The sequence below is a fragment of the Urtica dioica genome, chromosome 1, assembly GCF_054948205.1.
Source record: "Urtica dioica subsp. dioica isolate 48M chromosome 1, U.dioica_male_clone48M_v1_H2, whole genome shotgun sequence".
In the NCBI taxonomy this organism is placed as follows: Eukaryota; Viridiplantae; Streptophyta; class Magnoliopsida; order Rosales; family Urticaceae; genus Urtica; species Urtica dioica.
In genome coordinates, this window is record NC_142756.1 from 12190689 (window position 1) to 12253055 (window position 62367).

The 62367-nt window shown below is 39.5% G+C and overlaps 2 protein-coding genes and 3 pseudogenes across 3 annotated transcripts; all 5 read left to right on the forward strand.

Moving 5' to 3' along the window:
- Positions 1–8250: 8250 nt before the first annotated feature.
- LOC149407264 (anthocyanidin 3-O-glucosyltransferase 2 pseudogene) lies at positions 8251–9949 on the forward strand (annotated as a pseudogene).
- Positions 9950–17881: 7932 nt separating this feature from the next.
- On the forward strand, positions 17882–31397 carry LOC149407265 (UDP-glycosyltransferase 71A16-like; annotated as a pseudogene).
- Positions 31398–32868: 1471 nt separating this feature from the next.
- On the forward strand, positions 32869–34621 carry LOC149407266 (anthocyanidin 3-O-glucosyltransferase 2-like). Its single transcript, XM_089612390.1, has one exon. The coding sequence runs from the start codon at positions 32976–32978 to the stop codon at positions 34428–34430; it is 1455 nt and encodes a 484-aa protein (XP_089468516.1). The 5' UTR covers positions 32869–32975; the 3' UTR covers positions 34431–34621.
- Positions 34622–49763: 15142 nt separating this feature from the next.
- On the forward strand, positions 49764–51521 carry LOC149407267 (anthocyanidin 3-O-glucosyltransferase 2 pseudogene; annotated as a pseudogene).
- A 1894-nt stretch (positions 51522–53415) lies between these two features.
- Positions 53416–55214, forward strand: LOC149407268 (anthocyanidin 3-O-glucosyltransferase 2-like). Of its 2 annotated transcripts, XR_016296559.1 has the most exons (2): positions 53416–54994; positions 55027–55214. XR_016296559.1 is itself a non-coding variant. In XM_089612422.1 (1 exon), exon 1 carries the CDS (start codon positions 53505–53507, stop codon positions 54915–54917), a length of 1413 nt encoding a protein of 470 aa, XP_089468548.1. In that variant the 5' UTR covers positions 53416–53504; the 3' UTR covers positions 54918–55015. The 2 variants fall into 2 exon arrangements, 1 of the variants encoding a protein (XP_089468548.1); XM_089612422.1 differs by lacking the exon at positions 55027–55214 and having other exon boundaries at positions 53416–55015.
- The last annotated feature ends 7153 nt before the right edge of the window (positions 55215–62367 follow it).

Sequence of the window (62367 nt, forward strand, 5' to 3'; positions counted from 1 at the left end):
GATTTTGCGTTTGGTAAAATAAATATATTATAGTAAAAAGACTAAAATAGACATAAAATAAATATTTAACAGTGCTATGGATAATCACATGAGGATATTAAAGTAATTTTATATCAGATACAAAAACGTTTTTTTTTCTAAAAGCTAAGATTCCTAGCTTTTGTGACTTATGTACAATTTTAAACTCGTTTTTGAAATTTTTTCTAAAAACTGTTTTACCAAATAGTAAGATTGCAGTTTGATTTTCGCTAACAGCAAAAACAGGCTTAAAAAAGTTGTGTCAAACGCGTCCTCTCTCTCTACGTATAGAGCCGCATATAATAGTTGGACTGAGTCGTATTCCCCTTTTATTTTTGTACACTCGTAAAGAATCTTTCTATATATATATATATATATATATATATATATATATCACTGCTATATATTGATCCACTATATATTGATCCACTTAACCGACTAAAGAAAGTAAAAAACGGAAAAAACAAAAGAATGGTATTTATTGTATGATTATATACACCCTAAGATATCTATACCACTATCATATAATTTGCTTTAATAACTCATTGACAGAGTATACAAATAATATACTAACTACAATCATTACATAGAAACAAGGTATTGTACGATCGTAACAAAGAAATTAAGTATCGTAGATACTCGTACCGGTAGGTACGATATATCGAACGCTCGATTTTAGTGAGATAATGACGAAATAAGATAAGCGAAATACTGGAATGAGATACTCATATGTACGTGGTACCAATCGAAACGAAGTGAGATAATAATAGACATAAAAGAGTATGTGAACTCTTTCGCAGAGAGAGCTAGCCACATTTTCGGATGCCTTTAATTTTATTCTTTATTTTATTTAACTCCAAAAACATAAATAAAGAACGAGATGGAAACGAAGTCCCTTTCGTAGAAGAGAAACACAAATCAAAAGACAAATACACGGTAGAGGGCGAATACTTGAAGAGGGTAAATGACGCTTTTCTCACTGTTACTGGCTCCTGTGTCTGACATAAAAGGACAATAATAACAATCGCTTTAATTTAGTGCATATGGCATATTATGTCCGTCCTAGGATTTTTGTTTTGTAATCATTTAAATATCAGTGGCATACGATTAAATTATCTCAAGCTTGGTCTTTTTGGTACCGGTTCTTGTTCTTCAATGACAACCGAATATAAGAATTACTTTCAATCTCAGTGTTCCATACCGACAGAGACTTGATTAACTTGTGTTTTCGTTTATTTCACTGAGATCATATTCGTGAGAGGCTCGCGTGCAAAAAGAAGGATCTCTAATCTAATATGACGTTAGATTGCAGTTCATCCTGAGATTCCACATGACGAACTGCATTTTAAGCTCTTTAGTGGATATGATATATCCTTGTCTGTCTTTTTAATAGTCACATAGCTTCTTGAGTGTTATATGCCACACTTTCTAATAAGGATAATATAACCTATGAAAAAAAAATGGAAAAATAAATAAACAAAAGAAAGAAGATGTAGGGCACATGACTTAGGCTGATTGGTCTAAGGGCTCAAACACAGTCAATTTTCAATTTCATGGTTCCACATAAGGTTCAAAATATCATTGAATATGTCACGAGATATTGACGATATAATGCTACCGATATCAAAATATCAATTTTATCGATGTGACTAAAATATCACGATATAGTGAATTCAAGTTAAAAACTCATCGCCGATAAATAAATTAAATGATTACACGGGCTTTCAAAAGCGGGCCCAATAGCCAATGCAAGACTTTGGTGGCTGAAGGAATGATCCTTCTTTGTATTTATAATAAATGAAAGCTCATATCATTCATATATCTAAGCAATATGTGGGACTTTTTGCTTCAACGAGATATAAACACACTTCACTTATTATCAAAAATCTCTTTATTAAAATGTTTTCTATATATATATAATCTATTTACATACATACATATTTACAGTTTTTTTTATTACAGGCATTTATATATATATATATATATATATATATATATATATATATATATATATATTTCTTAATCGAAGAATGAGGAGGAGAATAAGAGTTTAATTGGGCGTGACCTTATTTTTTGATGCGCAAAGTCGCATCTAATTGTGACAACAGATGCAACTTTCATCAAAAGAGAATTGGATGCGACTACTCGCATCCAGAAGTAATTAAATTAAAATAAATCCAGGTCATCAACGGAATGGAAATAAAATGGGGAAATATATCCCGCTTTAAATTTGGACTTTGGATGTGACAAGTCGCATCCATTAGTCAATACTCATACTTAAATGAGCGAGAATTAGTAGATTCTCAGTGATCCCATTGGATACGATCAGTCGCATTTAATGCTCTTTTGGATGCGATTATTCGCATCCAAAAGTTAGACGACGCTTTAAAATATAATTGTTAAAGATATGTATATATATATAACTAAAATAATATAGCTATAAAGCTTTTTTTGATTGCCAAAAATAATTTATATATGATCTAAGTACAATTAAATTATGTACATTTGTAACATAAAATAAAAATCAAGCTTTTGAATATATATATATATATATATATATATATATTAATATGTAGAATTGAAGAACTATTTCATCTTTCAAATTTGAAGATATATATTTTAGAATTTGTCATAAGTTCATAACTAGGAGTAAATTAGTGCCACTTTCCACATTACTTTCTTTTTTGAAAAATGGCACATTTAGGACCTTGACTTTACCTTTGACTTAGTTAAAGACCTTAATACCCTCTTTTCCTTTTTTTTTAAATACCATCTTAATCTTTTTTTAATACCACCTTATATACCATCTGTCAGACCCATTGAAAAACAGGTATGATCCCTCTCCTTCTCTCCGATCTTTTCTCTCTTCCTCCAGCGTCTCCTACTTCCACTTCTTTGTTGTTCTCCATTGTCTCCTCCTTCCACCTCCGATGATGATGAGATGAGAAGCGCAATGTCCAGAGTGGCGACGAACACGTTCAGGTCGGTCGGCGCGAGTACGGGTTGATTCCGATGGTGATAGACCAGTCATCGCAAGGAGGAGGTCGTACGGCATATTCAATAAGTAGTATCGCCGGAGTTTGTTGAGGTAGGATTCGTTTCTTCTCGCTCAAGAATTTAGATAGATTTTTGTTGGCTTTTGTTGATCTCATTTTTTCCTTTTTCTTTTCTTATTTTTCCGCTTCTTCTTCTCCATTACATACACTCAAGAGCTCCGCTACGCCTTTCTCATTACCCTGAGCTCTCTCTGTCTATGATTTTTGTTTGAATATATTGTGTGGCCGTAGCTTCGAGAAATTAGGCTCGTCATTTTGTTGGTGTTCTGTTTGATTTCATTTTTCCTACGCCATGTGTTTGAAGAATTGTCTCAAAGAATTTTATTTTATGAAATGTCTTCATTATTGTCACCTTTTTTTTTCTCTCTCTAGCCTCGTCCGATTCATCTTTAACGGTGGCTTCCACAAGAGCTTCAGTCTCTCTCCGATCTTGCCCTTTAAGCTCCAACGGAGCTTGGTGAGCCTCTCGATCCCTGATCTGTGTTCCATTTCCTTTACCGATTTGTGAAGCTCGTTTTATTTCCCTTTTTGTTTCTTGATGCCTATTTTGTTCGCTCTATTGCGATATCTAAGTTTTGTTCATTCTATTGCGAGATCTGAAATTCTAATGTCGTTTGTTTGGTTATATAGCAATTGTATTTGATAATCCTTGAAACCAGCGAACTTCCAATTTTAAAGGCCAGAGCTTGGTTTCTGCAGTAATTTAAAATTTTGGTTGCATTGATGAGTCTATTGGGTTACAATTTTGGTTATAAATTAGTGATGGATTCTTTTGCATTAGAGACATCTTTGTAACTTATTTTTTGGAATTAGTTACAAGTTTGTAACTATTCTCTGGCTATAGTGACAAACTTGTAACTAAATTCCATATAGTTAGTTACAAATAGTGCTTAGTTATAAGTTTGTCGCTAATTCTCTTGTTTTAGTTACAAGTTAGTCACTGATTCTATGAAATTAGTGACGAGTTTGTAACTAATTATATAAAATTAGTTACAAGTTTGTAACTAATTCCAGTGAGTTAGTGACAAAAGAATTGAAAGAACAAAGAGTATTTTGATCAACTCGCGAAAGAATTAAAGAACAAAGAGTGATGAGAAAACAAAGAGTATTTTCATCAACTCTGAATAGGATAAAATTGGCCGAAGAATCTTGGTTTATTTACTAGAATTATTCTTTTACATAGCTTCTTCATGGGTTTGCCTCAAGATTTGTATATAGATTTTTTTCAATGTGAAATAGAAAACATGAAACCACATATAAAGATCATAAGCATGGCGATCAAATACCCGGGAAGAGGCGATTAAGGTTGTTTTAGATCAAACTGTCCAACTTGGAACCCGTGCAATTTATAGTTCAAGTATTAGCTAAATTCACTCATGTGAGCTTGGGTATATTTATTGATGTTCAAAATTTGTCAACTTGTTCGTATTGTGTCATGTCAAGAAAAAAAAAACCTTTCATTATGGATTTATCTATGTCTTTCAATTCGATTTCGGTTCTTGAATACTGTATGTGTGGTGTTATGCATGATTTATAACTTCTAACTGAGATCCAACATCCAAGTGCATTTTCTTTTACAAATTTAAGAGTTACATTTGTAAATTTTGTAATTTAAGGGTTATATTGATTTAGTGACAAAGTTGTCACTAAATTTTGTGAATTAGTTACAAACAAAGTTGTTGCTGTTTTAAATGTATTAATTCAAAATATATATTCCAATCATATTCATCAATAAATTAGTGACAAACTTGTAACTTATTCTCAAGAATTAGTGACGAATTTGTAATTCTCTAAAATTAATGACAAACTTGTCATTACATCACTGAATTTTGAAATTAATGACAAACTTGTAACTAGTTCTCTGAAATTAGTCACAAACTGTGAATTAAGACTTGGTTTTATGTCCTCTGTCACACCCACCGCGCTTAGGCTCTATACCTTATACTCCAACTTGCTCTCTTTACACGTATTCCTCTAGAACTAAATACAAGAAGAAATAAAAAACTAATACCCATAGGCATCATATGTGAGAACTCATCCTACGCCCATTATACATTCATGAAACAATATACATAATGCATTAATAACTCGCATTTCAACAAGAATACCTATGATGTAACTAATATACATATTATTTACATGTTTGTAAGAAATTCACATATTTTAGTTATAAATATGTAACTATTATATATATTAAATATATATTAGTTACATGTTTGTAACTAATTTATAGATTTAGTTACATGTTTGTAACTAATTTATAGATTTAGTTACGAATATGTAACAAATGTTTATATATCAGTTACATGTTTGTAACTAATTCACAAACTTAATGATCTTTTACTTCATGAGAGATTAGCAAACTTGGAAAAAGAGTTCAATAGCATGCATACTGAGATCATTGCTCTTTATCGAGAGGAGATTCAAATTCAAAACATATGTCTAGATTATTGCTCTTCACGTGCATGTCTTATTAATCAAATTTACAGCCCAAGATCATGTCTTAATCGTCAATGACCTCAAACTCGTACACCAATGACGGTCGCACCTATACAACGTCGAAAACAAGGGATGAATAAGTTAAAAGTAACTAAATAAGATGAATTATTATGTTTGTCATTTATGTTCCTATTATTTCAGGAGAGATTAACAGACTTGGAAAAAGAGTTCAGTAGCATGCATACTGAGTTCATTGCTCTTCATCGAGAGGAGATTCAAATTCAAATTTAATACATATGCCTAGATTATTTCTCTTCACGTGCATGTCTTATTCGTCAAAATTACAGACCATGTGCACGTCTTAATCGTCAAATTTACAGCTCAAGACTTACTACCCCTATCAATCACTCTCTCTGGTGCTCGGAGTGGAACCAACATGCGCAGAAGATGGGTCCACAAGGGATGAATTAGTTGAAAGTCACTTAATCAAGATGAATTAGTTACGTACTTGTCGCTAAATCAGGTGAATTATTTACTAAATAATCAATAAATAAGGTAAATTAGTTACACATCAGTTACTAATTCACATAACGTAGTTACTAATTCAGCCTTACGTCATGCTTAGTAACATATACGTAACTAATACACACAATTACATACTTGTAAACATATATTAGTTACGTGTATGTAACTAATATACATATTTTAGTTATATGTTTGTAGCTAATTCACCGGCGGCTTTGCTTATATGTTAGCTACTTATATAGCAAATATAGTGATATTTGTGTTTATTTCACTTTATGACACCCCGGAAAGACCACAAGTAAGGTGGGCTCTAATATTCTATACTCCAACACATGAGCTGAAGATCTTCTAAAAGGTTAGAAGAGGATTTCCCAATCCATCAAAGCATCCTATACGTAATATTTGTTGTTAAAAAGAGAGTCAACATTATGTACAACGAAGTTGAAAAAGAATTACGACCACCTTTCGATTTTCGTGTTGAAGTCATTGCACTGAAGAATTGGTTCTATAAGATCTGGACAACGGTTGATTGGCTCACTAGATAAGGGGAATTAGTTACTTAATAATCACTACATAATGTGAATTAGTTGCGTACTAATCATTATGTAAGGTGAATCAGTTACTTAATAGTCACTAAATAAGATGAATTAGTTATGTACTAATCACAAACAAAACCATGATTTTTTTTTAAAAAAATTTGAATTTCGTTTTTCAGATTTCAAGATTTTATAAATGTATTTTTCAAATAAAACATATGTACAACATTACCATGATTTAAAAAAAAAGAAAAAATGGCATGAACTAGCCAATTCAAACTATGGCTTTTGCAAAATAGCCATAGTTTCATTAGGTTAACCAAAATAGCCATTACTCTCATCCCTGGACTAAATTAATCCTGCCTGGATTAAATTTAATCCCGATATTTTGTGTGGATTAAATTTAATCCTGCCTGGATTAATAATCGCAGCTTGGCTATTTTGCTTATACTTGATAAACTTTGGCTATTTTGCAAATCCTTAAGTTCTATTTGGCCATTTAGCCGCTTGACCCAAAAAAAAATTGAATTTCATTTTTCAGATTTCAAGCTTTAAAACAAGATTTTATAAATGTATTTTTTAGATAAAACATATGTACAACAGTGGAAAAGAAAGAAATAGCAAAAAAAAATGCTAAAAAAAAGAAAAAAAAATAAAGTATAGAAGAAAAAAATAAATAAGTAAAAAAAGAATAGATAAAAAAGATGGAAGAATAGAGAAATAGAAGGGTGAAGAGGAAAATTACCGTGGGAAAGATATATGAAGAGAGAGAAATGTGTTAGGAAGAAGAGAGAGAAAAAGTGGTGGGGTTGAAGAGAGAGAAAAATAAACTTTATGTAAATAGAAAAAGTGGTGGGGTTGAAGAGAGAGAAAGAGATATAGTTGATAATTTTTAAATATTTAATATTAGGTGGAATAAAGTAGTAAATAGACACAAAAAAAAAAAAACAAACAAGGGTACATTAAGTAAGTTTTATTTATCTTTCTTTTGACTATGTTTTTCTTTCTTTTGAACACTCCTAAATGTGTCATTTTTCAAAAAAGATATAAATGTGTCCAAACACCATAATTTACTCCTAGAAATGTCAATACCCCTATATATTTTGGATTTTGTAAATATTTTAGAATACATATCGATATATCCTTCGGTAGTCGATCTATTAGTAAAATCAGAACATCGGTATCGGTACCAGTATCGATATTTAAATTAGAGAAATTGTCTAATTTGCTACCAATTTCATAACAGTTTCTCATTTTCCACTAAAACGCTAATTTTTCCCAAAATGCCACCTCTATGTCAACAATATTGACATATATGTCAACAATGTTGACATCTAATAGTGAAGGGCAAACATAGATGTCAACATTGTTGACATAGATGGTGGCATTTTGGGAAAAATTAACATTTTGGTAGAAAGTGAGAAAATGTTATGAAATTGGTGGTAAATTAGGCAATTTCTCTTTAAATTATTGGTTTCACTCAAACAAACGTACTGTAAAAAAAATAATAATAACCCGAGCATGGGCCATTATTATTATTAACGGAATAAATATATAAATTAATTATTGACTCAAATCCTAAAGCCGTGCCAGCAAAGCAATGACGTTACTCTTGCTTAAATTAAATGCGTCAACTTTAAGATGTAGCTCTTGAAATTTATTGTAGACTGGTTGATAATATGTATTTTAATCTGTGGCCCAGAATGAACGTTTTGTATTATAACTTATAAGGAAGCAAATACAAGCATGGGCTGAGAAACAGAGTTTCACAATAACATGGACTCATCGGTAGAGCTGATCTTCATCCCGGCAACCGGAGCAGGCCACTTGTCCTCGGCGGTGGAGATCGCACAGCTCCTTGTGGCCAGAGACTCTCGCCTCTCAGTCACCGTTCTTCTCCTTAAGTTCCCTTTCGAGCCGACTCGCAACCAATACGCCGAGACTCTCTGCTCCACCGCCGTGTTGGAACGAATCAATTTCGTCGACCTCCCAGGCGCCGATCCTCCGGCCGACACCACGCCGTTGACCTTCATAGCCACATTTCACGACAGCCAGAAGCCCCACGTCCGCGACGCCGTCAGAAAGATATCTTCCGGCGGCTCGGTCCGTGTTGCCGCATTCGTGCTTGACATGTTTTGCACGGCCATGATTGACGTGGCTGACGAGTTCGGGGTCCCATCCTACATCTTCTTCACGTCCGGGGCCGGACTTCTCTCCCTAAACATTCACATGCTCGGAGACGAGGACAATCGCGATTACTCCGAGCTCAAAGACGATCTGGTAGTGCCCGGTTTTGCCAATCCGATTCCAAAGAAGGCATTGCCTTCTGTTTTGATGAATAAGGCCATGGCTCCGCTGCTTCAGAAAGTCGGCAAAGGGATGGCAAAGTCCAAGGGTGTCTTGGTCAACACATTTTCCGAGCTAGAACCCGGCTTGATCCAAGCCTTGTCTACCTTGGAGGATGCGAAGTTCCCTCCGGTCTACCCCGTGGGGCCAATCATCAACTTTGGCCCGGGGTTTGGAGGGACCGATAGGGAGACGGAGATCATGGAGTGGTTGGATGGACACCCGGCTTCTTCGGTGGTGTTCCTGTGCTTCGGGAGCATGGGAAGCTTCAGCGGAGGCCAGGTTAGAGAGATCGCGATCGCGCTCGAGCGCACCGGGGTTCGGTTCCTGTGGTCCCTACGCCGACACGGGCATGACGATACAGCTTTACCCAACCCCAGTGAATACGATGATCCGACGGAGGTGCTTCCAGAAGGATTCATGGAACGGACGGCCGGGATCGGGAAGGTGGTGGGGTGGGCCCCGCAGGTGGCGGTGCTGGGCCACGTGGCGGTGGGAGGGTTCGTGTCGCACTGCGGGTGGAACTCCGTGCTGGAGAGCCTGTGGTTCGGGGTTCCGGTGGCGACGTGGCCGCTGTACGCGGAGCAGCATCTCAACGCCTTCGAGATGGTGACGGAGTTGGGACTGGCGGCGGGGATAAGTCTGGACGACAGGAGAGATTTCATCGCTGGTACATCGGGAGAGTTCGTTGTGAAGGCTGAGCAAATAGAGAGAGGAATAGAGAAAGTGATGGAGAGCGAGAGTGAGATAAGGAAGAGAGTGAAGGCGGTGAGCGAGAAGAGTAGGAAAACTTTGATTCAAGGTGGCTCTTCCTACACTTCAATGTCTTGTTTCATAAATCAGGTTATGGAGTCTGTGGATTAAAAAAAAAAAAAAAGTCCCTATGTGGACGATGTTTTGGAGAATAATTAAGTTCTTTTGTTTGTTAACAAAAGCTGGTATGGATTCTAATCCTCATGACGTTGTGGTTTTCCTATACTTCGATGTCCTGTTTCATAAATCAAGTTATGGAGTCTGTGGATTAAATAATATATACCCTCTGTGGAAGTAGTTTCGTTTGAGAAATTTCATTTTGTAAAAAATAGTTATGAAAATATCTCAATTAGACTCCAGAGTTGAGAAATATCCAAAATTGGATTTTTGTATCAATTTTGGACAAAATTACTCTCAACCCATTAAAACCTCTCTCTTTTCTCATTCAGTGCACACTCACTCTCAAAAAAAGAAAAAAAAATGCCCCCTCTCCTCTCAAAATCCGACGAGACCCGACCCCCACCTCCACAAATCCGACCTCAACAACCGAAATCCGACCGTCTCCGACCATCATCTTCAACCTCTCAAGAACTCAACCTTTTTTTTTAATGTTTTTTTCATGGTTTTAGTTGTCTAGGATGATATAATACAAGATAAGTAGTTATTTAAGTTGATTTATATGTGATTTAGAGGTAAAACTAAGTTTTAGAGTTGTCAAACTTCTGGAAATTTTTGGTTGAAAATGAACCCGACGAGATCCGACCGGATCCGACAGTCTTCAACGCCCGTGTTCGACGGGATCCGACGAGATCCGACGGTCTTCAACGAGACGGGATCCGACCGTCTCCGACGAGATCCGACCGTCTCCGACGAGATCCGACCTCCGACGGGATCCGACCGTCTCCAACCTCCGACGCTATTTTTAATTTTTTTCAACTTTTAGTTGTGTTTTAGGTAGGAGACAACTGGTTGAAGATCATGAAACATAAATAGAAAATTAATTACGTTATAAAGAATGAATGAATGATATATGTTTTTTTTTATAATTTATTAGTTGATTTTTTAAAATTATTTGTTATATATTACGTGATTAATCTTGTTATAATTCGTGTTTTAGGACAAATTGACGTTTCTTTGTGAGAGTAATTTTCTGGGTCAAATCACATATAGTGGTTCGGGAATCTTGAAGATTGTGAAAGAAAAATTCACCGCTCTTGATCTACTTCAAAGGATTGCAGAGACTCCGTTCGCTCAATTCTTCGAGGCGACAACGCTAAATTTCTCTACAGTACTCTTACGCTCTCTTCTTCTTCGAAAGATCGAGTCAACGAAAAGGGGTGAGATTTACTTCGGATTGGGAAATAAATGCGTGAGATTCGAAAGACTCGAATACGCGTTGATCACCGGATTCAGTATGGAAGATGGTCCGACGGCGGAGGAGCAGAATGAGCGAAGGAGTGATAGGCTCGTGACCGATCACTTGAAGGCGTGCGAAACGCCAAGTTCAAAGTCTTGATGAACGCGCTCAAAACATGTCAAGATCCGGAGGACGCGTACAAGCTCGGATTGTGCGTGCTTGTCTTTGGGTATCTCCTCGGAGTAAAACACAACAGAGTCATCAACAACAAGTATCTCTACATGGTTGAGGACTTGCCGTTCTTCTATTCTCTGCCACGGGGGAACATCACGTGGGCAGAGACTTTGTCCGCCCTCTCCGTGGACTTGTACCGCTACTGCGTTAAACAAAAGGACAAATCCGCCAACGAGAACGTTCTTCAGAAGAAGGCGAAGTATTCCTTACCGGGGAATTTGCACGCCGTCTAATATTGGGCGTTCGAGGCTATTCCGGAGATTGGTCAGTTGTTCGGGAACAATGTCGGTGTCCGAGTACCGAGGATGCATTTGTGGTCAAGCGTTCTGGTGATGACACGCAAGGATGTCGAGAAGGTTTTGCTTAAACAATGGTAATTTATAATTTATATGTTTTATAAATATTATTAGAGAACTACACTTATCTAAATTTTAAATATTTATAATTTTATTTGTCTTATAGCTCGGTGTTCTTTAGATGTTGAGACCAAGGATCGGAGAGCGCAAGTTCTTCGAGCAACTAGAAACGCAACTCAGTCAATCGCTCTAACCGACTGAAGGCGAAAACATGGTTGAGCCATGTAATATCGAGGAAGAGGTTGACTTAGTACAGTCAATCGCGAAAGAAGCCGGCGTACTCAGACAAGCAGAAAAGGACGAAGACGAGAACTTGTGGAGTGATGAAGACGATGATGAAGATCATGTTTCAGATACACCGCGAGAACCTCGTCAGGTAAATTTTATCTATTAATTAAAAATATGAGTTTTAATTACTAGTTTAATGTGAATTAGTTATTAGTTTCAATCATTTCAGCCCGCACTTCGCGCACCTCCCGCTCGTCCCGATCATCTCCCTATGTGGTCTTTGACGGAGGAAATGTGGAATCATACGATCGAGACTTAGAATCAACTTAAAAACTCTCATAATGAACTTCGACAATCTCATAGTCATTTGGTACAATCTCAGGAGACCGTCTTGAGAGCTCTAAGTACAAACGGTCGGAGGCTAGAGAGAATGAGGCGAGATCATGTTAGTTTTAATAAATAAAGATATAAATTAGTCATATCTATAAAAATGTAGTTTCTTATTTAGTATTTTGTGTCGTCAACTTACAGCTTGACATGTTCGCGAAGATAAACATGATATTCACGAACGTGACGGGTTTATGTCCCGGGCCGTTACCAACTACACAAGCTCGTAAACCTCGTCCACGTCGATCCCCGCCTCATCCTAGTCCACGACGATCCCGTCTCCTCCTAGTCCTCCTGCCCCTCCTCCTTCACATGCGGCGTCGCAGCAGTCGTCTTCGCAGCCCTCGTCTACGACGAGGAAGTCGGCTTCTCTGAATAAAAAATGTCCCCGGCGGAACGATGTATCAGATAAGATGAGCCATTGTCGACCCTAGCACAGAAGAAGGCGAAAGAGAAGGTACGAATGCCATCTCAAAAGCGTATTCGAAAATATACTTTCTCCGCCGATTTCACGGACCTGACACGGCCAAAGTATGCAACAAATAAGCGGGTGTCGCCGTTCAAACCGTTGAAGGAGCCAATACTTAAAGATTGGGATGCCGTCGTGAAGTGGAGTCATACGCGTAAACTTGATGGTCATTTTATGCCGAGGATTTATGTGAAGGTCGCTAACGTGGAAGAAGATTTCTTCAAGATCCTTCTCGAGAAAGGAAAATGGCTAAACGACACGGTATGTATAATTACTTTACTTTTGATATGTATTTATAGTAAAGGTTAATTATTATGTCTTAAATATATTTGTTAATCCAAATACGTTGACAACATGTTGATGCTATTATGGATATGCTACGGAGATGCCAACGACAATATGACGGGTATCGTCAAGACGTCTGCATCATGGATACCAAGTTGGTCCAACATGTATACGGACTTTATACAAAAGAACAAGAGTACAAGAAGATTGTCGACGAAAAAGGCAAAGAGACGGAGATCGTAGACTGGGATCAACGAATCGTGTTTGATCCGATGACTGGATACATAAACTCTCAAGTCTTGCCATGGACTTGTGTGTGAGAGAGATTTTGTTCATCGTCAACTTCAAACAGATGCATTGGTTCACGTTCCGAGTCGACCTCCAAAAGTGGACCATAACCGTCTTGGACTGCCAAAATGATATTGTGAAGAATAGAGAACATGCCAACAACTTCAGAACGATGATGGAGGTTAGTAAACTTTAAAGTTTATAGTAAATCATATGTTTATTTTCTTACATTCTTATGTTAATGTAGAATTGGATTCAAGCGATATCGATGGTTATGGCAATGTCGAGATTATTCAACGAGCATCTGAGGGTGGAGCGAGAGCTAGATGGCGGGGAAATTCGACTTCCACCGTTCTTATGGCTAGTTGACGATACTGTTCCACAATGTGTGAAAAGGTATGTAAAACATTTTGTGCATAATTATTTAAGAGTTATTTGTATATAACATTTTGTGATTTTGTCTGTCACTGGTGATTGTGGGATGTTTGCAATCAAATACATGGAGCACATCCTTGTCGACCCCAATTTTGATACACTACGAAGCGAGAACATTAAGACGTTCAGGAAGAAATGGTCGACGGACCTATTTTTCCAATTAGAAGAGTGATGATATGTATTAAATATTAGGATATCTCTAGTTTTATGTCATTAAATATTTTGGATATCTCTAGTTTCATATTATTAAATATATTGGATATCTTTAGTTTCATGTCATTAAAACTATTTATGTCATTAAATATTTTTTATATCTTAAGTTTCATGTCATTATATAGTTACATGTCATTAAATTCACTCATGTCATTAAATAGTTTCATTAAATATTTTTAAGTAATAAATAAAAATATAAACATAAACATAACCACAAACATGTTCAACTCGAACTTAAACGTCAATTGTTCAACAAAATAAGTTTTAAAAAATAAACATAACGATCAACTTAATAAACATAAACAAGTCTTCACTCTCTCCATGTGCATGTCTTCCTGTTTTTTCCCATACCACTACATTTACCACATTTGCGATGAATAACAACTTTTTCTCCTTGAGATGGGTATCGATTGACTCTTCGCCTTCCTTGTTTACTTTTCTTCGGTCGACCGGCTTGTTTATTTTCAACTGGTTCCAACACCTTCATGTATTTTATGTCATCCGGAACGTTCCACTGGTCTTCATTCCCAACAGGATATATAGATTCCTTGTACATCTCAATCCATATCTCCTTCGAATAGAAAGGACTGCACAACGAATAAATGTCCACACTCATGTGTTGTGCAGATGCGATAGCATTCTCGCACGTGATTCCAAGTAGTTGTGATAGTCCACAAGTGCATGTGTTATTCATCAAAGAACATCAAAGTCACCTCTCTCTTCTCTAACATTACATTCAAACATCGCGAGTCCGTAGGTATTCGCATATTGTGCCTTGCCGTTCAGATGTTCGAGATTCTCTTGAAACTTCGGGAACAGTCTTGTTTCACATTTTCTAGCAATTTCTTCTCGATTAAAAAACCACGTTTGAAGTGTGAATCTAATGAACTCAAGCAAAATGGTGATGGGAAATGTTCTAGCATTCATCGTCTTATTGTTGAAGCTTTCTGCATTATTGTTTGTTATTATATCACACCTATATAAACAGTTACATATTAGTGACGTTACACATATAGTTAAATACTTGTAATGACAAAGGGAAGAGTTTTAGTTTTACCGTTTTCCAGGAAAAAATGCTCTTTCCCACCGATCAAAACCGACTTCCTCGAGATACTTAGCCATCTCAACATCTTTCCTCCTTGATTGCCAAAAATGAGCTTCGAAAGTCCGCTTATTGAAAGCATAAGCGGCAGCATACAGTTCAATGTCGCAATGATCGGTCTTGAATTTATGTTGGACATTTAGTTTGAGATGATGGAAGTATGTTCCATGAGGGATACCGGGGAACACCTCTTCAACACCATGTATGATGCTAACATGTCGATCGGATATGAACACAAACTCTTCATACTCTTTCCCAAGGTATATATCTTCTGTGCTACCTATTGTAATCAATGGTTATAAAATATATAACATAACATTTTCTATATTATAAGTAGATCTCATTATTTTTATTACCTGTGAAAGAATGTGACAACAGATTTGGACCTTCATTACGTTCTTCTTTGACAACATCATCGGCTGTGAAGTCAGGAGCTTCCCATAAATAAGGCACGAAATCCGTTTGTGAAACATCTTTACGAGAGTCACGTGACGATTCACCTTGTTTTGATGGATCACCGTGTCCTGATGGTACAGCAAAATGTTTAACAAAATCCTTATATTCTTCATGATTCGCAAACTCTTCAAATTCTGTTTCTTTGTCATTGTTGTGTCCATCTTCTCCCCCGTCACTTTTATCTTCATCAACCTTGTTATTTTGTTCTTCATCATCTTCCTCGTTGTTGTGATAATCATCTCTATCACGCACGTATACTTCATCATCTGGATCGATGATTATCAAATTCTTTCGTCTCTTGTTGAGCACGAGGCAACTCTTCATTGATAACATTTTAGCGCTATGATTTCTTTCGATATCAAAGTTACATAAAGCGCATATTTTCTATGACTTTTGCACTTCGTATAATACTTAACATCAATATCGTCCTTCAACAAAGCAGGTTCAATCGGTATATTACCCGCTTCATATGGAACTTCTAACTTTAAGTCATACTTTGATATGTCTATATCGACTTCTATTGTACACCTTGTCGACTAACCCCGTGTACGTCGTCTCTTTCGAAACTTCAAGCGGAAATGTTCTTGCGTTTTTGAACATGTATAATTGTCAATTTCTCTCCCATGTGTCGTTAACCATCAATAAAACTGCAAGATATATCACATAAATACATTAAATAAAAAAATACCGGATTTTTTCATTTTCATGGGACACTGTCGGATCCCGCCAGATCTGGTCGGATTTCTGACAGCCTGTCGGATCTGGTCGAATCCTGTCAGATCTTGACGGAATTTTAGCTTAAATTTCATCGGAAATAGTACTTAAATTTCATCCTAAACTATCGGATTTCATCGGAAATAACATTAAATTCCGGGTTCTTTGACCTAAATCTACCAACTTTTCTTTTTCTACATAAACTATATCAACATAACTATAAAAGATGAATGAAGGAACATACTAACCCATTTCGACGGGATTGAACGAATTGGATACTCGAAAATGATGAAAACGAGAGGAAATGAGAGAGAATGAGAGATGAAAAGAAGTAGGGAATGAAGTGAAGTGAAAAATGGTTATATTACCTTGAAAATGTATTTTTGTCCGAAATTGGTACAAAAGTCTAATTTTAGATATTTTTGAACTAGTGAGTCTAATTGAGATATTTTCATAACTTTTGTCTCTACAAAATGAAATTTATCTTTTGTTTTGCATTGTATACAATTATTACAGCTTAGCTCGTGGACGTGTTTTTGTTTTGTGTTATGAAGTAACAAGAAGTAATAGTTTATGTCTAGCGTGGTAAACGTGTGAGTACAATTGTGAAACGAGAATTTTACGGGTGGTCAATAAGCTCGTGTGCTAATATTTCCCTGATCCTACGTTAAAAATTGATCATGAACGATGTTTGAAGATGAATTTGCTCTCGGTCTAAATTCGTTGTTTTTCATCAGACAATATGAGATATATGTCTCTTTTTCCACACTTCACTTGTCAATTACTTTCAATAAGCGCGTGACTTTCCAAAGATATGATACAGTTGGCTTAAATCGACGTTGTTTTTTTCTTTTCTTTTTTTGAATAACCAAAAATTCCATTAGATAGAAGTGATTACAATCACTAATGCAGACTTTGAAAGTCTCAGTACAAAGATACACATGATCTCGGACTGAATCAAACTCATTAATATGAACACATGAAAACGACCCTGGGGTTTAAACGGGGCGTGGCATCCGACAATGGAAAACCAACAATGCACATAGCTAATCGAGCATAACAACGGCTCTTTGACAAAAACCTCTATGGTTGATACGCAAATCCGAACAACCAAGACCAAAAGACCTCGAAAGAGAGTCTCAAACCTGCATAAACCTATGTCTAACAGGAATTCCATTACAAAAGGCTGAAAGATGGCTAATCCAACTTCAAAAATATAAACCAACAGTGCAAAATGCATTCCAAAAACACAAATACAAAGCAAAAAAATAAAATAAAAATCATTTTTCCATAGGAAGAAGATGACGAGAGCCAGAGGCACCACGTTCGCGACGCCGTGGCAAAGATATCATCGTCCGGCTCGGCCAAATTGGCCGGGTTCGTATTGGACATGGCTTGCACGGTGATGATCGACGTGGCTGACGAGCTCGGCATCCCCTCTTACGTGTTTTACACGTGCGGGGCCAGATTGCACTGCTTGACAACCCATCTGCTCCCCTATGAATAGACCACCGAGATTGAAGACGAGCTCGTCGGGCCCGGTTTCACAAACCCCGTCCCGAAATCGGCTTTGCGCACCCTTGTTCTGGACAAGGCCTGAGCTCACTTTTTTTACGACATCGGAAGAGGGATTAAGAGGTCGAAGGGGGTTTTGGTTAACTTATTCGAGGAGCTCGAGTTAGGAATGTTCTGGGCCTTGTCCTCCTCTGATTTCCCTCCGGCATACCCTATGGGCCCGCGTATTAACGTGTCCCCCGGAGAGAGCAGCCACGGGAGGTGGGCCGGGATCGACAAGACGGAGGAGATCGTGGAGTGGCTGGATGGTGGCCCGCTTCGTCGGTGGTGTTCCTCTGCTTCGAGAGCATGAGATGCTTCGGCGGGGACCAGATGAGAGAGATCGCGACCGCTCTGGAGTGCACCGGGGTTTGGGTGTGTGGTCCATACGCCGACCCGCGGAGGACAGTGTGGTTTTACATATTAGCGTATATATAATAATATATTAGTCATTATTATTATTATTGTATTTATGATTATTTCCCTTTTTTCTTTATTTCCCTTTTTGATGTATTAGGGTTATATATACCCAGACTATTATATTCCTTTACAATGCAATTCATTATTCAGACTTCCTTTTTCTCTTAATCTCTAGATCTTCATGGTATCAGAGCCATCTTTTCCATTCATGGCTTTTGTTAATTGATCGAAGAAAGATACTATAACAAGCACGGTGTTCGCGGATCGAACTCCGCGGGGAGTTCGCTGGGGGGTCGACCTACGTTTTTCGTCCGTATCGTTGGTATTTTTGCCTCATTTTCTAGATATTTGGATGTCGTAATTGGTTGAGTGATTATCTTGTTTGTCGGTTTGGTGTTGTTTTGGATGTGTTGTTGATTTCGTTTTCGGATTTCGATTTTGGGGTTTCTCTCTGTTTGTTTGGATTTCATTTTTTGGAGTGTTTAGATTTGTGTTTTTCAATATGGCGGGTCGTAGAGATGATTCCCTTCAGGCAATTGGTGTTCAACTGGATGGCAAAAATTACTTATATTGGAGTTATGTTATGAGGAATTTTTTGCGTGGAAAATCGATGTGGAGTTCTGTGACGGGTGTGCGTCGTAAGCCTACCGATGATAAGGCTGAAGATTTTGCAACTTAGATTGATGTTTGGGAGGCTGACAATGCGAAAATTATCACGTGGATTAACAATTCTATTACCCACTCGATCGGTGCTCAGTTGACGAAGTACGAGAGTGCGAAGGAGGTCTGAGGACATATGGAGAGACTCTATACTCAGTCTAATTTTGCCAAACAGTATCAGTTGGAGATGGATATTCGTGCGCTTTGGAAAAACGGTTTGAGTATTCAAGAGTTCTATTCTACCATGTAAACATTGTGGGATTAGTTGGCATTGACTGAGTCGACTAAATTGAAGGCAATGGCGGCTTACATCTCTTGGCGTGAAGAGCAGCGATTGGTTCAGTTCCTGATGGTCCTTCGTGACGACTTTGAGGGATTGCGTGGTGCGATTCTTCATCGTAGTCTTCTTACTTCTATTGATTCTTTGGTCAATGAGCTGCTGCCCGAAGAGGTTCATCTCAAGTCCAAGATTGACAAGGAGAGTCCATCACCCGCGGTGCATGCTGTCCATGCTGCCCCGTACCGTTCTCCTGCTAGTAGTACGCCCAGGTCATCACTCCCTCTGGATAAATATGCCTTCTATAAAGAGAATGAACATTGAAAGGCTCATTGTCCGAAGGTAGGCAGGGACAGAGCACAACCGCAGCAGCAGTAGCAACAACGCCCAACCCAGCCTCAGTCTCGCCCGACGGCTCCGTGGGCACCCCGTCCGACGGCTCCATGGGCACCTCGTGCACCAGCTCCGTGGGAACCTCGTCCGACACCTCCGTGGACACCTCCACCCGCCAATGACGTTGCTGCCCCATCTGTGGACCCGTACATGTTTGAGCAGTTCCAGCAGTTCCTTGCCTCTCAGCCTCATGCCATGTCAGCATCTTCCTCTAAAGGTTTGTCCTCATCGTCAGTCCCAAGTATACCATCCTCCATTTAGATACTTGATTCAGGTGCTTCCAACCATATGTCGCCTCATTTTTCATCTTTTGTGTCTTTGTCCCCTCACTCGTCCATACCCATTATGACCGCCGATGGCACCCCTATGCCATCAAAGGGTTTTGGTTCTGTTGTTACATCTCATATTTTCATTTCTGATGTCTACTATATTTCTAGTCTTGCTTTAAATCTTGTGGCTGTTAGTCAATTGACCGATTCTGGTTTCGTAGTCACTTTTTCTTCTTCATCTTGTTGTGTTCAGGATCCGCGATCTCAGATGGTGATTGGGACAGGCCGTAAGCAAGGGGGACTCTATGTCTTGGATGAAATTAAAGTAACAGATGTGGCTGTCTCTAGTGTGGATTTATCTTATTTTAATTTGAGTCATTTATAGTCTGACTTTTATTTGTAGCATTCTCATTTGGGTCATGTTTCAGCGTCTCGTTTGCGTTTTTTGGTTTCTGCATGAGTTTTAGGAAATTTGAACTCCCATGATATTTCTGATTGTAGTGGTTGTAAACTTGCAAAATTTTCAGCTTTACCTTTTCATAAAAGTGCTTCGTCTTCTCTTGCTCTGTTTGATCTTGTGCATTCTGATGTGTGGGGACCTGCTCCCGTGTCTACTAAGGGTAGTTCTAGATACTACGTTTCATTTGTTGATGATTTCACTCGTTACACTTGGGTTTATTTAATGAAGCGTGAATCTGATTTTTTGAGCATTTATCGTGACTTTAGAGCCCTCGTAAAAACACAACATTCTACTGTCATCAAATGTTTTCGTTGTGATTTAGGGGGTGAATATACTTCTAACGATTTTTCCCGGTTACCTGCTTCCGATGGGACTATCCGTCAAACCTCATGTACTGGCACACCTCAACAAAACAGTGTAGCTGAAAGGAAACATCGTCACCTTGTCGAGACCGCTCGCTCATTTCTCCTATCTGCCGAGGTTCCTAGTATTTTTTGGGGGAAGCTATCCATATTGCTGCCTATGTCATAAACAGAATCCCAACCTCTCATAATTCAGGTTTGTCCCCTTTTCAAAAAGTTGTTTGGAAAAGTCACTGATTTTGCCTTTTTGCGTGTTTTTGGTTCCACTTGTTTTGTGCTCCGACCTCACGTCGAGCGCGATAAATTGTCTCCTAAGTCTGTTTTGTGTGTCTTTTTGGGATATGGTGTTGGTCAAAAGGGATATCGTTGTTTTGATCCGGTCAGTCAGAAATTGTATGTCTCTCGTCATGTTGTGTTTTTAGAGCATATTCTTTTCTTCTCTGTTCCCGCTAGTTCTCATAACATGACTCAAAATGATCTTATTCGCATTGATCCTTTTGATATTGATACCGATGAGGTTGTACACACTGATACTTTGGTTCCTGAGACACACACGCCTTTGACCCCTCCAGCTACGACTGCTCAACCATCACTTGAGATTGCAGATCATCCTCCTCTGCGTCACTCCACCCATCCTCGTAAGTCCACTAAACTTCCCGATTTAGCCTATTCTTCATACTCTACCTCTTTTGTTTCCTTTCTCGTGTCTCTTCACTCTTTGTCTGAGCCTTTGTCCTATAGAGAGGCTGTTGTTGACCCCCTTTGGCAGACTGCTATGGCTGAGGAACTTACTGCTCTACATCAAACCCACACTTGGGACTTCGTACCATTTCCGTTAGGAAATTGGGCCATCGGTTCTCGTTGGGTCTATAAGATCAAGACCAAATCAGATGGGTCCGTGGAGCGGTACAAGGCCCGTCTTGTTGCTAAAGGATATTCTCAGGAGTATGGTATGGATTACGAAGAGACTTTTGCACCAGTCGCAAAGATGACGATGATCCGCACTCTGATCGATGTGGCTTTCGTACATCGTTGGCAGATATCTTAGATGGATGTGAAGAATGCCTTCTTGTATGGTGATCTTCACGAGGAGGTCTACATGACACCCCCTCCTGGTGTCGCGCATCAGCCCGGTCATGTGTGCGAGCTGCGCAAAGCTCTTTATGGTCTCAAACAAGCTCCCCGAGCTTGGTTTGAGAAGTTCTCCACTGTGATCACCTCCCTTGGTTTCATTCCTAGTCAGCACGATTCCGCTTTGTTCGTCAAGCATACAAGTATAGGTCGTATCCTCTTTTCCTTGTATGTTGATGACATGATTATTACCAACGATGATTATGATGGGATTGAATCATTGAAGTCTGACTTGGCTCGGTGCTTTGCTATGAAAGATCTGGGTTCGTTGCGTTACTTTCGGGGTATAGAGGTGGCTTTTTCTCCGAAGGGCCATCTTTTATCTCAGTCAAAGTATATATCAGATCTCTTTGAGCGTGCTCGTCTCACTGACAACAGGATCGTTGATACTCCTCTTGAAACCAATGCACGCTACTCTCCATCTGATGGGTCTCTTTTTCCCGATCCCAGTCTATACCGCACGATGTTTGGAAGTTTAGTTTATCTCACGGTTACTCGTCCTGATATTGCACATGTTGTTCATATTGTCAGTCAGTTTGTCACTGCTCCTACCACAGTTCATTGGGTTGTCGTTCTGCGCATTCTTAGGTATCTTCGTGGTACTCAGTTTCAAAGTCTATTATTTCCCTCTTCGTCTTCATTGGAGTTGCGCGCTTACTCTGATGTTGATTGGGCTGGTGATCTTACGGATCGCAAGTCCACCACTGGATTCTGTGTTTTCCTTGGAGATTCAGTACTCATCTCTTGGAAGAGCAAGAATCATGATGTTATTTCTCACTCTTCCACTGAAGCTGAGTATCGTGCTATGGCTACGACTACATGTGAGATTGTTTGGTTACGCTGGTTACTTGCTGATCTGGGTGTTACTCTTCATCATCCTACGCTGTTATACTGTGATAATCAGAGTTTCATTCAGATTGCTCGTAACTCGGTCTTTCATGAGCGAACCAAACATATTGAGATTGATTGTCATTACACCCGTCATCATCTACAGCTTGGTACAATCACATTGCCATATGTTCCCTCTTCACTTCAGATTGCCGATTTATTCACGAAGGCTCATTCCACTTCGCGCTTCCGCTTCTTAGTTGACAAACTCTCAATGCTTATTGCTATAGCATCATGAGTTTAAGGGGGGATATTAGCGTATATATAATAATATATTAGTCATTATTATTATTATTGTATTTATGATTATTTTCATTTTTCTTTATTTCCTTTTTTGATGTATTAGAGTTATATATACCCAGATTATTCTATTCTTTTACAATGCAATTCATTATTTAGACTTCCTTTTTCTCTGAATCCCTAAATATTCACAGACCCCCACTACTACAAATTAACATATTGGGTGCGGAAGGGTATTAGGTGCGACATGTCGCACCTAAAAGTCGCACCTAAGCTCATATTAGGTGCGACATGTCGCACCGGATACTCCGCCAGATGACTAAAAATTTCGCTGGTGTTTAGTGGTATCCTGTGCGACACTGTCGCACCTACTATTTTTTTGTCGCACCTAACGCCATTCGGTGCGACTTTGTCGCACCTAATACCAATGGGTGCGACGGTTGTCGCACCCAATAGTTTTAAAATTTAAAGTTGTCAGCCATATTCCCCCGAAATTTTTTGGGTTTCGGATTTCATATCCGGTGCGACACTAGGTGCGACATGTCGCACCGAATACGGGTATTGGGTGCGACAATGTCGCACCCAATAGTTTTAGGGTAATATAAATACCCGAGACTCCTTCTTCCTTACCCGAGTTTTCAAAACTATCTCTCTCAATCTCACTCTTTCTCTCTCTCCGACCAACCTCCACTCGGCCGTGAATCTCCGGCGAGTACTTGTGTCTCCTCCGCCGTGAATCTCGCCGTCCTCCAAGGTACGCCTCTCTCTCTCTCTCTCTCACCCTCTCTCTCTCAATCTCATTCTCTCCGACCAGACCCGTCCCGCCGTCCGCGACCATCTCCGCCCCGCCGCCCGTGACCAGCACCCATCCCTCCTCTCCGCCATCTCCTCGGCCCTCTCCCTGCCGACCAGCCTCCACTCGGCCTATCACTCTCCTCTCCGACGTGAATCTCGCCGTCCTCCAAGGTACGCCCCTCTCTCTCTCTCTGTCTCACCCTCTCTCTCTCTCAATCTCATTCTCTCCGACCAGGCCCGTCCCTCCGTCCGCGACCATCTCCGCCCGTGACCATCTCTGCTGAACTCCGAGTCTCCTCCGACAGCCCCCTGCGAGGCACAACCATTTGTCCCCTGTTGAACTCCGAGCCCCCCAAATCCGACAGCCCCCTGCGAGGCACCACCGATCAAGTCGCAGCCCCGCCTTTGGAGACTTGGAAAAGCTCGGCCTAGAGCTCCCGGACGGAACCAAGCTCGTGCTGAATTGCAGTGGAGGTTTAATGTTTTTCTTTTTGTTTTTTTTTTCCTTTCATCATCATTTTTTTCCCATAATAAAAGAGAGAGGTTTAAATTTCGAAAAATAAGAAAAACAAAGAGGGGAAAAAATTTTGTATTTGTATGAATTTTGTATTTGTTTGGAAAATCTCATATATGATGTTATGAGTAATAAATAATAATAATTTTTATTTATGGTTTTGGTTGGTGCTCTTGCACACATGCTTTGTGTTATGTTAATACTTATGTAATTTACTATTCTTAGCATGTTTGTGACATTTGGTTTTGACTTGTGAGTATTCTTATTAATTTATTTCACGATGTATGTTGCCGCAGCTCGTCCCCGACTTGCCGCAACCCGTCCCCGACCTCGCCGCAGCTTGGTCACTCGCAGCCCCGCGTCGTATCTCGTTGCCTCGTCGTCGCCTCGGAAAAGGTTAGTTATTTGTAATTAGTAATATTTTTACATTATTTAATATTTTTAGATTATTTCATATATATTAATTAGTAATATATATGAAAATATAACTTTGATTAGATGTTAACACGTTTAGTTAATTAATTAATTAATTAGTAACATGTTTAGTTAGATTAATTAGTAATATATATGTAAATAGTAACATGTTAGATTAGATGAAAATATAACTTTGATGAAAATAGTAACGTATAGTAATTGTCAAATTTTTTAATAATATGTAACATGTTAGATTAGATTAATTAAGTTTAAAGTAATATATTAAATTAATTAGTAACATGTTTAGTGTAATTTAATGTAATTGTAACATGTTTTGTTTAAGTTGATTGCAATTTGTTGAAAATTTGGTTAATTAATTAATCTAATACTTTTTTTAGTTAGATTAATTAGTAATATATATGAATATATTTTAAAATGAACTAGTAACATGTTAAATTTAATTTAAACTCAGTTTAGTATTTAACGAATTAACTAATTTGTCGAAAGTGGTTAACTCGTTAATGAAATCAGTAGTGAATTTGTATATAATAACGAATTCTAACCATTTTTCAAAATTAATACATGTCATTCAGAAATTCTCTTACATTCTTACAAATTCGCTCTCGAATCTTTCAAATATTAACGGTTCACTCTCAATTTCCTAAAAATTCATCACTCTCAATTTCATAACAATTCACTCTAAATTTCAAATATTAACGATTCACTCTCAATTTTACCTCTCAATTTCCTAATAATTCACTCTTACAAAATGAATTCTAACGATTCATTTTTATCTCCCAATTTCCCGTCTCATTCAGAAGAATGTCAACTCCAAGTAGGGACTGGATTACCGAGAACAATCGGTTGAGTTTGCAATATAAAACAGGGGTTAACGAGTTTATCCGCGTTGCAAGAAAACTCCGAACAAAAACGGTCATTATCGTTGTCCTTTTAAGTCTTGCAATAACGTGAGATGTCTGGACATCGGGGTCGTAAAGAATCACCTTTTGAACAAGGGGTTTACCCCAGGATACACCGAATGGTATCATCACGGCGAACGTCGAATGGTAGAAGATGCCAGCGAGACTAACCAAAGAGGAGTCGTTTGATTGCACGATGCTCTCCAGGATATAATGGATCACGAGGACTTCGCCGATTTTACGGATCCGACTCCGAGTGAAGTGCGTGCAGATGAGCAAGTGGAAGATTTGTTCGCTGAGTTGGAAGCAGAATTGTACCCTAGGTGCAAAGAGTTTTCGTCTTTGTCGTTCTTGGTTTCGTTGATGCACATCAAAGTCACGAACCATTGGACGAACAAGTCGTTTACAGAATTGTTGCAGCTTTTGAGGAAGTCTCACCCAATTGGTAACCGAATTCTGGAAAAACACTACGAGGCAAAGGCGTAGCTGAAGCGTTTCGGCATGGGATACGATATGATCGACGCGTGCATCAACAATTGTGTGTTATTTCGAAAAGATCTCGAGAAAGCTGAAGTGTGCCCAATTTGCAATGAGAGCAGATGGAAGCCAACCGGGAAGAATGTATCACAAAAGATATGACGATACTTTCCCTTGAAAGATCGATTGAAGCGATTGTACGCTTCTTGACACACGTCGCTTGAGATGCAGTGGCATGAATGAGATCGCGTCAAAGAAGAAGGTGTTTTGCGACATCCTGCAGATGGTTCGACGTGGAAGAATCTAGATGAGAGATACCCAAATTTCGCTGCAGAGCCTCGTAACGTACGTCTGGGACTAGCTTTTGATGGGTTCAACCCGTTTGGGGAAATGAGTCTAGCGTATAGTATGTGGCCCGTGGTACTAACTGCGTACAACTTGCCACCTTGGTTGTGCATGAAAAAAGAGTACTTGATGCTAACGCTTTTGATACCTGGACCGAGCTCACCTGGAAAAGACATGGACGTGTTTTTAGAACCACTAGTTGAAGAGCTGAAAGAATTGTGGGATAATGGATTCCAAGTGCGAGACGGAACGAACGATGAAGTGTTTCGGTTACGTGCCGCGCTTCTATGGACGATAAACGACTTTCCGGCTCGATCGTATTTGTCTGGATAGAATGGCCAAGGGTATCTTGCTTGCCCCACGTGCAACATTGAGACGCCATCTATGAAAATTAGAAACAGGATTGTCTACTATGACCATCGTCGATTCTTGCCTACGCCTCACCGATTGAGGAAAAACACTGATCACTACGTAAATCGTCACGAGAAGCGCCTGAAACCTGTCAAGTTGACTGCGCAAGACATACTCGATCAGTTGACTAGTGTGTCTTCCTAGCGACAACCGGCAAGAATATCGGTAAACGAAAACGTGCTGAGTGCGAATTGAATTGGACCAAAAAGAGCATCTTCTATAAGTTGTCTTACTGGTCAGAATTGGAGTTAAAACACAACATGGACGTCATGCATATAGAGAAGAACGTGTGCGAGAATCTTCTGGGGACGATGCTCAGCTTGGAAAAGAAGAACTACGATACGGAGAAGTCGAGATTTGACTTGATGGACTTGAAAATCAAGTCTTCTCTGCACTTGAGACAACAAAGGAATGGGTGGTACAAACCGCCAGCAGCGTACACGTTAACGCTTGAGCAGAGACACCGGTTTACCGAGTTCCTCCAATCTGTTAAATTCCCAGACGGGCTCGCTGGAAATTTGAAGAAAAATGTAACTGCTGACGAGAAGCTCACAGGTTTGAAGTCGCACGATTGTCACGTGATCATGCAGAGGCTGTTGGGTGATGGTATTCGGCCTTTTGTGCCAAAACCGATACAAGAGACGATCTCAGAGCTCTGCAACTTTTTCAAGTTGATCAGTTCTAGAACCCTAAGAGTGGACGATCTCGAAAAAGCGCAAGATTCAATCATTGAGATATTGTGCAAGCTTGATATGATATTTCCGCCAACTTTTTTCACGATCATGGTTCACGTGGCAATTCATCTACCAAATGAAGCGTTGTGTGGCGGTCCGGTGCATATGCGATGGATGTACCCAATTGAGAGATACCTTGGAACGTTAAAACAATTTGTCAGAAATAGAGCTAGACCCGAAGGCTCCATTGCGGAAGCGTACGTTGTAGAAGAGGCATTGACATTTGTTGCAAGGTATCTCGAAGATAAGAAAACTGTCGATGAAGTTCAAGTGGGGGAACTTAGTGTTTTCCGATCTGAAAACTGTGTGCCTTACGGGATGATGAAGCCGATAGTTTTAGACGACGACCAAAAAGAGAAGGCGGAGTGGTACATTTTTACCAATTGTCCAGAAATCGATCCGTATTTGCTGTAAGGGAATCTTTCATTTAAATATGTACATAATCTAGCTCATTGATTTACATCTAATTACGTAATGTTAACAATGAGCATTTGGAACTTATACAAAATAACTCTGAAGCGGGAACTGCAGATTCTGATCTCGAAGCAATGCACAGAAAAGAATTCAAAATTTGGTTTGCGAAAAAGGTAAACTGAAAGGATTCATTTGCTGAAAGCATACTAAAATTGCTACTTAAATTGCAAATGACATCATCTTCATTTGCATATTCCAGATTTATGACATGAAAGTTAGTGGTTCCGACGTGTCTGAAGAACTTTACGCATTGTCTACGGGATCCATGCAAATTACTCATCAGTATCCGAGTTGCTTTATGAATGGCGTGAAGTTCATCACTCGTCGTCGTGATAACCAACGAATCACCCAAAATAGCGGTGTTTGTGTGCCCGTGAACGACTTCAACTTTTACGGTCGAATGGAAAACGTAATCGTGCTGAACTATACACATAACTGTCGTGTCGTACTGTTCAAATGCATATGTTATGGTGACAAGTACAATGCAGGACGTATAGTGCACGTTGATAAGACCACCGGATCAACGAGTTCGTATACCGCCAAATAGTGGTTTACAGAAGAGCCGTTTATACTCGCGACTCAAGCGAAGCAAGTGTTTTACATCCAAGATCTCGTTAAGGGTCGCGAATGGGAAATCGTTCAGGAATGCAATCAACGTGGGATATGGGACATTCCTGAAGTTGATCCGACCACTTCAGCATCGATTCCATTGACAATAGAATTGTCAAATATCGACCGTCTTAATCATCGACACGAAACTGCTACGGCCGAGCTTGTTACTGTCGTTGAAGATGATGAAGAAGTGGATGAAGAAGATGAGGCGCTTGCCGTTTTTGAGGGAGACGATGTTGATGTCGATACTAACATTACATCGAGTGACAACGATGAATGACTAACACAATGTAATAACCGTAGTCGTCAAATACTAATTACATAGTAATTAAAAATACTAACTACAATTCATTTTGCATGATGTCTACTTCAGGTCAGGACCCATCAGGAGGAGAGCGTGACCCCCCGCAGATGCCGAGGAAGAAACGAGGACCAACGACTGGCGTCGTTTCTGCGAGAGCTGGTCTTGGGACCCCTGGAGCGAACACAGTTCGCTACGATCAGAATGCGCAGGCGTTCTACCAAGACGTCAGGGAGCAAAATCCGTTGATCGAGACGTTCCAAAACCGATTAGGAAACCTGATCAAGAGTATCATTCCAGTCGACCTCCCAGACTGGAACCATGTGCCTGCGCAGAGTGTGGCGGCTCTTATGAACTCGATTCATAACGAGTATCACTTCGTTTATGAACATCCCGAGAGTGGCGAGCTTGTGCCTGCAGATCCTATTCGCAACGAGATTGATATGGCTATCATTCGCGATGCGAAGAGGATGTGCTGTGGCCAGAGTCGAGGTTGTCGCAGCTCTTCTTCAAGACATTTTGCGGGAGTAAGGAACTCGCTAAAAACGAAACTCCCGAAGGCTATAACCAGGAAGCCTGGTTGAAAGCAATAGAGACGTTCAACTCGCCGGAGCATAAGGTATGAGTTGAACTTCCGATGGTTATTCGAATTTCTTAAAACTAAACTTCACGTATTTATGTCTTGCAGGCGAAATCTCTCCGCAACCGGGAAAATTCGAAGATGAAGAAGACGAAGGCGAGACAAGGGTCGCTTAGTTTTTTTGGTCATCGCTCGAGGAACGTAAGTCTCTTAATATTAATATGCAATATAAATGTGATTCATATTTTAATGTTGAAAAATTACAGCGAAGAGAAGATGGGAGTATAGGCTCGGCTTTAGCGATATGGTTAGAAAAACACCAGGACGCTAAGGGATCGTGGACGACGGACTTCGCGAAGACGCAATACGTAAGTTAATTTTTTTTATTTACTATATTTAATTACTTATTTCTTCTTATCTGATAAGTTTTTTGTGGTTTTATTTTGAAGGATCAAATCACCGCCCAGACGATAGACATTTTGCGGCAAGCGGCGGAGCAAAACGTCGTGATCTCCGAAGAAGATGCGGAGACGTACGCGATGCGCGATGTTTTGGGAGTACGCAGAGACTGGGAAGTCGGTTTAGGGCCTTCGATCCCAAGGTCATCGTTGGGTGTTGCCCAAACGCTAGATGGAGGCTCGTCAAGTTCGTCATCTCAGACCGATCCACTGGTTGCCGAGATGCGAGCTCAGATGGATGCCCAACAAGCCGAGCTGCAAGTGATGGGGCAACAGATCGCCTTCCTCAGCCAGCAGCACCACCAGCCTCCCACGACTCCTCAACCTCCGCCTGCATCGCAACCAGGTGGGACGGATCAGCAGACGCCAGGTTCCACGCCGGGTTCTATGGATTACTTGCGAGACCGTCCTTACGGAAGCGGCGGAACGAGCGGCAGCGCGTCAGGCAGCGGTGGACGAGGACGCGGAAGCGGTTCTCGAAGTTCTGGCAACTTATTCGGTAGAGGGAATTCTACTATCGATAAGTTTTATAAGAAAAAGAATTAGGAATTCATTTTTTTCGCTTTTTTTGGAAAGAATTTGTATTTTTAATTAAGAATTCTATTTTCATAATATTATTTCTAATTCATTTAGAATTTTGTTAATTAATTTTTATTTAATTTTAAATGAATTTTAATTTACTTTTTTTATTTTGTATTTTTTTTAATTTAAAAAACATATTCGGTGCGACAATGTCGCACCGAATATCATGGCGCGAACGGCAATAGGTGCGACAGTGTCGCACCCGATATGTATTTGCCCGCCAATTTTATAAAATTTGGCAGGAAAATAACTTGGGCATTAGGTGCGATTAGTCGCACCTGAAAGTGTCGCACCTAAAGGGGTACTTATTAGGTGCGACATGTCGCACCCAATAACTTCTGCGACGGGTTATCCGGTGCGACGCTGTCGCACCCAATGTCGCACCTAATAAACTTTTAGGTGCGACATTCGTCGCACCGGATAACGTATTTTGTCCTAGTGCCCGTCCGACTACGAGAATCTGATCAGGTTCTTCCGGAAGGAGAACGGACGACCGGGACCGGGAAGGTCATTGGGTGGGCCCCATAGGCGGCGGTGCTGGGCCACGTGGCGGTGGGAGGCTTCGTGTCGCACTGCGGGTGGAACTTTGTGCTGGAAAGCGTGTGGTTTGGAGTTCCAAAGGCGACTTTTCCGCTCTATGCGGAGCAGCATTTAAACGCTTTCGAGATGGTGAAGGAGTTCGGACTGTCGGTGGAGATATGTATGGAAAACGAGAGGGATATCATCGTAAAGAAGGGTTTAGGGGTGTTTCTGGAGATTGGGTCGTGAAGGCTGAGAAAATCGAGATGGGAATAGTGAAGCTAATTGAAAGGGAGAGTAACGTAAGGAAGAAGGTAAAGGAGATAAGCGAGAAGAGCAGGAATGCTTTGCTTCACGGTGGCTCTTCCCACACTTCGCTGTCCCGTTTCATAAATGAGGTCATGGAGTGAATGGATTGAGAATTTTCTATATCTGTTTTGGCTATAATTACAGTATATGTTTATATGTCTCTATATACAAATCTACTGCGTGGGGTTTATATAGCTATATATACATATATATATACAGTGACCGTGATCTTTAAGATAGCTGTATATACTTATTTATACCAACACTGAGATCACAAAAACTTAAAATACAGCTTTTCTTTTTTCCTTCTTCATCTATTTATTATGTATAAAATCAATAATTTTTTTAAAAAAAAAACACACGCCAAAAATTTCACTCATAACCCTTAATTTTTTTTTTCTTTTATTGAATTCGTTTATATTTAGAGACCATCCTGCGATGAATTTCTAAGTGCTCGGCATTTGTTGTGCTTGAAATTTAGTGTTTTTTGCGTGATAAATATTTTTGTCTGTCAAAACATATCATGTAATAAAAGCTGATTAAAATAAAAGTATGGACCAAATATTTTATTGTCAATTTGTCATGGATTAGCTAATTTTCCACTCTTCTTATTAAGACTGATGTCACACATTCACAAAAAAATTGGACCGAAAAAAATTGCAGCAAGTCGATTATGTACTAACAACCATGTGTCATCAACGAGATTCTTCACGCTTTACCGAGATTGGATAGAAGAATAACGTTGAAGCCCGATCTTAGAAAGTGTGTCCAGATCTGAAAAACACTACTGCGAAAAGTACTTTTAGAAGCGAGTCATACTTTTAGAAGCGACTAGTCGTTTCTAACCCAATAAACACAATTTAAAGCAGTCAACGTTAAAAAAGTCCAAAAATAGATTAAGAGTGGACATTGAGATTTCCAAACACCTTCCATTAATATAAATGTGGATAGTCATAAAGGAAGCATGTTCTGGCAAAAAAATTATGCCTAATTATAGAGGGCTCGTGGTAATTGCTTCATATAGTTGTTTTTTTTTTATATACTTTTTCGCAAGAGTAACATATTTAAAAAATTTACTGCGAAAATAGCATTTTTAAGTTATATGAAATTATTTTCTTGATGTTTGCAGCTTTTTTAATTTATTTATTAATTTGGGCTCTATTTAATTTTAGTTTAATTTATAAGAAAATAACTATTTATTATTTAAAAAATATTATTTTAAAAAAATATAAAATAATCACTATTTTAAAAATGTTACACCAAAAAACATTATATATGTTATAAATTTCTTTCAATTGAGAAATGCTGGCATAATAACGACGCTTGAAAAGTATACTCGTATGAAATTTCTCAGAAGGACCATACCCTTGGAAAATGATAAAGAAAAATATAAACATGACGTGTATGGCATGATTTGTAAAATCTGAACAGAGTCAATCGTCAACGTCAATACCCACACTTATCTATAGTACATAGTATATGAGCTTCGACGAATATTCTTCGACTGTGAGTACTTAGAGGAATTGTCAAAGCAATGACGTCAACTGATTTTGTGGCTCTAGAAAATGCAAGTTGCGGTCCGGTGTGGTAATAAGTAATAACTTTACTAATTTCTTTATAAAGAAAAGCAAATGGAGGCTTTGAATTATTAGAAACAGAGTTCCAATAATTAGAAACAAATGGACTCATCCGTAGAACTGATCTTAGTCCCAGGAATCGCAGCCGGCCACTTGGTGCCGGCGGTGGAGATGGCAAAGGTCCTCGTGAAGACAGACTCTCGCGTTTCAGTCACCGTGCTCCTTGCCAAGCTCCCCAACGGCTACGAGTCCGGTGGCAACCCCTCCGCGGAGTCTCTCTCGAGTTCCACCGCGTCCGATCGCGTCAAGTTCGTCGACCTCCCAAAGGATGATCTCCCCGCTGGAACGAACTTCCTGACCTTCCTCAGCACCTTCTACGAGAGCCAGAGGCACCACGTTCGCGACGCCGTGGCAAAGATATCCTCGTCCGGCTCGGCCAGGGTGGCCGGGTTCGTGTTGGACATGGCTTGCACGGCGATGATCGACGTGGCTAACGAGCTCGGCGTCCCCTCTTACGTGTTCTACACGTGCGGGGCCGGATTGCACTGCCTGACGACCCATCTGCTCCCCTATGGAGAGACCACCGAGATCGAAGACGAGCTCGTCGTGCCCGGTTTCACAAACCCCGTCCCGAAATCGGCTTTGCCCGCCCTTATCCTGGACAAGGCCTGGGCTCACTTGTTTTACGACATCGGAAGAGGGATTAAGAGGTCGAAGGGGGTTTTGGTTAACTCTTTCGAGGAGCTCGAGCCAGGAATGTTCCGGGCCTTATCTTCGTCTGATTTTCCTCCGGCATACCCTGTGGGCCCGCTTATCAACCTCATCCCCGGAGAGAGCCACGGGAGATGGGCCGTGAGCGACAAGGCGGCGGAGATCATGGAGTGGCTGGACGGCCAGCCGGCCTCGTCGGTGGTGTTCCTGTGCTTCGGGAGCATGGGAAGCTTTGGTGCAGACCAGGTGAGAGAGATCGCGATCGCGCTCGAGCGCACCGGGGTCCGGTTCCTGTGGTCCCTACGCCGACCCGGGGAGAAGGACGACATGGCCGCACCGACCCCCATCGACTGTGAGAATCCGTCGGAGGTGCTTCCGGAAGGATTCATGGAACGGACGGCCGGGATAGGGAAGGTCGTCGGGTGGGCCCCACAGGTGGCGGTGCTGGGCCACGTGGCGGTGGGAGGGTTCGTGTCGCACTGCGGGTGGAACTCCGTTCTGGAGAGCCTGTGGTTCGGGGTCCCGGTGGCGACGTTCCCTCTGTACGCGGAGCAGCATTTCAATGCCTTCGAGATGGTGAAGGAGTTCGGATTGTCAGTGGAGATATGTATGGACAACAAGAGGGATATCCTCGTAAAGAAGGAGTTGGAGGATGTTTCTGGAGAGTCTGTTGTGAAGGCTGAGAAGATAGAAAAGGGAATAGTAAAGCTGATGGAAAGGGACAGTGACATAAGGAAGAAGGTAAAGGAGATGAGCGAGAAGAGCAGGAACGCTTTGCTTCAGGGTGGCTCTTCCCACGCTTCGTTGTCCCGTGTCATAAATGAGGTCATTGAGGGAATGGATTGAGAATTTTCTACGCTTATATTTGGCTATAATTGTCTGTATTTGTAGACGACGGTTTTGTTAAATAGTAAAACTCATATTTTTCTATATACGAATCTGTCGTGTGGGATTTGTTATATAGCTATATACATGTAACTATAAAATAAATAAAAGAAATCAGATAGTCCTAATAAAAGGCTAAAAATTGAGACTGATGACCGTCGATTGCCATGTTCTCTCTCCCTAGTTCTCTCAATTAGTTCAAAAATTAAACTGGAGATCTACTTTCACGTGTTTCTAACCTTACAAAAACAGAGTATACGAATAAGGTCAACAAAATCAACCATACATTAATTCGTAACCACGGCGCATGGACGGTCGCAACACTAGTGGGAGAAAATAATAATAAATTTATTACCTTACACCAAACAGTTTGTCACCAAACCAAGCCAAGCATACGGTGGTAGGGCTGTACAAAACCGAACCGAAAATTGGATAAAACCGAAATCCAAACCGAACCGAAACCGAAATTTGGAGCCACGTCAGCTAACCGAAATTCGGATTCGGATAACCGATCCGGTTTACAAAACTGGACCGGATATCGGATTTGATTTTAGGAAAATCTGGATATCGGATATTTAACCGATTTTTTTAAATTAAAAATAAATATATATTAAAACAAATTTATGTCACTATTATTAACACATGATGGTCAAGTTGTCATAGAAGAACAAACTTCTCATATATCAACTCATACTGCTACTATAACTTGATTATGTGATCTATAAAGGTAACATACATATTCAATTGTTGTATGGTTTATTATGATCATTAGGGTAGTAATTTTAATTTTATATTATGATATTTACATGTGCATGTAGTTGGAGACGAGTGTCCTTTTGAATTTTATTTTTTTACTCAGTTTTAGATTATGTTTTGTCATTTTGGAGCTTTATAAGAGTCATTTGTACTCGTTTTTTGAATTTTTACAAACCGGATTTGGATTTTAGAAACTGGATATCCATTTTATAAAACTGGATATTAAACTGGATATGAAATTTTACAAACTGGATAACCGAATTTTAAAAATTGGATACTGGACTGGATACTGGATTTAAGAAACCGGATAACCGAATATTCGGATAACCGAATTTCGGTTTTAGACTAAATTGGACCGGATACTGGACCGAGTTTTTAAAAACCGAAAATTCGGATTCAGATACTAAAAATGTCAAAAACCGAACCGAACCGATCCAGTTTCACCCCTATACGGTGGGGATATGTTTTATACACATTATTTTATTACAATTTGTGTATGAATTTTAAGCAAATATACAATATACAAAATTATAGAAAAATAAAAATAAATTGTTTTATATTATGAATTAAATATAGTAATATATTATGAATTTTGTTATATAAATTTTATTTTCTTTTTATCAAACTAGTTTTTTTATTTAAAGACAAAAGCCACGGCTTTTGTTGAAATAATATTCTGGCAAATGGTACTGCAATTATCTATTGTATGATATATGTAAAATACAAAATAAAGATTAAATTATGTACTGCCCTCGAATACTTTATTTTGAATTTAAATGCTTTAAATTTATATATTTATTTATTTTTAATCATTTTGAAATTTTAAACAAGGAGAAAAATACAAAATAAAGATGAAATATTATATGTATATTTATATCTATTTTTAATATATTCTGCAACATTATTTCCGTTCGTTTTTTCATCGACGTATCGATTTTCCATGAAAAACGACATTTGAAAACGGCATATCAATTATCTTTTTTCACATTTTTTCCATTCGATTTTACATCTGCGTGTCGGTTTTCACATCATTAACTATTATAAAAGTACACCATCGTCTGATCAAAATATAAAAGAACACCATTGTGATTCATGTATACATTTATATTATTATTATTATTATTATTATTATTATTATTATTATTATTATTATTATTATTATTATTATTATGTTTTTGTTTCAAATTATTATTATTATTATTACTTGTATATTGAGTTATTGACTACTGATAAAAAAATGTACAATTAAAGGTGGAGTCCAACGGTCAAAACCTACTCTCTCTCACTTCCTTCTATTCGTCTTCTTCATATTAATATATATATATATATATATATATATATATATATATATATATATATATAAAATTAAAAAAACTCTTCAAACCACCATTAAAGACCAAATCACCATTTATATTGAAAGTCTAAAACTTTTTAAATTTTTTCCGATTCTCAATTTGGATATGAGTTTTAAGTTTTTTTTTTCAAAAATCAACATTCTACTTTTTCGTTGATTATAAGGCAAAGGGTTTTCTTTTTTTTTTTTGCGAATTTCCCGAAAATGTGATGTTTTTTTTTTATTTTTAAAATTTTGAGTTAAACAAAAAATGACGATTGTTGTTCGGAAAAACAACTTGCCATTTCGATGACAATCGAACGACAACTAATGACGAAAAGAAAAATGTAGTGTTCTTAGGTTGCTAGGTCACCGGCAGCGGCGGCATTGGCGAAAGTCGATGATTTTCGTCGGCATTTTAAACCTTGCTTGAAAGACATTTTTTTTAATCTCGCACACCTTATTGATCAGAAATGCCCTACTGATCAGAGGCGGAAAAGAGATAATCATTATTAACGTCTAATAGTACATGTCTTCCACGTCACGAAATTAAAACACATGTCTGGTCTGACTTTATAAATAAAAAGTACATGTCTAGTTTGATAGACTCATTATTAAAGAACGATTAGCAAAAAAATATCAATCAATTATTTCTACATTATTTCGTGGATTCATGATAACATATCGATACCCAAAATATACGCAATAATTATTTTTCTGGTTTTGTATTCTTTAAAATAGTAGATTACATTTATACGTATTTACAGATATTTACAAACATTTACAGTTATTGACACATATTAACAGATATTAACACAGTTATTCTACGTTTTTATTTGAATATTTTTTACTGTTATTCATTTAAATTTGAATTGTGTTATTTTTTTAAATTTAGAAATTAATTATTTAGTTTACTTAATCGTGTTAGAGTCATTATCCTCAAAATATAGGAAATAATTATTTTTTACATAACTACGTGAATTGCTGAATCATATTAATACCGAAAAATAAACGCAACAATTACTTTTATTATTTTGTGCTGATACAAATGTAGTTCAAATTTACATATATATTAACAGATATTTAATATTTACACATATTAAAAATTATTTTCATATAATAAATTTAAAAAATTCAAATAAAGATACTGATGGCGGTGTTCGCGATCGACGAGATTTTGCTTTTTAAGAACGTTACTGAGACTCCAGCGCAATGTTCAAAATATCGGGATATATTGGTGATATATCGCCGATATATCATTTTTTGAAGAGTCTCGGTAAAATATCCATTATAATCGTTATCATTTTATAAATATCGTTAAAATATCGATGATGTATCGACAAAATATCTTTTTTTTAGTACTTAAAAATCCAAAATATCGTCCAAATTTGAAAATATCGCTTTATTTGTGTGTTCTTTATTTTTTATTTTTTCTTTATTTATTATTTCTTATTATTTGTATCTTTTACTTATTAATTTTACTTAGTATAATGATATTATCAATATTTCCTTATTTATATTTTATAATACATATATATATATATATATGTATGACAAATAACGTATTATATATATATATATATATATATATATAATATCTATACTAAATTACTAATAGACTAAATAATCAAATATATAATACTATTCTTTTTTATTATTTTAAAGAATATTTGTAATGTAGTAGAAAAAATATTACAATTTCTTTGAAAAAAATTATTTTATTACATTTTTTAATATTGAGAAAGTAATGTAAATATTAATAATGTATATCTATAAGAAAAAAGTTATAGGTATATTTTAAATTTGATTGTTTTATTAGAAATTTAAAAATATAAATAGTGGTACATATTTTGTTATAAGATTTTTGTCGATATATTCGTCGATTATCGATATATCACCGATATAATCGGTAGTCGGTATTAAAATTGTTATAGAATATCCGTCGATACTCGATATCTCCGTAAAATCAAAACCGGTCTGGATGAGCGGGGCGAGGACGATTGTTTGAAGACGGCCTTAATCACAACCGTCGCAGTGTCCTCCTCCAACGCAGCCGCCGCCTCTGCTACAGCAGCAGTCCTGATCATGACAGCGATAGCTTTCGCTGCGTGTCTTTTGATCTTCTCTTCTTCCACCACCGCCATCTGCATCACCGCCACCAGCAACGGTGGAATCAGAGGCAGCAGAGCAGCCTCGGTGGGTCCGACGGGGGAGTCTCTTGAAGATCGCCGAAGCTCCACCGATTCTTCTCCTTGCGAGAGAGAAGAATTTTTTTTTAGGAAATGCAAATGAATTCTGAGTGAATGTTGTGTGTGGTAATTTATTTAGTCTTCTTTAATTCTTTGATATGCGAAATATTAATTGCCCAATTTATTGTAATTTTAAAAAAATTAAAATCATAACGTAATAAGTTTTGGGCGAGAATGATATATTTTTTGGTATAATCGTCTATTTACGTCTGTAGATAAAAGGCTCTGGCTATTTACTTAAGATTTAAAAAACGTTGGCTATTTAGCAATTCTCAATGTTTAAGTCGGCTATTTAGCTAATTAATTGTAAAACTATAGTTAATTTACTAATGGTCAAACCTTAATATTTAATAGTTATTAAAATTTTATGTTAAAATTATTTTTACTCATTTTAAGTTTAATTTATTTTTCTCCTTCAATTTATATACCAGGTAATCTAACGACGTAGCCAATTTCAAATATGGTTTTAAAGATATAGTCAACGTTTGATAAATTTTGTAATCTAACCACTTACAGAAATAAATTGTTAGAAAATATCGGAGATATCCTTATGTAATATAAATCATAGAAACCAAATACAGGCCAACGTTTTAGACACCCAAAACTTATCGCGTGTAAAATAAATAAAAATTAACTGAAATTAACCCAAGAAAACTTGATATCGCAACTAATTGAACTACAAAAAAGGAAAGAAAATATTATGGAATAAAGGAGATCAAGTTAACGTGTACTAAATCTGCATTATTTGGCTGCGATCAAAACGAGACTTTAAAAGGCAATTCATTGTTAAAATTAATACAAAAATATAATAGGTATCCGTGCAAAATATAATAGGCAACCGTGCAAAAATAACAACCTCATTTGATCTTTTTACTCAGTTACCGAAAATTTATCTTCTAACACTTGATATCGCGTGTAGAATAAATGAAAATTAACTGAATTTAACCCAAAAAAATTTGATATCGCAACCAATTAGACTATAAAAAGAAAGAAAATATTATGGAATAAATCATGCCAATCACTACTACAAAAAGGGCTATTTGCGTCGCCCCTATTACGTCACTGCTGTTTTTAAGCGACGCAATTGCTCTTTTTCTTGTCAAAATATGATGTGGTGTGGCCACAATTCGCCACGTGTAATTAATCGGACGTCGTTTTGTAAAAAAGCGACGCTAGATTGACGGGATTAAATTGAGCATCGCTTATTAAATAAGTGACGCTAGAAAGTTCACAAAGTCCAATTATATGGTGACATGTGGCGGGGGTCACTTTTTTACCTATTGCGTCGCTTGATAAACGAGTGACGCCCTGCCTATTGCGTCGCTTTTTATGTATTGCGTCGCTCAATAAACGAGTGACGCCCTCAACCTATTGCGTCACTCAATAAATGAGTGACGCTCAACTTATTGCATCGCTTTTAAATCTATGCATCACTTTTGATCTATTGCGTCACTTTTTATCATCTAGGGTGTCGCTTTTAAATTGAGCGACGCACGATTCCATGTATAAAATCCGAACTTATCGAATTCAACCACACTTCTTCTTCTTCTTCTTCTTCTTCTTCTTCTTCTTCTTCTTCTTCTTCACTTCTTCACTCATTTTTCTCAAACCCACAATTTTCAACCTTGGTTTCCTTTACTCGGTCTTGGAAGGTTCGTCCGGTACTCACGATTTTGACCATCATTGTTTCCGTCTAAGGTATGTTTGTGGTCATTTATATAATTGGTTTTTTTTAAACTAACATTTTTATGAGGTTTCGGCCTAATTTTAGGTTTCGATTATAATGCATATTTTCTTGTGGTTTCAAGATTTTTACTCGGTTTTGACTTCCTCGACCGCCTTTAGCCACTCCGACCATGTATCCATGCTTACGGCCGAGCCTATCATCCCGGTAAGTTATTTTAAAATTCTAATTTAATTATTTTTATTTGTGGTTTTAAGTTTTTCGAATTTTACTTTTGGAGGGCATGAGATTTGAATTTTAAAATTTAAAATTTGAATCTCGCGCTCAAAGTAATTTTTTAAAAAAATAAATTATCTATTGCGTCGCTTGATAAACGAGTGACGCCGGGCCTATTGCGTCGCTTTTATACTTGTTGCGTCGCTCATTTTTCGAGCGACGCGGAGCCTATTGCGTCACTTTTAACCAAGCGACGCCCCTACTGATTTGTGCGTTAGATCCGACGTGGCGCCACGTGGAACGCCGCTTTTTTAAAAGCGACGTCCCAGACCTATTGCGGCAGTGCCTTTTGCGTCGCCTATAAAGTGACACAAATGACCTATTGCGTCACTTTTCAAGCGACGCAAATAGCTCGATTTGTAGTAGTGAATGTGTATTAAAGCTGCATTATTTGGCTACGATCAAAACGTTGGCTACATGTTTATGTTCAGTCGATTTTTTTAATGTAGCAATTTGTTAAATGACTAATAAAGTCACGTCATTATTTATTACTAAATTTGAAAGTTGAGTGAAACTTTGGTTACATTGCAGTATCAACATTTCAAGTGGCTTACTCAGTGCAATTTTTCTTATATATTTAATATTTATCTTTAAAAATTTACTGTTTACATATGACCCCTTCTAAATATAGTTTCTGGCTTGCAGTACGCATCAATTTGACCACCTAATCTTGTTTTTCGAATTTGAAAGCAACAATAAATAAATTATTGTTGGTAGGGATGGCAACGGGTACGGGTAAAGCCGGATACATCTATTCCGTTATCCGAACCCGCTATATTTTTTTACCCATTACCCGGACCCGTTTACCTAGATTTTGAGATGGGCCGGGTAACGGGGGTACCCGCCGGATAAGCGGGTTAAAAATATTGGACCCGTTACCCGTTTATCCGGTTTAAAAAAAGGGTAGCGGATCGGGTAGACCCGCTTACCCGTTTATAAAATAAAAATCCATAAACAATATAAAGTTTAAAAATAATAAAATTTAGGTGAAAAATATCAAAGTGCTATTACAATATAAAGAACATTAAAATTCAAAATAAATAATACAAAAGAAGTCTTCATTGCAAATCGATCATCTTCAATGTAAATTTGGTCATCTTCATTGCAACGCTATCATCTTCATTGCAACATATAAAAATTTATTATCTTTTTAAATATTTAAAAGTTAACGGGTCGGGTCCCGGGTAATCGGGTACGGGATGACTATTCCGTTACCCGTACCCAGACCCGTTAAAACTTTAACGGGTATTACCCGTTTACCCAAAAAGAACAGGTATTACCCGACCCGAATAAATCGGGTAACGGACCGGAACGCGGATAACGGGTCAAATTGTCATCCCTAATTGTTGGACATCTCAGAAATTATTTATGAGAATCTGACCGACGATTAATGTAATTAAAGACATCTTCGTATAGTAGATGTATAAATCAGGTCCCGATAATTCAACGCTGGTTATAACATCATTTTAAAATATATATATATATATATATATATATATATATATATATATATATATATATATATATATCATTCAATGCGGTGTAAGCAAATCATGTCATCATTTTAACAGAATAATACACCATCCTTTTAATTAAATTAACTATTCAGTTAATTAATTTAACTAACTTCAACCTAGCGAGCTATTTTTCTAATAAGATAAAATTCGAGCTATATCCTTAAAATGAAGTAGAGGATTTACTAGTTACAACAAATATTTGCAAATTTTTTTTGGTAAATAAACAAAATAGTTTATTTAAATTTTGGCTATTACAAACTAGCGTTAGTTTATATGATTTTAGATGAATAACTAATTAGGCTAGTTAATGAATATAATTTGTCTAAACTGCCCTTCATATTTTCGAGTGAGTCTCATTATTTATAATAGTGAAAGATGTGAATTTTATAATGAAGCAAAACCCATTATTTATAGGAAAAAAAAAATCATCAAATCAATAACGTCCATAAAGTGTGTATTATGTACAACGTTCATGTCCATAAAGTGTGTATTATGTACAACGTTCATATTATTTGTATTGTTATACTCATAGCAAGTTAATATATTGTCATTTAACATACAACGTTCATATTACTTAAAAACCATTTTATTTTGAAATCATTTGTAATTGTATAGTTAATACTTATAGCAAGTTAATATATTGGCATTTAACATACAACGTTCATATTACTTAACAGCCATTTTATTTTGAAATCATTTGCCATTTTATTTTGAAATCTTTTGTAATTGTATAGGTAATACTTATAGCAAGTTAATATATTGGCATTTAACATACAACGTTCATATTAAAAATATTGGATTGTGTGTGCTATTTGACAAAATTTTATATTGGTATTTAACGTGGAATAAAGTGTGTATTATGGCGTTACACAATGCACATCAAAGGATTTGGATTAAAAATAAAGAATATTGCATACACAAATAGATCACACACATCTAATAAAGAAGAATATGAATAGAATTTGGGATTTAATTTGAGAATATTAATATTTTAAGCAAGGATAAGTATTATAGATATTATATATAATACATATATTTAGAGATTAAAAAAAATTGGGCCTCAAGCGGGCTTGTGCCTGGGCCGTGATGGAGTCCTTTGTTTCATAACTAACGTGATGGAGTCCTGTGCAAATAATTTATATCTACGTTTCGTAAATTCGCTTCATTTGTCATAAAATAACAGTGGTTCAAGACTTTATAATGTGAAAATACGCATATTTCGATCGTATTTCAACAATGAATTATAATGATCTGTAATATTGTTTAAAGGAGTGAAAAAACAAAGTAAAAAATAAATAAAAAATAATTATTAAAGTGAGAGCCTTATCCCCACTCTTTCTTTCTTACCGGCACGTATGAGACTGATGTTAACTTATGGGCCCTATCGTCCAACTAAGTCAAGTAATAGTACACCACGCTCACGAAAAAGTTCTTTGTTGTGATAAAACATATTAAAATCATGGAAAAGTAATTTCTTGAAAAACTTGTAGCAAAACGGAAAAAAATTGTCCAAAAAAATATCGTTTTTTTTTTCTATGAAAAATCGATATACCGGTAGATCGTATGAAAAAAAATATTACATAATGATAATACATTAAATATATGCACATATATGTTTCAATTTTAAACATGTTATACACGATATTAAAGTTATAATCATATTTACACATTTAATACATAATGTTGGTAGACAAAAATGTTATAACAATTGTCTCACGAAAAGCACTTTATTCCAAGCACGTGGTCCCGAGAACCCCAAGAGTCTAGACAAGATTTTCTCTAAGTACATACGAATCTAATGAAAGAGAGAATGTAAATGAGGGTGCTGAATGATAGGTGAAGCTTACTGATCGAGTTGTTGGTATGCAAGATGTTGATTCCTCTCGTTTATGCAACTTCCTAATCTATTTAGAGTGCGTGGGGTCGATTACGTGGAGTGATCAAGCCCACGTCCCTAGCAGTTATTGGATAACCGCTCACAGAACGTGTGTAGTGGGTGGCCAAGTGCTCAGAATAACCGTCGAGGTGTGTGTTTTACTTAAGTTTTATTATTGCGTAACGATGAGAGTAAATAGTTACACACCCATCTCTCTCCCTAAACAAATCAGGCATTAAAAAAAAATAGGGAACAAAAAAAATGGTGGTGAATTCTTGATCTGAAGAAAAAATACACGCAAATTTGGTAAAAAAGATTAAAAATATAAGTATTCACGAACTTTATTTACATCATTACGAAATCTGTTTGGATTTTCCATTATCTTGGAAATCAAAAAACCACCGTCGTTTTTGTAAGCAATGTCATCCGCGGCGAGTCCGCCAGAGAAGTCCTTTCCTCATCATCCACAACATTCTTCCCCTTCTTCTTTGCTGACTCCAGCAAATCTTCCTGGCGTCGGAGCCTCCGTAACATTCTTTATAAGATCTCTCGAAAGAAAAACTTCATTAATTGCGAACATAGCATCCGATCCTTATTTGACAATTGTTTTATTTGAAATACTACTAATATGTGTAAACTATTATAAATATTTGTTAACTACGATTGTATGAACACAAAATAAGAAAACTATTTGCTGCATATATTTTGGGCTGATATGATTTCACCAATCCACGCAATTATGTAGAAATAACTGCTTATTATATTTATGAAAATAATGGCACTTAATAAGATTGAGTCAACCAAATAATTGATTTCAAAATTTAAACGCATAACACGATTTAAATTAAAACGAATAATTGCCTAAAATATTCAAATAAAAACATAAAATAATTTTGTTAATATAAATCAATATGTCTCAATAATTATAAATATATGTAATATCTACTAATATGTATAAATGTGAACAATGATAGTATCAAAATAAAATAAGAAAAGTAAATGCTGCGCATATTTTGGTCACTAATATAATTTCAGCAATATTTTTGGAAATAATATGACACTTAAAGATTGAGACAACAGAATAATTAATTTCAAATCTAAACGCATGACACAATTCAAATTCAAACGAATAATTTCTTAAAATATATTCAAGTAAAAACGAAAATACACAAAGGGCAATTCTGGATAGCCCGAAAGGTCCAGGAGATTATAATGACATTTAAAATTTACGAAAAAGTTTACTATTTATCAAATCTCTTAGTTTTAGTGGTTTAGTTAGTTATAAATTTGTTAATTCTACCACGTTATAATACATGTCACTTTAGAGAAAGCTTTGATTATTTATTTTTTTGCTTTTACCAAATTTAGCCACATTTCCTTTTTTTTTTCTTCTACCTATCAATGTAATAAAAAAAAAGGTGTTATTATCACGAGTACTCTTCTGTTACCGATAATTTTGATTGTTAATCATGGTTATAGTAAAATGATTGTTTTTCTTATGATGGGTTCTATGGCAAAAATATGCCTTGGACCAAATTATTTGCCATTGTAACATAGAGACGAAAATTGGGTCCAAACACGAAATACAAAACGATTAATGTGACGTTTAAAGTGGATTTGGATCTGAATAGATGAATCAGTTTTTAATTAGGTCGAACATGCTAACACGATTAAATTTTGGTTTAAAACGACACTATTACATTAACGCGGCTAAAATTCAATTAACACGATTATTAGATGGTTGACACGAAATATGATTACGACTTGCATGAATATGACCCAACTAATATTGTTACAAATAATAGCATGATTACTACTCAATTAAACACTACTAAAATAATATATATATATATATATATATGTAAAATATAACTATGTATAAATGTGATGTAATATTATAAGTCTAAAGAAAATATGTAAAATTGTAATTATAAATAAAAAGAAAATATGGTTGAGGTTTATATTCAAGGAGAACAACTTATAGTTTCTATTTTATTTTTTTATGGGTAAGATTAAAAATGAGCTACATTTATGTCAATTTAATTCACTTAGAATAATATATATTTAATATCAATTGACTTCATGATAAACAATTTTTTATTCATGTATTAGAACCTGTCGAATTGATTTTCAATTGATAACCCAAATATAAATACAACAAATTAGTTGCTTTCAATTACTAAATAAAACTAGTATGTATAATATTTTCATAATAATAATTGCGTCATTTGATTATATTGAACAATCGTAATTCATGAAAAACAACCTTTGAATCATATTTTCATTTTATCAATCGCGAATTAGTTTTGACATCCGAAATACAATAACTATGCATATGATTGTCATTTAGTGTGACACTAATATTTTTTTAATCTGTTATTAGCATTTAATTACTATTTGAAATGTAAAGTTAAATAAATTTTAGCATCAAATGTATTAATACCTAATTATGAATTTATTTTATATAATAAATGTAACTATCTTTAAAGAGTGAATCAATTTCACTAAATTTTAAAATGTCATTCAGTTTTATTAAGTTCTCCTTAATTTGAAAAGTCATAAACAATCTTATATAAATTAAACATATCACATTCAACTTTATTTATTTTAGTTATTTGATTTTAGTTATAGTAAAATACTTGTTACCTTCTTTTTTCAAATTCAATTTTTAATTTTTGTTGATATAAAAAAAACAATAAATTCGAGTTTTCAATTTTCCAAAATTTTCGTTTCCTCATTTACCTCCTCTTTCATTCTCTTTCACGTTTCCAACAAAACAAAATTTGCCTAATAATTATTACCGAAAAAAAAACCTGAAACTAAAATTGGTATAGAGGAAAACATTTCCCTCTTTCTTTTTTACATCCCCTCCAAAACATTTTCCTATTTGTGTTAGTTTTCAATAAAAAGAAAAAAAAAAATTCCCCAATTTTTTGAGTTCTGTGAGGAAGAATATTGATGGTTTAGAGGTAGAACATGCTTTTGAAGGAGTATGAGCACAATAAATGTTATTACGTGTGTTGTTGGCTTATTTTTTTATGGCAAGTTTGTCTCGACAAGATGTCTTGCAACGTGCTCCACGATATGTTGAAACAACTTGGCAGTTGTGCGCAGAATATATATTTATGGTATGTTTCCTATTTCTCTACAATGATACGCGGAAGACCTTCAACATATATATATATATATATATATATATATATATATATATATATATATATTTTCACGTGAATGGGTAAGGAAACCTTATTTCGACTTCCGAAAGTGTTGACCACTAAAAAAGAAAAAGTTATGCCCTTAATGGTCTCTCAACGCATTCACTCAATTAATGTTCTTAGATGTGCAAGATCGACAGACTGAGAAACTATTTGTGTGGCGCATGTGGTGTGACTATCTAGACGCTATTCATGTCTCATAAAACGTTGGAGTATTCTTTTGGGTTTTGTGATTTCGTGATTGAGCATTCACGATCGTTGACATCGAAGATTACCAAATACTTGAGAGAGTGTTTGAGAGTGGAAGTGAAGGGAGCTCAAATTCATGGGGAGCCAGAGTTGAAATTCATGGGTAGTAATAGGAAAAAGACCTTGAAGTGAGGATTGTTCATATAAGACCATCTTGTACTATTGATTACTTTACATATAATGAATTTTTTTTTCACTAGGTAAACTGTCCCCCCACGTAAGTGATGTTGCACCGAACTGAGTTTTCATTTTTTTTTGTAATATACTTGTGCGCATTGGTTTATATTGGATCGGAATAGATTTTTACATACATTGATTCTACATTGTGTGTAACATCTTGTTTATGACTAAAGATAATTTAAGTAGCAAAGCCTCAATGTTTATGGATAAGTGCATTGGCGAACAAGACGATTGTTTGGATGAGTTCAAAAAGGCCAGTATTTGGTAACAATTTAAAAACCGGGTGATGTAGATTTGATATTTGAAAACTGTGTTAATTTATTTTGTTGCATCTAATTTTTTTATTTTTGTTTTATTTTATTGATTTTATGTACAATGACTTAATGAACATATCATAGCCAAAATGAATACAGCTCATACTAATTGCAGAGTTATAAAAAAAAAAACTAAGAGGCAAGTTGAGTATATGGAGGTCAAAATGTAAATGCCTTATTTAGTTCTTTGTTTATAATTTGTGTGATTGAGATTTGCGAAACCTTTGATTTTGGCATTTGTACAAGCTGGTGTGTTGGATTTGAACTTTTTGGTTTGACATGATAAAGATTTGTATTTTATTTCTCTTTGACATTCCTCACAGAGATCTTTATTTATTTATTTGTTGTTAGTGTCATTGAACTTTTTTCAGTTTGGCATAATTTGAGTGAAGTCTTCAGCGCTCTCTTCGTTCCTTAGTGTTGCTCTCTCTGCCGGATCCAATTGTTAAATGTAGACTTTTAGAGGTTATGGAGTACCAATATTCTTTCAAGAAGATTTCCAAAATATTCTTTTTAGTCTCCTTCAGTTTTTTGTTCCGTAATACTTCTATGATTCAGGATGGAGTGTTGGATGCTGCATCTACAATTCAAGCTCAGGTAAAGCATTCCATTTTGACTATTACATTCCGTAATACCAGAGTTGGAGATTTACTGTAACTTGCCTCGAAATGACTATTACATTTTTTAAGATTTGATAATGATTAATTGAGTTAAAATGGCAAAAAACGACTAAAACACGATTAAATAAACCATTTAACACGATTATTAAATGGTTTAATATAAATGAATATTGATCTATTAAAAAATTAGGATCCAATAGATATATAGCCACATAAAACAATCGATTTTACCATTTAACCAACCTTTTGAAAGTTTTTAGTAAATGACCACAAAAATTTATTTACAAGACCAAATTGACTTAAATATCTTGCAAATACTCTAAAATCAACCAAATTTACAAGATGTCACGTCATCAAATTGGTCATTTACGTAAAATTTACAAAAGATTGACTAATGAGCAAATCCTCTAATTTTGGTTGCTTAGTTAGTTAATTATTTGAAAAAATAAACGGTCGAATTTGGATCTACATTTCAAACACAATTAATAAATGATCGAATTTGGTTTTAACAATTATTTTCGAAAACGCGATTAATATAGCACTACTACGATACGAACACGGAACCCAAAATTGTCATCACTATTGTAACTAGGGCGGACCTTGATGGAAAAAAGTAAGGGTGTGGGTCCCCCCAATTTTTTCCTTCTATTTAGGCCTTTTATATTTTTATTTACATAAATTAATAAAATTCCTCATATTTTATTGATCTATTTTAATATTCTTTGCTTTATTATTTATATAATAAATTAGTCATTGTTCCCTCTAAATACCTAAATAATTAGATTTGGGAACAGAACCCTGCTCAAGGTTTTAGGTTGTACCTGTACAAGGGGGCCCTGGCCTTGTGGCACTAAGGTGAACGTTAATTTATTTTTATTTTTTGTTTTTTTATAAAATGTTTCAATATGATTTTATCATTATTTATATTTTGAATATACATCGCATGGAATACCATTGTTTGTCATATGGGTTAACTTCTGAAAGGCTGACCCCACCGATGCAATGTTTTTGACGCCATTCTGGCACGGGAGTCGGAACAATAGTTTATGACTTTATGACATGTTCCAGACCCAATGCAAGCAAAGCAATGACGTTATTCTTGCTTGAACTCATAAACTAAAAATCAATACACGTCGTGTGAAAACTTAAATAAAGACAACCAAGCAGTCAACTGATGGACAGAGAAACAGATTGTAAAAAAAATATGGGTACATCCATAGAACTGATCTTTATCACGTCGACCGGAACTGGGCACTTGATCTCGGCGGTGGAGATGGCAAAGCTCCTCGTCGCCAGAGAGTCTCGCCTCTCCATCACTCTACTCCTCCTCAAGCACCCTTTCGACAGAAACCCCACCACCGCCGAGTCTCTCTCGGCTTCAATCGCGTCGGAGCGCATCAACTTCGTAGACCTCCCAAGCGACGAGCCCCCAGCGAACATGACGCCGATGAGCTTCTTTGCCACCTTTCAAGAGAGCCAAAAGCCTCACGTCCGCGACGCTGTCAAGAAGATTTTTTCCGGTGGCTCGGTCCGTGTGGCCGGATTCGTGCTTGACATGTCTTGGACGACATTGATCGCCGTGGCCGATGAGTTCGGCGTCCCCTCCTACGTGTTCTTCACGTCCGGGGCTGGCTTGCTGTGCATGATGGCTCATCTTATTTGCCGCGACGGCGTCGAGATTGAGGACGAGCTCGTCTTGCCCGGTTTCGCCAATCATATCCCGCGGAACGTCTATCCCTTTGATCCGAACGAAAAAGCGTCGTCGTCTTTATTCCTCAGCATATCGAAAGGGATCTCAAGGTCCAAGGGGGTTTTGATCAACACGTTCGAGGAGCTCGAGCCGGGGGCGATAGAGGCCTTGTCTTCACTGGATCACACAAAATTCCCTCCGGTTTACCCCGTGGGTCCCTTGTTAAACCTAACCCCGATAGGCAGCGGCGGCGAGATCATGGAGTGGTTGGACGGACAGCCGGCTTCGTCGGTGGTGTTCCTGTGCTTCGGGAGCATGGGAAGCTTTGGTGCAGACCAGGTGAGAGAGATCGCGATCGCGCTCGAGCGCACCGGGGTCCGGTTCCTGTGGTCCCTACGCCGGCCCGGGGAGAAGAGCGAAATGCTGCGGTCCCCGACAGACTACGGAGATCCCGCGGAGGTGCTTCCGGAAGGATTCATGGAACGGACGGCCGGGATGGGGAAGGTGGTGGGGTGGGCCCCGCAGGCGGCGGTGCTGGGCCACGTGGCGGTGGGGGGTTTCGCGTCGCACTGCGGGTGGAACTCGACGCTGGAGAGCTTGTGGTTTGGTGTGGCGGTGGGGACGTGGCCGCTACGCGCGGAGCAGCATTTGAATGCCTTCACTTTGGTGACGGAGTTTGGGATGGCGGTGGATATCGCGATAGAGAGTCGGAGGAATCCACTGCGGGTTGAAATCGGTGTTGAGTCGTCTGTTGTGAAGGCTGAGAAAATTGAGATCGGAATAGTGAAGCTGATGGAAAGGGGGAGTGACGTAAGGAAGAAGGTAAAGGAGATGAGCGAGAAGAGTAAGAAAGCTTTGGTCCAAGGTGGGTCCTCCCATGCTTCGCTGTCCCGTTTCATTAGCACCGTGATGGAGTCTTTGGCTTGATATTGTACCATGATCTTTATGTTTCGTAAAGTCTCTGCATTTTTCATATTAAACGCAACGCATAATGACTGTGTTTAGTATATGTTTGCTTAAAAAAAAAAAAGATTTTAGATTCTGCTTGGTTTTTTTTCTAAAGCTACGAAAATTAAACTTTTCAAAAAAAAAAAATTTCTATAAGCATTTTTCGACTTTTACTAAAAATTATTTTTACAAAACACTTTAAAACGTTTGAATTTAAAAAAAAAAAAGCTAAAAGCCTGCTTATTTAGGCTAAACCAATAGCTCCTCATTTTTATTCATCTACTAGAATAGTCTTTTGCTTTTATTATTTATGAAATTAATTTAGAAATTGGTCCTCTAAATGCCTTAATAATTCATAATCATATTAAGCTTTTATACACATAGTTATTTTTGAAGAAATTATATGAAATACTCAAATGACTATTTCTTTAATTAAAATTATAACTCAAATATTCAAATATTAAAAAAAAAAGTCTTAACTCATGCATATTTTTCTTATTATTGTTTTAATTGGGTAAAAATAGTCCTATATCAATTATATATAAGACTCTTTCTAAAGTTATTGTCGGCGTTCGCCTGTGATTTTAACATATCAACTTGATTACCTGATCATATTTTCGAGTTTGAAATCTACAGTAAAAAAGTGTTATATGAGAGTCTGACAAATCATCGAAGTATAAATATAAATGTGGAGGCTGATATGTCCATCTCGGATGCAGTTCATGCAGAGTCCGCAATGGTCAGTTTCCTTCGCCGTGTCACAATTAGGGGCGTAGTCACGTGGGGACCAGTGAGTACATGCCCCTACTGACTCGATAAAACAATAAATTAGTGATAATCTTTATTATAAATAAAATTATTAACGAAAATAAGTTAACAAATAATAATGAAAATAATTTCTTGTATGAGCTCAAGACGTTTTTTTTTTTTTTTTTTTTTTTTTTGACAAATTAGCCCTTACGAGCCTGACATATGGTATTTCTATCAAAACAAAAAAGTTTAGTAATAGCGGTGACATTTAAATTAAACAATATATATTATATACGTCGAAAAAAAAGAATATAAGTAATTAAGTGTATCCATAAAAAAAACTTAAAGTATTTATGTCGCTATTAGTTCTAGGCATATAGTCCATTTAAACCTCTTACAAAATTAAGAAAATAATTCAAACTCAAACAAGTTGCATGCGTCATATTATGTTGACGTAAACGTAAATTAAGCTATTTAATTAATATTTAAATAATTAAGTTATAATTTTAATTAGAGGTAGTCATTAGTTACAATAATTTCTTTTCTTTTTTTAAATCCACTTCTTGATGTGGTGTTCTACTTGACTCTTGAATCTTGACAGTTCCGACCCCGTTCTTGTCTTATTTTGTGATATAAAATATTAGTTATATATTACCTTTTTTTTGGCCGATAATGGCATGATGAATTCAAGCGAAAAACCTATTTGGAATTTTGATCGTTGAAAATTAAGAAAATAGTGTTTTTAGGTTGTAATATGGCTGTTTTAAATTTTTATGATAAGAACATGTGTTATGTTAAAAAGTTTAAAAATCCCGAAATTAATTTAGTTCATATTTAGAATGAAAAAAAATAATCATCACTTAAATAAACAAAAACATGCATATTATACACAACTGGTAGTTGTAATAAAGCTTTTACAAACATTTTATTTATAATTATACTAGAATTCTAATTTTAAGAAAAAAATTATCCTTCAAAATTAAATGTCATAATAAGAGTATAACAGTGGAATCAAACTTAGAACATGCGTTGGTGAACTATACGACAGAAGAAAGAATCAAATGAAGGACCATGCATGAATAAGGCGGAAGAAAATAGACGTTTTTGGTTGATTTCATAAAGGCTGAAAAGTCAGATTCCTCAACATGACCCCACATACGCATTAATCTAAAATCTAAATGCCTGCTAAGCAATGACGTCACTCTTGCTTGACTTAATTTAATTCATGAACTGCATATAGCCATATACGTACGTGTGGATGTGGAAAATTCTGGTTTATCTTTTTTCTTCAATAAATAATGACTTATATGTGCATTACTCATATAAGAAGAAGCGAAGAACCAAGTGATCGTGTTGTCAAGAGAAAGAGTTATAAAACATGGATACTTTTATAGAGCTGATCTTTATCCCGGCGACCGGAGCTGGGCACTTGGTCTCGGCGGTAGAGATGGCAAAGCTCCTCGTTACCAAAGACTCTCGCCTATTCATCACTGTGCTCCTCCTCAAATTCCCCTACGAAAGAAACCCCACCACCGCCGAGTCTCTCTCCTCTTCAATCGGGTCGGATCACATCAACTTCGTCGACCTTCCGCGCGACGAGACCCCAGCCGACATGACGCCGATGAGTTTCTTCGCCAACTTTCACGAGAGCCAGAAGCCTCACGTCCGCGACGCCGTCAGAAAGATATCTTCCGGTGGCTCGGTCCGAGTGGCCGGGTTCGTGCTCGACATGTTTTGCACGGCCATGATCGACGTGGCCGATGAGTTCGGCGTCCCCTCCTACGTCTTCTTCACTTCCGGGGCCAGCTTTCTGTGCCTCATGAATTGCGTGGAGAGCCGCGACGGCGCCGAGATTGGAGACGAGCTCGCCGTCCCCGGTTACTCCCACCCGGTCCCGAAGAAGGTCATGCCCTTTGTGATGATGGATGAGGCATCGTCTCCGATGTTTCTCAACATGAGCAGAGGGATCGCGAGGTCCAAGGGGGTTTTGATCAACACGTTCGAGGAGCTCGAGCCGGGCGCGATAGAGGCCTTGTCTTCACTGGATCACACAAAATTCCCTCGGGTTTACCCTGTTGGTCCCTTGTTGAACCTAACCCCGAAAGGCAGCGGCGGCGAGATCATGGAGTGGCTGGACGGACAGCCGGCTTCGTCGGTGGTGTTCCTGTGCTTCGGGAGCATGGGAAGCTTCAGTGGAGACCAGGTGAGAGAGATCGCGATCGCGCTCGAGCGCACCGGGGTCCGGTTCCTGTGGGCCCTACGCCGACCCGGGGAGCAGAGCGAAAAGGTGCTCTTCGCAGCCCCGACAGACTACGATGATCCGTCGGAGGTGCTTCCGGAAGGTTTCATGGAACGGACGGCCGGGGTGGGGAAGGTGGTGGGGTGGGCCCCGCAGGCGGCGGTGCTGGGCCACGTGGCGGTGGGGGGTTTCGTGTCGCACTGCGGGTGGAACTCGACGCTGGAGAGCTTGTGGTTTGGTGTGGCGGTGGGGACGTGGCCGCTATACGCCGAGCAGCATTTCAACGCCTTTGCTTTGGTGACGGAGTTTGGTTTGGCGGTGGAGATCACGATGGAGAGTCGGAGGGAACTCGTGACTGTTATTGGTGGAGAGTCGGTTGTGAAGGCAGAGAAAATAGAGATGGGAGTAGTGAAGCTGATGGAAAGGGACAGTGACGTAAGGAAGAAGGTAAAGGAGATGAGCGAGAAGAGCAGGAAAGCTCTGCTTCATGGTGGCTCCTCTGACACTTCGCTCTCGCGTTTCATAGATGACGTGATGGAGTCTTTGCCTTGATGTTCATCTTCCTTTCTATATATTTCGTAATGTCGTTTCATTTGATAAAAAAATAAATTAATGGTACAAGACTTCATAATCAGTTCAAATTTTTCGTAGGTTATATTGCAATCAAGGCGTATTTGACCCTATGATTTAAACTTATATTCAATATTATTAAGTGTAAGGGAATGTAATTAGTTGGTGATTGGTCGAAATGAGTTTCTGAAGATTATCCCCCCTTTCTCTTTCTCATCGATACGAATGAGTCAAGCTCACCTTGTTATGGGTTTATCGTACAAGAAGCCACGTAATATTACACTACGTTCAAGAAAATGTTTTTGTTGTGCACATAGAAAAGTCGATGAGCGTAAAGTTTGTCCCGTATAATAAGACGAATTCTGTTGAAGATAATATTTTCATTATTTTTCAAGAGTTGATTAAACTTGAAGATATTAGTTTCAAGTTTGTCCCGTATTTTTCGTCAAAGGATATGGATACGGCACTGCATTCTGTTGTCGCACGAAAATGAACAACTATTTAAAACCTCGGGCGGTTCGATCCAAGGTCGGACCATGTGATCGCACCCGGGCCAAGAGTGGGAACTCGATAGTCTCGAGCTAGGGTTTTCTCCGATCAACCCGCCTCTCGGGAGAGGTAGGGGATGAGGAGGAGGAGTGACCGTGCCTTGGTTGTCGGCTGCCTACGTACCCGTGCGTGGGATCAGGTCAGAACGTAGTTCAAGCGTGTAGGACGCAGTATGAGGCGCGGAGCCTTGGTGGAGAGGCGTGCTCGACGAAGGAGACGGGGCGCGAGGAGTCCTCGGCAGCGTCTCAGAACTTCGGAGATCGCGCATGCGTCTAGCGTGTTAGACGCGCGAGGGGAACTCTAGTCGAGAACCCTAGGGGCGTGCTTGAGCACCGGAGAACGTTCGATCAAAGGGAGCGACGTCCGGGAAGTCCCCGTGAGTGCTTCGGAACCTTTGAGAACGAGGGAGGGAGAAGAGAGTCTGCTTCAGGCCAAATATGGCATCCAGAGAAGCAGAGGAGAGTAAGAAATCGAGCGTGTCGATAGGAGATGAAGAGAATTTTTGTGTATTGAATAGGATTCAATGGGATGGCTTTCCCCTCAATGGGAGGGGGTTTATATAGGTGTTTGGGAGCCTTAGAAGGTCCCTTTTTCGTCCATGTGGGACTAGGAACGCGCATGCCATCAAGTGGAGGCGCACGGCGCGTGCGGCGCACAACGCGCGGCGCGCGGGTCACCGGGCGCGGCGCGAGGGTCACCGGGCGCGACGCAGGTCGCGCGGCGCATAGAGCGCGCGGCGCGCGCCTGTCTGGCGCGGCGCGCCGTCTGCTGCACGGCCGGCCGGCGTAGCGTGTTGTGCGCGTGATGAACGGCTCGTCTTGCCGGGCTCTTGCGGGCCTTCGAATATCATTCTTCCCACGTGAAATATGAAGATTTCCACTTGACGAGAGTGACTCGATTCGAGGAGCAAGGCTCAACTCAACGAGAGCGACTAGCGACTTGACTCGAGGAGTGACTCGAGAATGACTCGAGGAACAATTCAACGCTCGACTCAAGGAGCGAAGCTCGACTCGAGGAGATTGACTCAAGACTCGACTCGAGGGGCGAAACTCGACTCGGGGAGATTGACTCAAGGCTCGACTCGAGGAGATTGACTCAAGGCTCGACTCGAGGAACGAAGCTCGACTCGAGGAGATTGGCTCAAGGCTCGACTCGAGGAGATTGACTCAAGGCTCGACTCGAGGAGCGAAGCTCGACTCGAGGAGTCAAGAGTTTAGGCGAGGGCTTGAAGGTCTGCCGCTCTTCAGGACCTCCGGCCTGACCATCGGCCCTTTGAGCGACGTGCCTTCTTGGCGTCTCGGGTTTTCCGAAAACGACCGACAACATTAGCCCCCCAAGTTCGTCGCTCGGGAGGCGTCCCAGCGATGAACTTTTTGTTCTTCTAGTTGGGTGTTTGAGGAAAATATTTCCTGTGCTTTGTGACCCCTAGGAAAAATCTTTTCCTCTTCTTTTTTTTTTTTTTTTTTTAGAGGGCGCGCGCGCGCCCGCCCTGGACAGCGCGGCGCGCGCCCTGGACAGCGCGGCGCACGCCCTGGACGGCGCGGCGCGCGGTCTGTGCTGCATGACCCGCGCGGCGCGCGGCGCGCCCCGTGCGCGGGGCTGGTTCACCTCGCGCGGGAGAACTCCGACTTTTTGGAGTTTTTACTCCGATTTTGCTCCTTGTGGGAGTAGGATTTCGACTCCTACTCCCCCAGAAGTCTATAAATAGACCTCCCCCCTTTCCTTTATTCCTCACTTTATTTTTTCTCTTTTCTCTACGCTTGTTTTCTTTTTTAACGCTTGCCTTATGGATGTCCCTCCCCTTTTCTCAGCTGAGAGTCCCGAGATTGATTTCTCTCTCTTGTTTCAGGGTTCTGAACACGCAGATGATGATCTCTTCGCGGGATTAAGGGAAGTTCCTTCGCACGTGGAAGAAAATCCAAGCGGAGTAGAGCAGTGGCTGGAGGAAGGCGAGCTGGGCGCGACCGTGCCCGCTGCTCAGCCTCTCGAAGAGTGCGCGCCAACTGGGCGCGATACAGGTGGGGAGTTTGATCATCCCGCGTCCGGGGAGCCTGCCCCTCGCCTCGTGATCAACTTAGTTGGCGAGGGGGTTCGTGACAAAGTCCGCCTTGACGTGCCGCGGTCCGACTTGGACTTTCAAGGCGTGCCGGGAGATGCTACGGACGCGGATGCGGTGACTCCGCTAGAGTCGGTTCTCGACGAGATAGACTGCGTGGACGACTTTGGTCCCGAGTCTGAAGATCCCGGAGGTGAGTCAAAGACATGTCCGGGGGCCGAAGGCCTCGCATCGGAGCATCCCGAGGTACCGTCGGCAGCTGCCGCGGTCGCGTCGGAGGGCAAGGACCCTTCCGTGGAGCCAGGGGGTTCTCAGCCCGAGACCCCTGATGCAGAGGCGTTAGTATCGGCGAGGTCGCTTGCTAGGACGGAGTGGTATCCCGAGGAGGGCCTTGCTGCTCCCGAGGACTTCGATTGTTCGGGGGTCGATGCTTCGAGCTCGCTCACCTACCGGACATTCGTTGGTCTCCGGGAGGCATTCGCCATTCCGTCGTCCATGGCGCTTCTCCATCCTTTACAGGGCGACCGTCCTTTCCGGCCTCGTCGTGGATTTGCCGCAGTTTCAGTTGCAAGTCTCAACTGTGGGTTGGGGCTGCCGTTTCAGCCCATCATTCAGCAGCTTCTCGCCCGTCTGGGGGTGCATGCATGTCAGATGAGCCCGGCATTCTAACGCATAGTGGCGATGTGTCACATGGAGTGGCATTGCCAGACTGAGCGGGTAATGACCGTGAGTGATTTTCGCAATCTCATCGCGGTCTTCCCTGCGCCCGGGCAACCCAGTTTCTTTGTGGCCCGCGATCGCCGGAATACTAAGCTGATCATCGATTCAGAGAAGTATAATCGACGACCATGGGTGTGGGTCTCGGCGGAGGCTTTTGGCGACGCGCCGCTCCGGTTCGGCCCCTTGGCCGAGTTTTCTGCTAACGTAGGGGCCGATGACCTCGACTTTGTGAATGAGATCCGGGGAATGTCGGAGGCTCGGAAAGCCGTCGAACGATTTCGTTCCCCTGAGCTGATGGCTTCTACCGGGTGGTTCCCGCCATTTCCACCTAGCCAGCGGACCGAGAGTGCCCCCAGTGCCGCTTCATCACTCTCGAGTGGCGATCCGCAAGGTATGTCGATGTTTCACATTTCTTGCTTCTTGTTTTTAGCTTAGGTTTTTTACTTTTGTTGCTTTTGTAGTCTCTTCGGCTAGGGCAAGGGCTCGAGCGCGCCTAGCGAAGGCTTCTCGGGACCCGAAGTCGTTGGCGGCGGTCCGTTGCCGGATTGCCGCTCGGAACGGTCGGGAGAAACCCGATACCGATCATCGGACGGGGAGTGGTCCTCGTGCTTCTTTGAAGCGACCCTCCTCCTCGGCTTTACCCGACACGTCTTCGGACTCCAAGCGCGTAAACTCGATGGTTGACGTGGAGGCTGCGGAGGTTAGGGGGATTGTTCCCTGGGCCTCGCTCAATCTTCGATGAAGATGTGGAAGAGCGTCGTGGCCAGCAGCGACGTGGAGTTCTTTCGTCACGGCGTTTCCGATGCACAGAGAGTAAGTTTCCCTTGCCTTGTTTGTGATGAACATTTCTTTTGCTAAATTATCTTTTTGCCTTCTCAGGTGCTTGCTCGAGCGACCCGGGGTGAGAAGATCCTTCACGATCTCATCAGGCGGATGAGCCGTGCCCAGGAAGAGCTTGCTCAAGCGAAGTCTCAGCTGGCCCACGCCGAGCAAGGTTCTCACTCAAAGGCGGAGTTTGCGAGTCTCCGCGAGCAGCTTCAGGAGGCTCGCGTGGAATTGGGAGTTACCCGCGGCAAGTGTGACCGTGCTCAGGCGGCGGTGGCGAAGATGGCTGAGGAGCTAACGACAGAACGTCATGCCCTTGAAGTGGCGACTCGATCGACGGAGGTCTTCCGGAGCGAAGCGCGGGACCTTCGACGTCAGTTGGAATCGCGCACAGAAGAAGTTGGCATTCTTCAGGGCCAGCTTACATCGAGTGAGGCTGCCCGTGTTCGTGCGGAGCGTAAGCGCGACTCCTTGGCGGAGGAGGTGGTTCAGGTCACCGAGGAGAAAGCCGCGGCGGAACAGCTTGCGTCCGACCTTCAAGACGACTTTAATGTCGGAGTCGAGGAGGCAAGGCATGCAGCGGCGGTGGAGTGTCGGGATGCCACAGCTACCGAGAATGTTTCTCGGGGGGTCACCTTCGACTTCTTCGACTCGCTATTCCCACCACTCGACGGAGCCAATCCTGTAGGCGATGTCCCCGCCGAGTGACCTTTTCCTTTATTTATTTTTCTCGCGCAAGTGTTTAGCGCATGCTTTTTAGGTTTTTCCATTCAGCGCACCTGTCTTAGCGCTTGCTTACTAGGATTTTTCCCTTTAGCGTACTTGTCTTAGCGCATGCTTTCTAGGATTTGAGGCAATTGCCTCTTTCTTTTATGAAAAGTTTTTTATTTATTCTTACGAATGTTTTCGCACATTCATCTTTTATGGCATGCTTGGATGGTCAATTTGTTTGTGTCAATGGTTTTGCCCATCCTTTTACCTCAGCAGGGTACCTTTTAAAACACGCCAGTCACTTGGATGGTTCGCGTTTTTAAGTATTTTCAACTGCGGGTCAGCCATTCTACGTAGGCGCCTTACGTGTGCCGGATTGCGTCAAGTGGACGTATCAGGCCGCGCTAGGTAGGCGTTTTAAGCGCACCATGCAGGCGTCTTGGATTGCGCCATGTAGGCGTCTTAGGTTGCGCCATGTAGGCGTCTTGGATTGCGCCATGTAGGCATCTTAGGAGAGATTCAATGGGTACGGTCCCCAATCCGTCTTCGTCGATGCCAGATCCGAGGCGAGCAAGCGCGTCAGCCTCCGAATTTTGTTCTCTCGGGATTTGGTGAATCTCGAACCAAGAGAAGGCATCGAGTTTGGCATTCGTCTTAGCCAGGTACGCGACCATGTTAGGCTCCTTGGCGATGTAATCTCCTTTAACCTGATTTACGATCAACTGCGAGTCGCAGTGTATTCGCAGGTTATGGGAGCCGAGCTTCTGTGCCAGCTCTATCCCTACAATGAGCGCTTCGTATTCAGCTTCATTGTTGGAGGCTTGGAAGCCGTAGTGAAGGGCGTATCGCAGCTTTTCCCCGTCGGGGTTAATCAGGATTATTCCGGCGCCAGCCCCCCGAGCATTAGATGCTCCGTCTACGTATAACTCCCAGATGGGACCCGTTGGGTCTACCTTCCTTTTCCGAGTTAGCGTATCGTCGCTAAGGTCGGCTTCCGCTCTTCCCATATCGGGAGCGTAGGAGAATTCTGCCACGAAGTCGGCTAAGGCCTGCCCCTTTATAGCCGTTCTTGGGTGGAACTCAATCCCGTACTCGCTCAATTCTTGGGACCAGATTGCCATGCGAGTCGATGTTCCCTTTTGAAGAGCTTTACCGATTGGATGCTCAGTTCGCACCGCAATTGGGTGAGCTTGGAAGTACGGTCGTAGCTTCTTAGCTTCCGTTACGAGAGCCAGAGAAAGTTTCTCAATCTCGGTGTAGCGCGTTTCCGCGTCGAGTAAGGCTTTGCTCACGTAGTAGATCGGCCACTGGACCTTGTTTTCTTCGCGGACAAGGACAACACTTACAGCTCTTTCGGAGACGGCGAGATACACGTATAGCGTCTCGCCCCCTCTCGGTTTAGAGAGGAATGGTGGGGACCCAAAGTAAGCCTTCATTTCTTGGAAGGCATTTTCGCATTCGTCCATCCACTCAAAGCCGTCCGTCTTCTTTAGAGCTTTGAAGAACGGTTGACACTTGTCGGTGGCTTTAGACACGAAGCGTGTCAGAGCGGCAATCCGACCGGTCAGGCTTTGTACCTCTTTAACTCGTCTTGGCGACTTCATTTCAAGGAGTGCCTTGATTTTTTCCGAGTTCGCCTCTATGCCTCGTCGGCTGACGATATAACCGAGGAACTTTCCGGATTCAACCCCGAATACGCATTTATTGGGGTTGAGCTTCATTTTATATCGGCGGAGGATTGTGAACATCTCCCTTAGGTCGCGTACGTGATTGGTTGCCAGTAGGCTTTTAACGAGCGTGTCGTCCACGTACACTTCCATCGTCTTGCCGATTTGATCGGCGAAGATCCGATTTACCAAGCGTTGGTATGTTGCTCCCGCATTCTTAAGGCCGAAAGGCATGACCTTGTAACAGTAGAGACCTCGGTCGGTGACAAAGGTCGTCTTAATTTGATCGGGCTCGTGCATTCGAATTTGGTTGTAACCTGAATAGGCATCCATGAAGCTTAGAAGTTCATGTCCGGCCGTGGCGTCTACCAGTTGTTCGATGCGCGGGAGTGGAAAGCAGTCCTTAGGGCAGGCTTTGTTAAGATCTTTGTAGTCTATACAAATTCGCCACTTCCCATTGGGCTTTTTTACCATTACCACATTGGCGACCCACTTGGGGTATTTAGCCTCTCGAATGAAGTTTGCGGTGAGGAGTTTCTCGACCTCTTCATTTATGGCCAGGTATCGTTCTGGGTTGAACGTTCGTCTAGCCTGCACTTTTTCGGCGACCTTTGGGTCGTCGTTAAGTCGGTGCACTATTACCTCGGGATCGATTCCGGGCATGTCCGCATGAGTCCATGCAAAAACATCCTTGAACTCCCTAAGGAAGGCGGTAAGCTGAGTTTTGATGGCGAGTGGAAGTCGGGTGCCGATTTTTACAACCTGATCAGGCTTCGATTCGTCCAGGACGATTGGCACAAGATCATCGGAGGTTGCCACCTTAAGTCTTTCGATTTCATCACTGGGGTCAAGTTCTCCGAACTTCCTTGCATCCCTTGGGTTGCATGGGTAATCGTCTTCCAGT

Coding starts and splice junctions, on each gene's coding strand:
- LOC149407266 (XM_089612390.1), top strand. CDS start 32,976: ATGGACTCATCCGTAGAACTGATCTTAGTCCCAGGAATCGCAGCCGGC.
- LOC149407268 (XM_089612422.1), top strand. CDS start 53,505: ATGGATACTTTTATAGAGCTGATCTTTATCCCGGCGACCGGAGCTGGG.